This window comes from Trachemys scripta, chromosome 23, assembly GCF_013100865.1.
Source record: "Trachemys scripta elegans isolate TJP31775 chromosome 23, CAS_Tse_1.0, whole genome shotgun sequence".
Taxonomy (NCBI): domain Eukaryota; kingdom Metazoa; phylum Chordata; order Testudines; family Emydidae; genus Trachemys; species Trachemys scripta.
The window spans coordinates 14,242,890-14,312,064 of NC_048320.1; the positions used below are offsets into that span (position 1 = coordinate 14,242,890).

At 47.6% G+C, this 69,175-nt stretch overlaps 4 protein-coding genes across 8 annotated transcripts in view; 1 reads left to right on the forward strand and 3 right to left on the reverse strand.

Annotated features, from left to right (window-relative positions):
* Positions 1–1,504: 1,504 nt before the first annotated feature.
* Positions 1,505–20,267, reverse strand: NT5C3B (5'-nucleotidase, cytosolic IIIB). 3 transcript variants are annotated; one of them, XM_034755872.1, is made up of 10 exons: positions 20,166–20,267; positions 19,311–19,468; positions 11,490–11,588; positions 10,745–10,814; positions 9,934–9,980; positions 9,312–9,397; positions 7,858–7,947; positions 5,551–5,713; positions 4,237–4,437; positions 1,505–3,787 (listed from the first exon to the last, which is right to left on the reverse strand). In XM_034755872.1, the coding sequence occupies exons 3-10, from the start codon at positions 11,556–11,558 to the stop codon at positions 3,674–3,676; spliced, it is 840 nt and encodes a 279-aa protein (XP_034611763.1). In that variant the 5' UTR covers positions 11,559–11,588; positions 19,311–19,468; positions 20,166–20,267; the 3' UTR covers positions 1,505–3,673. The 3 variants fall into 3 exon arrangements, with proteins under 3 accessions (XP_034611763.1, XP_034611762.1, XP_034611761.1); XM_034755871.1 differs by lacking the exons at positions 19,311–19,468; positions 20,166–20,267 and adding an exon at positions 12,917–12,992; XM_034755870.1 differs by lacking the exons at positions 19,311–19,468; positions 20,166–20,267 and adding an exon at positions 12,139–12,256.
* On the forward strand, positions 14,009–24,580 carry KLHL10 (kelch like family member 10). 2 transcript variants are annotated; one of them, XM_034755867.1, is made up of 5 exons: positions 14,009–14,090; positions 15,846–16,335; positions 18,672–19,289; positions 21,370–21,519; positions 24,176–24,580. In XM_034755867.1, exons 2-5 carry the CDS (start codon positions 15,916–15,918, stop codon positions 24,548–24,550), a joined length of 1,563 nt encoding a protein of 520 aa, XP_034611758.1. In that variant the 5' UTR covers positions 14,009–14,090; positions 15,846–15,915; the 3' UTR covers positions 24,551–24,580. The 2 variants fall into 2 exon arrangements, with proteins under 2 accessions (XP_034611758.1, XP_034611759.1); XM_034755868.1 differs by lacking the exon at positions 14,009–14,090 and having other exon boundaries at positions 15,633–16,335.
* Positions 24,581–24,755: 175 nt separating this feature from the next.
* On the reverse strand, positions 24,756–32,419 carry KLHL11 (kelch like family member 11). The gene is made up of 2 exons (XM_034756279.1): positions 31,932–32,419; positions 24,756–30,105 (listed from the first exon to the last, which is right to left on the reverse strand). The coding sequence occupies exons 1-2, from the start codon at positions 32,417–32,419 to the stop codon at positions 28,527–28,529; spliced, it is 2,067 nt and encodes a 688-aa protein (XP_034612170.1). The 3' UTR covers positions 24,756–28,526.
* A 1,883-nt stretch (positions 32,420–34,302) lies between these two features.
* Positions 34,303–69,175, reverse strand: part of ACLY (ATP citrate lyase) — a 44,432-nt gene continuing 9,559 nt past the window's right edge. Inside the window, exons 2-29 of one of the 2 annotated variants that reach the window (XM_034755760.1) lie at positions 65,595–65,766; positions 62,613–62,735; positions 60,144–60,206; positions 59,140–59,330; positions 58,129–58,208; positions 57,182–57,312; positions 54,806–54,924; positions 53,444–53,580; positions 52,714–52,775; positions 51,983–52,100; positions 51,364–51,518; positions 49,944–50,034; positions 48,582–48,611; positions 46,573–46,714; positions 44,416–44,584; positions 43,672–43,776; positions 43,178–43,374; positions 42,907–42,988; positions 42,356–42,466; positions 41,523–41,650; positions 41,188–41,281; positions 40,281–40,435; positions 38,590–38,740; positions 37,396–37,539; positions 36,796–36,909; positions 35,946–36,028; positions 35,584–35,660; positions 34,303–35,188 (exon numbers count right to left, since the gene is read on the reverse strand). In XM_034755760.1, the coding sequence (XP_034611651.1) occupies positions 35,094–35,188; positions 35,584–35,660; positions 35,946–36,028; positions 36,796–36,909; positions 37,396–37,539; positions 38,590–38,740; positions 40,281–40,435; positions 41,188–41,281; positions 41,523–41,650; positions 42,356–42,466; positions 42,907–42,988; positions 43,178–43,374; positions 43,672–43,776; positions 44,416–44,584; positions 46,573–46,714; positions 48,582–48,611; positions 49,944–50,034; positions 51,364–51,518; positions 51,983–52,100; positions 52,714–52,775; positions 53,444–53,580; positions 54,806–54,924; positions 57,182–57,312; positions 58,129–58,208; positions 59,140–59,330; positions 60,144–60,206; positions 62,613–62,735; positions 65,595–65,753 (3,306 nt within the window). In that variant the 5' untranslated portion in view covers positions 65,754–65,766 and the 3' untranslated portion in view covers positions 34,303–35,093. The remainder of the gene's footprint in view (positions 35,189–35,583; positions 35,661–35,945; positions 36,029–36,795; positions 36,910–37,395; positions 37,540–38,589; positions 38,741–40,280; positions 40,436–41,187; positions 41,282–41,522; positions 41,651–42,355; positions 42,467–42,906; positions 42,989–43,177; positions 43,375–43,671; positions 43,777–44,415; positions 44,585–46,572; positions 46,715–48,581; positions 48,612–49,943; positions 50,035–51,363; positions 51,519–51,982; positions 52,101–52,713; positions 52,776–53,443; positions 53,581–54,805; positions 54,925–57,181; positions 57,313–58,128; positions 58,209–59,139; positions 59,331–60,143; positions 60,207–62,612; positions 62,736–65,594; positions 65,767–69,175) is intronic. The other variant, XM_034755761.1, reaches the window with a different exon arrangement.

Here is a 69,175-nt window from a genome sequence, read left to right on the forward strand (position 1 = left end):
GCTGAGAGCCCTGCCTGTAACCCCCCGTCAGACCCGGCCCTTTGCCTTCGCTCACCTCGGCTCTTTGAGCATTTCAGCAGCGCTGCTCTTGTGCAGATCGGGGCTGTCGCTGCCAGGACACCTCGCAACGCGTACCCAGAGTGCAGAACGTGAGCCAGCGAGGGCAGCCTGCTGCCGCTGGAGCAAGGGGCATGAACTGGCATCTGCTGGAACTTTTCCTGTAAGGAACCCAGTCACTGTTCCCAAGGGATTGAAAAATCTCTCTAGGTAATGCCATTGCCTAGCCCCGGTCCAGGCTCTTGCAACAGCTAGAATTGTACCAGAAAGGAAAGCCCAGACCCAGTTCTTCAAAGTGATGAGTGGTTTTAGGCCCAGTGGTATTTTGGGGCTTGAACTTGAGACACCTTGAAGGGGCCTGATTTTACACAGTTCGGCCCCCCAAGCCACCAGTCAGTTTGGAAAATCCAGGGCCCAAACCCACCCAGCTGGGCTAACACAAGTGGGTTGATTTTCAGTTTCTGAGCACCCGGATTCCAGACGCTGGTGAGAGCTGGGCGTGCTCGGTACCACTGGAACTCAGCCCACTGTTCCTGAGATGCTTAAATATCATTCAGGAGCCTCACTTTAGTCTCCCGCGTTTGCAAATTTTGGCCAGTGTCTCCAGTTTGAAAGGATTGTGTCCCAAGATCACGGCTCAGCCGACGAGTGTCTGCGAGAGCAAACTGCTGGGCAAGGATAAAGATCAGAATTGCAAGGACAAGATGATGTAAAGGTTCAAACAACCCCCCAATAGCAATTTCTGCCTTGCACCCAATAAACTGATTTAAAGTGGTTTCCAACAACTCTGCTTCCCGGCACGTTATTTTGGGATGAACCGTTGCTTGCGCTTGTCTGCATGAAGAGAGGTCCCCACACGCAGGTCTGTGTTCGCTGTCCCGCTGGGGGGAGCTGTGGAGGGTCTGGCTGGATAAGCCCCCATCCAAGCTTCTTGCATCTGCAGCCCTGGGTTGGAAAAAGCTTTGTCTCCTTCAGAGGCTCCTGCCTGGCCGCAGACACCCCCAGTTTCAGCTGAGGCTGTTCTAACCTCGAAGCCCTCGGGAAGACTGGCTGGCCCCAGGCTGCCCAGTGGGGAGAGGTGCTGGTCACTGGGGGGATCAGAAAGCTGCCCCCTGCAGGTTCTCTTGCACCCTGCTCTGAAGCAGCCCGGAACAGGACGCTGGGTTAGCCATCTCTGCAGTGACGCAGGTCTTTGCGTCTCCCCTTGGAATCTCTCAGGTACAGAAGCAGCGCAAGCGTAGGGGTTCGAGCAGCGAGTCAGGAGATGCGATTTCCTTCGCTAGTTGTGACTCTTCGACGTCCCGTGCCTCGGTTTCCCCATTTGGAACATGAGTAACTAGCTCACCACCTTTGCAAGTTCTGTACGCCTCGGCGGGCACCCCAGACAGTGCTGTACTGCGAGCTCACAAACCACTCACACGCCGGCTTTAGCGAACGTATTTATTTCAACAAACGGAATAACCCCCCCCCACCCCCCCCCAAGGGACATTTACATCTGACCGTGACCCAGCGAGCGAGCCAGATGGCTGCCTGTGAACCTGGACCAGCCCCGCTCCTCCAAGCCAAATGACAAACAATGCAGGGGCCTGGGTTGCTAATGCCAGGCTGGGTCACAGCGAGACAGCCACGTGGACGGCACCTCGCTAGGAACAGGACTAGTAACGATTTGCACGGCAGGAACCCAGGTCCCTTCCACCCACAGAGGAGAGCGCAGGGTGGGAGCTGCCTGTAACGTAACGCGAGCCTCTGGCTCTCCCCGACAGGAGCAGCGTGAAAGGAGATGGAGTTTGACAGGGCGGGACAGGGAGTTCTGAAAGAGCCATCTGCACTCTCCGATGGTTCGCCGCACGCAGGCCAAGCCCAGTCGATAAGCGGCTGTCTGTCCCCCATCCAGCTGCCGAGTACAGGAGTCTGGGTCCCCCTAGGATGAGTTAAATGCCACCGAGGCAAAGCCCGGATTGCCACGGTGGGCAGTTCTCACGTACCCAGGCCAGAGGGACATGGGGTTCCTGCTCCTTTGGAAATGCCGATCTTTAAAGAAAGCTTTCTGCGCGGTAAAGCAAGTAAAGCCAGTCCTTCCATGGGCACATGGGGGACCCAGAACGCCTGCTCAGCGTCAGCCCCTCTTTCAGGCCAGTGTGACTGTCATGCCCGGAAGGGATCCCAGCAGACGGGGCCCAGAGGGGCTGCACTGCTTTTCCTTTCCATTTTTTTGTATTTGAGGGAGAGATTTTACGTTGCTGACAGACGTGCTGCCCGGAGACCCCAGAACCGGCACAAAGGGTTAGATATACAATAGTCACGCTTCAAAAAGCCACACACAACTAGCCTGCCCTCCCTCCCTCCCAGCCGTCTTTAAACTGCCCACCCTGAGGACGCACAGCTACCACTGCGTCCCCCAGCACCCCTGTCCACACACAACTAGCCTGCTCTCCCTCCCTCCCAGCCGCTTTTAAACTACCCACCCCGAGGACCCATGGCTGCCACTGTCCCCCAACACGCCAGTCCACACACGACAAACCTGCTGCCTGACTTTTCAGCTGTAACAACTCCACTCCACAGCACCACGTGACTGGCCAGCGGAGCCTCGTTGCTCCAGCGAGAGCCGCTTGCCAGTGGGATTCACTGCACACCACAACCCCGTCCTCCTGCCAGCAAAACACAGCAGCCAAGCAAACCCTGCTCCACCGTGGGATGACCAAACTCAGCCCTTGCGTTCATCACACAAGCAGCTCTCGGACAGCAATCCTCACAAGAGTCCCACCCCTTTAAGCATCACTGCATCTGCACAATCATCTCACAAACCCAAAGTGTTAATGTTCCAAGCGACAAGCCCAGGCAGCCAGAACGTCCCCCAACCCGGATTTCCCACCTGCGCCCACCATGCTCTCTGAGCAGCTCCAGGCTCCACCCACAACAGGTCGGTGCACAGACAGGGGTGGGGCTTACGCCCTCTAAAATCATCTCTGGTCCCCTCTCCGGCCACCAGGGAGCAGTGACGCCCACAAACGTCCCAGTAGGTTGCAGGCAGAGGGAGCAGAGAACTGACCAGGGGATTTGTAGGGTTTCCACAGCAAATTGCAGACATCTGCACCCCGCAGCACAGGGCAAGCTGTAATTCTGCTGTGCAGCTGAACCATGCAGCCGGAGTCCAGCCTGAACGCTTTGTGATGGACCTACAACAAACAGGTGCCTGCTCCCCGACAGAGGCGATTAGGGCGGCAGAACGAACCCATTTAAACACGTTGGTCCCCAGCTCTGCAAGGCATCTTTAATTCTGCGTCGTTTGGCTGACAGCCTGGCTAGCCAAACGACGACCCTGCCTTAGTGGCTTTGAGCTTTCGTGGGATGGGACATGAGCCGGGAGCAGCACTGGCTGGGGTTTGAGCAGAGACATGGTGGAGGTAGTTGGGGCAAGCAGAGAGTTTCTCCAGCTCACCCCTCAATCCCAGGAGTGACGAACAAAAGGGTATTTATAAAAGCCCAGGAGGGAGCCGGGGGGTGGGGAGGGGAACTCCCGAGGGCATCAAGATGGATTCAAATCGCCCTGACTCTGCCATGGGAAGCACAGTCCCAAGACACCATCCTGAGAGGCCGGAGTCAGGGTCCTGGGCTCTCAGTTCAGGTCTCCAAGGATGTAACAAAGGATCCCGTTGACCACATCCAGAGTCTCGTCCTTCTCCAGCACGATGTCATAGGCATCCCGGTACTTTCCTCGTCGCTCGTCCACCTGCAGAGCCGCCGTGGGGCGAGGGGACAGGACAGGACGGCAACATTAGCAGCTGAGAACGAGCGCGGCCGGTTGCCAAGCTCAGAACTCCAGGAGCCCCATGAAAGCAGCGCGGGGGATTCAGGGCTGGTGAAAGGTACCCCATCCACAGCCCTAGAGACAGCGTCTCCAGGGCATGGGGCGCAGCACGGCAAGCTCTCCCCTCTGCAACCCGGCCACGGGGGGATGACCCATCCAGCTCAGCTGAGGGGCGAACAAGGGGGTCAGGTGTGATGTGGACACCTTCCCCACCTGGACTGGGCTGAGACCCACCAAACTCATTTCATACAGCATGCCAGACAGCAGACTTCTCTTGCAGCACGCAGGCACCTCCCACCCGCGCCCCCGCCACTCCCCTGCCAACGCTCAGAGGGCAGACAGCCTCCCGCGGCCTCGGCCCTCGCACTCACCTTGTCGTTCAGGAATCCGATTGTGAGGATGTTCTCCACGTTGGCGACCCCGTCTGCCATGCTCAGGTCTCCCATGGAGTCCCCCAGCAGGATGACGTTGGCCCTGCTGCTCAGCAGCTGACAGTGTTCCGTCTTCTCCAGGACCGCGTTGTTCTTGTTGTAGGTGTGGATCAGCGGCCCTTTAAATTGTCTCAGGACGCCCTGTGCGGCAAAGGACGGACGGACAGGATGATTTCTGGGGTGTCTCGGGGCTGAAGGAACAAAACTTCAGCCTGACTTGCACCTTTCTTAGAGATGCTCTTAGCGGAGCCAGCTGGGAAACCTACTGTCCCACGCTGCCCAAGGGCCCTGCTCCAGAGCAACTCGCCCCTTCGCTGGAGGGCTGCACACAGGACCAGAGCCCTTCAGCACCACCCAGAGGTGGCATCTCCCGCCCCTCCAAGGGCTCCCAGGCCACCAGGGGAGCAAGGGCCCAAGGGCCTAACTCTCAGCCACTCAGGCCCTGTTCTGGCAGCATAAAGGGGCCTTTAACTGGGTGGAATCTGCCTTGTGCAGAAGGCCTTCCCCGGGCAGTGCAGAGTTGAGGCAAAAGCTCTGCAGTGGCCCTGGTGTCAGGGGCGGATCAGGGACGTAACGGGGGCCAGGCTGGGGAGCAGCGAACGTGGCTATTCTCTGCTTCCCTGGCTCCACAGGAAGCAAAGCGCAAGTCAGAGCGGCCCCAGGGTGACTAAAATCTCCTAAACCCCTACGTGCCCCCATGTCCACCCCAAGGGAGCCATTGGGAATCAGGCCCAACTTCGTGGGCGGTTTCCGGGGGTTTCATAGGTTTTAAGGATAATTATGGTAAGTCAACACCCATCCTCCCGCAGCGCTGCCCCCACCTCCCCAAACACGGTATCACGGGCCTAGGCAAACCAGAGAGTGAAAGCGACTTGAAACAAAGCCAAGAGCAGCAGCCCACGTTCTCCTGCCGAGTGCAACACAGAAAGGAGAGGAGCCAAGTAGATCCTTGTATATTGCATAACTTTTCCCCAGCCTTGTGAATGTAGGGTGTGAGCTTTCTGCCGGCCGGGCTCTCTCGGACTGTCTTTACACATGGGGCCCTAGTCTGGTGTGCTACCGTAATACAGCTAATATAGATGTATTTGCATTCAAAGCCATTTCAGCACTAAACTGGAAAGGTTGCTATGGTAACAAGGGATGACATTTCCAATGGACAGATGGGTTTTAATCAAACGGCGCCCTCTCTGGATGTCCCCTGCCCCGCACTCAGGGCTAACGTGACCCAACCATGGGGCATGTCGCGCAGCGCACCTTGTCATCAAAGTCCATGTAGTTGGACACCACGTTGATGTTTGGGTGGAACACCTCGGCCTGCCGGAGGACCTCCTCCAGGACGTCGCCCACGCCGGCCGAGAAGATGAACAGGGGGATGTTGTGCTGGTGGAGTTGGTCAAAGAAGGTGTTGACTCCGTCCCTGAGGGAGGAATGCCCGTTAGAGTCACAACAGCATCCTTCACCCCACAGCACAAGTGCGTCGCACTACCACAGTGCTGCAAGTGCTTTCATCCCCACTGGAGACTGGAAACTTGTTGGGCAGTGACTGCTACATGCCCCAAGGCAGCAGGGCGTTCCTTAAATCCTGGCTCTGGTGGCAAGGTGCATAAACGACAAACTTTATCGATCGTTTCTGCACTGTGGGTGAAATTCAAGCCTGCCCCAAAGGGCCCCGCCTTATCTACAGGGACTTAACAGTGGATGGGCCTGGTGTGGGGTGAATTTCACCCTCTCTATGGTATGCACGTAACTCCCTGAACCCTGTCCCAAAGTGCATTGGGCTCCATGTAAAACCTGGGATGCATCCTCTGCACATGATCTTCCTCGGTCGCACCAACAGCCTAGGCAGGGGTTGCTCCCCGGGCATTATAGGCTGGATTTCAGTCACCGGTTTTTCATCGATTCCAAGGCCAGGTCATGTGATGCTCTAGTCTGACATGTGTAACACAGGCCAGAGAACTTGCCCCCCATCTCAATTTCCAAACGGTCAGTGCTGGAGACGCCCCCACGACCGTGGGTACATTGTCCCAGTGGAATGACTCACTCTTAAAAACGGACACTTTATTTCCAGTCCGAATTTGTCTCACTTCAACTTCCAACCCCTGAATCGTGTTAGACCCACCTCTGCTAGACTGCAGAGCCCATTGTCACACTGTTGGCTCTCTGGTCTAGAAACGCTGACTAATACTTCAGCAGCTGTGGAAACCGAGGCCCAGAGGGGACATGGCTCGTCCGAGGTCACAGGGAAAGGCAGCGTTAGAGCTGGCATGAGAGCCCAAGAGTTCCTGACCTCAGGTCCCTGGACTATGCAGCCTTCTACTGCCAGAAGTGTAGATACTGGAATAATCACTGCCCTTCCCCCATGGAATCCGTGACCACACAGCTCAGCTGGTCTAGAAAAAGGAATTTAATCCTTAGGCAGCAAAGCTCCCAGGAAAGATGATGCTTGTTAAATCTATTGCACAGATGTACACCCAGCTAGTGCTCTCAGTGGACAGGGGGGTAACACTCATCCCACGCTATTTCTCCCAAACACAAATTACCTACAGGAAATATGGTCCTTGGCTTCCCCAGAGGCTGTAAGAGAGTGACTTCCAGGGCACAAAGCTATGGATGCAACACTGGTGGTCACACTGATCAGACCGCGTGTTGTCTCTGTTGCAGCCACCTGTGGGCTCTTAGGTTGTAGGTTCTTGGCACAGGGAACATTTTATTACTCTTTGCGCATGTGCAGCTCCTAGCACAACGGGGTCCTGATCCCCCCTTGGACCTCCACGCACTACCACAATACGGTAATCACAACAGATTGGGCGCAGTACAAACGAGCAAGAGGTTTTTCCCCATGGAATGCAGTTCCCTACTGAGATCAGAGACAGAAGCTCCGGCTTTCTTTGCACCAGAATAAATATCACTAATCGAACACAAATGCCACCTGCTGGGCAGACTCTCAGCTGCTCCTGTGGGTTGAACACACGTGGTGTCTGTGCCACACAAAAAGCTGCTGGGTTTTGTCACTTTTGACTTTTCCAGGCAGTTCACAGAGAGAGAAAACTCTTATCTGTAACAGATTGGCAGCGTTTGCCCACAAAACCCAGCCCCTTAGTCACTGATGATCCTGACAGGTTATGTTAAGTTGGCTCTGCCGACTCACTCATGCAAGGGGCTTGCTACCCCACCTGGATTTACGGGAGGTGGGAGTGGACCTCACAGGTGGGCGGAGCAGTTCTTGGGGAGGAACCCTAGGAGTAGCCACGTATGCGGAAAAGGCTTAGGTTGGCGTTTGTGTTGTTGCATTTTGAGACTCGTTTGTGACGGGGGTACGTTCTGGCCTGCTGCCCCTTATGTGCCATGTCTGGAAAGGGAGAGAAAGCAACTCGGAGGCGGATTAGAGTTCTCAGAAGTCAGTTCAGTGCCTCCCTTTTTCTCTCTCTGACAAACCCAGGCTCGGAATGGAATGAGCAGGTGCCAGAAATCGAGAGAGCACGACAGAGCCCTCAAGGTCTGTGCTCTCACCGGAAAGGGAGAGAGGGGACACAAGCTGCAGAGACCACTCCAAACCCCTACCTGAGCATCACCTCGGATTCCCTGACGATCTTGGCTATGTCACTTTTCAAAATCTTCTGTTGCAACAAGACGTCGTGGGCTCTGGTCCACCTGGAAACACATACCAAAGTGAGCTTCATTTCTGACAGACTGTGAGCTTCTAGGATCTGACCTAGGGGAAATTACCGGAGCCGTGACCAAGACACCGCCCGTCAGACTAATTGTTGGTTAAAGAGAGTTTCAACTTTCTCTCTGCTTCACATATAAGGCTCATAACGGGTAAGAGGCTGCCTGAAGCAGGCTGGTAGCAATTAGTTAATCGATGCATTTTATTATGTCCACCACCAGGGTATCTGGGCACCCAACACAAATGTCCGACTTGCCCTGTTTTTTTAATCCAGCACTCCTCAATGCAGTCACTGTTGATCTATTAACAGGGACTGATTATCAGAGCTGGAAAATAACCCAGCCCAAAATACCAGGCCCTTTGGGATCCCTTTCGTGGAGGGTGTGAGAGCGGGGCAGCGAAAGTACAGCTGTGCTACATGCACCATCGCTCGGGTGGGAAATAATGAAACCTACAAGTAAGAAAGGAAAAAGGAAGTAACTGGTGTTTCCTTCTCAGCCACAAAAGCCACGGGCTCACTTCTGACGGCTGCATTTTCAAAGAGCCGTCTGTCGCTTCCATGTCCTGCTCTCAAACGGGACCTACTCTCCCTCTTTTCTAAGGGCACATCTTCACTACCCGCCGGATCGGCAGGTAGCAATCGATCTATTGGGGATCGACTTATCGCGTCTAGTGAAGACGCGATAAAATCAATCCCCGATGGCTCTGCCATCGACTCCAGAAATCCACCGCGGCAAGAGGCGGAAGCGGAGTCGATGGCGGCGCGGCAGCGGTCGACTCGCCCTCGTCCTCACAGCCAGGTAAGTCGACCTAAAATACGCAACTCCAGCTACGCTATTCACGTAGCTGAAGTTGCGTATCTTAGGTCGACCCCCCCGTAGTGTAGACCTCGCCTAAGTGACTGCATCCTTTTCTTATCAGGAACGTTACTTCCAGAGATGCAAGTCTACACATAAATCTTCTGGATCCAACAAATCCACTGAGATCTCATGAAGTCGGATCACGATGGCACTGCGACTGCCACGTGCTAAGGCAGTTTGCATCAGAGTTAACAATACAACAGAGGCAAACCTGCTCCTCCCTCTCCATGTGCTCCTTGCCTTTGCTTTTTGTCCACAGCACTGCCATTCTGTCACGGGATCTACCAGGCTCGATCCTGGCCATATTACCAGAAAGGACGCTTCATGCACTTGGAGAAACGGGAAGATGGACTATCAATAAACTGTACTTCCGCTGCACAGTGAGTTCTGCTATGCAGGGGGATCAGGGGACTGAATTTCGCTCTCTCTCCTTGTTTACCCACTTATTTTCTAGCTCACGAAATTAGCCCTCAGACACAGTCACTCACCATTCCACCATGAGGGGACGTTTTTCTTCCATGGTCCGGTTGGGGTCAATTTCAATTGGATAGTAATAGTGCAGTAGATCTTTTAACTAGAACGTTTGATGGGTTTAAACAGAAAACGCAATGAACAGTTAAGGGCGTCGAAAAAGAGATTTAACAACCAGCAAGTAGAGTATTTGCAGAATTCACAAATGCATCACAGCTTAAAATAAAACCCTAAATTGCTCATGAAACAACTGAGTGTCATGGCAATTTCACGGGGTCCCAAGGGAAATATTTATTACTGCTCTAGAAATCATGCTGAGTGTCAGCAAGGCCAAATTGTTCTAGACAGAGATTAATGTCCTTTGCTCACTATTTATCACTGTTCTCTTTGACATAAAATGCCCATGCTTGGATGTGGTGACAGGTTTGTAAAAATTCCCTTGAACTCTGACAAGTGCTCCCATATCTGAAATGCTGTTTGGAAACTTGTTCTGTTCTCTTTGCTGGCAGGGGGTCACATCTGTCCCAGGGCTGCGTTCTAACCGTCTCTACTACCCCTAGCAGGAGAAGCAGCGTGTGAGCAGCAGACTGGACTGTACATAGAGCCAAAAGAGATGGAGTCTGATAGCACTAAACATACCTTTTTCCTGCCTTCTTCGCTAATGACTCGGCTGTTATCTAGGATATCTGGAAAGACATAAACAGCCACTTACCCAACCCCGGGAAAACACACGAGGGCCCTTTCCAAATCCCCCAGAAAGACCAGAGTCAACACTTGCAAAAATGACAAGTGATTTTGGGTGCCACAATTTTTGGATGCCAACTTGAGACAAAGGCGCCTCCCTTTCAGCGAGTGGGTGCTCAGCATTTCCTGAAAACCAGGACCCGTTAGGACATCTCTCCGAAGGAGGAAAAGTTCCCTGATCTATTCATGCATAGCAACAGGTTCAACACGGACACTTAGAGCACAGCAGACTAGTGCAGGGTAGATTTACTTTACTCCCCAGGTTTAAGTGTTTGTGAGACCAGCCTTGAGAGAGGGAATTGAGGGAAGAAGGGGCTTGGGTGGGGGCTCTGAGCACACTGGGTGGTAGGAAGGAAAGCGGTGGAAAGGATGCAGCGGTGAGTAAGGAGCCAGGGAGGTGCCGTAGGAGAAGTGAGCAGACGTGCAGGCTGGGGATGGAGCAATGAGATAGGATGGTGATCTCCACAGCGGCATTTTGGATGGGGTGGCGGAGGAAGTGCAATCAGTATGAGCGAGGGCCAAGGTGCGGAGCAGAGTTTCGGCAGCAGAAGGGACTGTATCGAGAGATGGTTGGGGAGGAAAACGCCAGGGCTTAGCAACAGGCTGTGGGTGAGGGTGGGGAAGGTGCAGGTGAGACAGCGACGACGGAGACAGGAGCGAGGAACAGAAGCTCCAAACCAACGAACATAGCGCTCGTTCGACTCACTGTGCGACGTGGGGCATCGTCGCCCGTTAAATTCAAACCTGCTGAGAGTCATGTCGAAGTCCGAAATGACCTGAAGGACACAAGGAGGGGGAGAAAAGGCCAATTTCTGAAACTGACCCAGCACGTGGTGCTGTGAGAGGTGCGCAGGGAAGGGGGTGGGCAGCAAGGGCCTGCATTTCTCCTGCAGCAGGAGCGGCTATTCACCAGAGAAGAGCAGGAAGGCAGATTCTGGCCGCAGTTCTACTCCCAGGTTCGACACAGGTGCCTTCTTAAGACTTGGGACTCCCCCCGCCCATGCCTGTTTCCCCATCTGCACAAAAGGGCCCTGGAGACTTGCCTCCTGGCAAGGGGCGGGCGCTGTGCAGACTGGCTCATCTAGAGAGAGCCCCTAGCAGCTGAACACAAAAGGAGGGGCAGTGGTCAGGGTGCCGGCCTGGACTCAGGAGAACCAGGTTCCATTCCCTGCTTCTCCCCAACAAGTCACTCGGTCTCTGTGTTCCACATACGGCCAATGGCGGGAACAGCATCTCCCGACCTCACACGCGCACTGTCAGGAGAACGGTCTTGGTGCATGCACTCACATACTACGGAAATGGAGGCTACACAAGTGCCGTAAATAGCTGATGGGTTCCACACAAACTTGGGGCATTATTATCCCCTCCCCCACTGCCATGGCAATGCTGAAATATCCCCCAGGAACGGGTTGCAAACTCCTGACCGCGCAGCTCAGAACACAAAGAGGAACCTGTAGTTTGTCTGTTCCCTCTTTCCTGAGCGCCGAGATTACGCGCTGCACGTGCTCGGGATTCTTCATGTGGACTGTCGCCTTCTCCAGTTCAGGAACCTGCAGGCACAGATGGATTCCGAGGAAGGGGTCAGTGCTAAGAGACATGCCCCAGCAACAGGCGCCAGCATGGTCGGTATTCGCCGGCCTGGTTTCGACGCAGCTCACCAAACACCCTCTCACCCTGCAGTGCCTTAAGGAGCATCTCTCTCCTCCAGGGACCGAGGCAGGAGGCAGAAAATCAACTCTGGCGAGATGACACTACAGGGTCCCGATCAGTTCTTCCACTTCAAACCGGCTCCACTGATAAGCCAAAGAGCAATTTCTCTACCTCTGGTCTTGGAGAATCCTGATGGATTTACCAGCCACGAACAATTTAGGCCCTGGTCCTGCAACTCCTGACGTTGCCGGCTCAGGGCCTTCTCTAGCTGTTCTGCTGCTGTACCAGGACAGACAGGGCCCCAACTGACTCTCCCATAGTGAGGTGGGCTCGGTGGGGCTAAGGGAGGCAGCATATGGGAATCAAAGACTCTGGGAAGCTGAGATGCTGGGGAACGGGGCATCTCTCTGCCTGCCACTTCTCTAACCACAACTGCACTGACGTTCTTACTGCTTTGATTGTTGGCCCTCGCTCAGCAGTGGCCCGGGCAGCCCATGTAGACACCCAGAGGCTTCCCATTGGAGCTCCGGCTCTAGCCGGCTGCCGGGGGTCAGCACGGCGCCTGTGGCTGGAGAACCAAACCGGACTGTTAGGTGCTGGCGGTAACCACGGCCCTCACGGTGTCTGCACCACGACAACCACCCACGCTAACACCACAGCAGTTGGGCGCTAGGCAGGACGCAGCTTCCATCCCGCAGCATGGGGGTGCGTGTGGGGAACCTGGTGCCAGAGATGGGGGCCCCTTCTGTGCAGGGAAACCCTGAAATCAGCGACACTGGCAGCTTCCATTCATTATAACAACATGCCCCCCCACACACTCTCTGCCTTCTCCCCCCACCCCCTGGCTCTGCTCCCCCAAGGCTTTCCCTACTCACCCCACCTGCCTCCCCCATTGCTCCCCCACTGCCCCACCCCCAGTGCTCCCCTATGCCCTGTTCCCTTCCCCCTGTGTGCCCCCAACCCCCAGTGCTCCCCCACTGCCCCTCCCCCAGTGCTCCCCTATGCCCTGTTCCCCTCCCCTTGTGCCCCCAACCCCCAGTGTTCCCCCTACTACCCCTCCCCCAGTGCTCCCCTATGCCCTGTTCCCACCCTCCCCCTCTCCCTGTGTGCCCCCAACCCCCAGTGCTCCCCCCACTGCCCCTCCCCCAGTGCTCCCCTATGCCCTGTTCCCCTCCCCCTGTGCGCCCCCCACTGCCCAGCCCCCAATGCTCCCCCGACCCCCTCTCACCATCGCGGCTCTGGCTCCCCAGGAAACAGAAACTGAAGCGGCGGAGCCGCGGCCCGGATGCGGGGGGAGGAGCCGGCCGGGGGGGGGGGGGCGGACCGGGGGGCGGGGCTGGATCCGGATTGGGGGCTGGTCGTTTAAACTGCGGGGCTGGGGTTAGCAGGGCGGGCTCCAGCAAAGGAAGCAGGTGCTTGGGGCGGCACGTCCGGTCGTGTTAACCCCCCAAAGCTGGAGCCAGCCCTGGGGGTTGGGGGAGTCAATTAGGTTAGTCTTGGGAGGCTGGCTGTGCGGTCTGTTTACACGGGGGGGGGCTGGTCTGGGATTAGGGGCTGAGTGTGGGGCTAGGGGGCAGGACTGTGTTAGGACAGGGGGGCTGGTCTGAGATTGGGGGTCTGGGGGTCTGTTAGGTTAGGGGGCAGGACTGTGTTAGGATTGGGGGTCTGGGTCTGCGGGTCTGTTAGGTTAGGGGGCAGGACTCTTAGGATTGGGGGGCTGGTCTGAGATTGTGGGTCTGGGGGTCTGTTAGGTTAGGGGGCAGGACTGTGTTAGGACTGGGAGGCTGGTCTGAGATTCTAGGTCTGGGGGTCTGTTAGGTTAGGGGGCAGGACTGTGCTAGGATTGGGGGGCTGGGAGTCAGGATGCAAGTGTTGCCGTGTTGAGGGCACGGGCTCATGGGGGGCGGGGGTAGAGGTAGAGGGCCGAGCTGGATATCCTCCGTCACTGCAGGACGTCCCAGCTGTGGCTCTCGGTGACCTTGGGGACATCGGGGCAGCCCCGTTCAGCCCCTGGCCTTGCTGGGCTGGCATCACCCAGTGTATCCGCCAGTGCAGGGCGGGCCGGGGCGGGCTGCAGAAAGCTGATATTGTGCGATCTAGGGCCCAGCCTGCCAGGAGCTGCAGAGCACCCCCCCACCATCGCTGCGGTTAGAGGCCGCACGTTGCAGGTGCTCACTACCACAGCTGCTCAGGCCCTCACCTGTCCCAAGGTTCACTGCCAGCAGGCTCTCCCACTTCCCCATTGCCCACAAACAGTATCGAGATTGTAAATCGTTCCCAGAACAAACACAGCAGGTAACTGCTGCAACTTGGCTCGCCACAGACCTGTGTTGTTTTTAGCTGACACAAGCCCAGCCTATTGCAACCAGAGCTAGAAGGTCACTCAGTAGAAGCGGTTGTAGGTAAGTTATTAAACAGAGTCAAAAGACAGGAAACTGAACATTAAGGCAACTAGCTCTTATCTCACAACACCAAAAGTAAAACCAGGTCATGCTGGAAACTGCCTCTGAACTTCCTGCAACGCAACCCTAAATAACATCACTTCATTCAGTTGAAGACAAAATAAAGCCAACTGCATTTTTAGTTGCTTCCATTCACAGATCTCAACGCACTTTACAAACAATAACGAATCCTTACAAATCCTCAGTAACGTGCTTTTTTCATTTCCCATATTACTTACTGAGGGGTATGTTGAGGCTCAGAGAGGAGAAGTGACTTGCCAAAGGTCAGACAGTGAGTCAGTGGCAAAGTCAGGAACTGACTCCTAATTCCTGTTCTGGCCTCCTGCAGGACTCTACTGCCCCTCCAGATAGCAGGCAGCATACGCAATCCAGCAGGTAAGGCACCAGGCTGAATAAGGTGAGCTTGACTTCTGGCTCTGCCACTGACTTGTGTAGCATTAAGCAAGCCACTTAAGCTCTCTGTGCTGTAGCTTCCCCATCTGTAAAATGGGCGTAATAATGATTAAGACGCTCCAGATGGAGTAAAACTGTCTCCATAGACGTCATTATGCAGTCTCACAAGGCCGAGAGCCATTGTGCGGTACCTGTGAAACGTCAGACGGATTTGGAATCCAAGCTCCAATGTAGCTGTGGTGCCAGGCAAGCAGAGGAGGCGGGAGATGCAAATATAAGTCGCCAAACAATTTATCATTGCAGCCAGCCCCATTGATCTAGGGCAACTGTCCCCAGCTGCTGCTAAGTGCAGGAAAGGTTCTAGAACCCGGCCCTGTCAGTGATCTCATTATCAGGCGTGTTCTGGAACTGCTGGGCTAAATACGCATTTCAAAGAACATGTAGGAGGGGGAAGGAGAAAGCCCAGTAGCGCCTCGGAGAGGAGCTTCTTCTGCTGTCTCCAGGCTTACGGACATGGATGACACCTCGGCTTCAGCGGGGTACTCCCACCCCCACATGGAGAGAAAGATGAGCGCTATGGCTTGCACAGTCTTCAACGAGCTTCGACTGGAAGGCAAACTCTGTGATGTGGTCATCAAAGTCAATGGTTTAGAGTTCAATGCCCACAAGAACATCTTATGTAGCTGCAGTTCCTACTTTCGGTCAGTGCTTGAAGCAAGCCAAGCAAGGGAACAGGCTCAGTGATTGCTTGCTTGTCTATCGTCATGGTTTTAAAACGGATTTGGGGTGGACGGAAGCCCTGGAACTGGTATCCATTGTTTAGCCAGAGTCCTGATAACGGCCTAGAAACCAGTATCAGGCCACAGTCTAATATTTAACCATAGCCCTGGAAACTGGTGTCCAGAATTTATCCACAGAGCAGGAACAGCATGGGAAGGGCCATTCTGGGGTTCCCTACACTGCCCTGCCAAGATGCCCGGCTTCCTGCCACGTAAGCCAGAGGAGATTTCAGTTCCCCTCCGTTGTCTCTGCTGCAACAAGGCAGCCAGTCATTCTGTGGCTACTTATCCACTGGGAACCATCCCCAAGGCCCCAACTCATTAACACAGGCCAGCAAGCCAATGAGCGTTTGGTCACTATCCTGTAGTCTGGTTTAAAACCCAAGGTGAAAAGGTCCAGCCTGTCATTGCTCATCCCAAGTCGTCTATCCACCTGGAGCGTGAGCTGGTGAAGAAGGGATGTATACATAAAACAGTAGATTTTATATAGGCTGTTTGGTTAAAGTGTTGCTTCATTTTCCAGGGCTTTGTTTACCAGTGGCTGGAACAACACGGAGAAGAGAGTGTATAATATCCCTGGCATTTCCCCCGACATGATGAAGCTAATTATTGAGTATGCCTACACTAGGACAGTCCCAGTCACTGCTGACAACGTGGAGCGGCTACTGGCTGCAGCAGACCAGTTCAACATCATGGGCATTGTCAGGGGGTGCTGCGAGTTCTTAAAGTCTCAGCTGTGCTTGGAAAACTGCATCGGCATCTGCAAGTTCACAGAGTACTACCACTGCCCGGACCTGCGGCAGACGGCCTACATGTTCATCCTGCATAACTTCGAGGAAATGGTGAAGGTGTCTACGGAGTTTCTAGAGCTCTCGGTCAATGAGTTTAAAGACATCATTGAAAAGGACGAACTCAACGTGAAACAAGAAGATGCAGTGTTCGAGGCCATTCTCAAATGGATTTCCCATGATCCCCCAAACAGGAAACAGTACATTTCAGTCTTGCTGCCTAAGGTCAGTTTGTTGCTGGTTTTCTCTCATGCCTGCTAAACAGTGGTGGGTGGCTGAAAGGGGCTAGAGTAGCAGCTCCTTAAACTGAAGTTAGTTCCTTTTAATGCACAGGAAATGTATAACAGATAGTGGCTGTGCAAAGATTTTCCCACACTGAAGCTAGCCTGTAGGCCCCAATCCTGTAATCAGATCCCTGTGGGGGAGCCTGGAGAGTCCACAGAGCGTTGCAGAAGCATGGGGGCTGACCAGGATAGCAGCAAATCAGTGCCAAGGAGCCAGAGGCTGTGGAGGGGGAAAGCTGGACTGTGGTACCAAGACTTTTTCTTTAAACCAAGGAAACTAAATCCCCCCAAAACTTAGTTAACGCAGTGTTAAGATTGCCCAGTGGTGCCTTGTGCCTTTCCAAAATGCTGAGTGGCTAACTTAAACCTCTGAGACCCAGGAAAACCAAGAAAAGATGGATGAACGCCCCCCTTGCAATCTTAATTCGGCCTTCTTACCAGAGCCCAGACACACCAATCACACACACTAGCACTCTATCCTCATGGATAGATCACATGAGCATGGGATAAAGGCCAACACGTGTTCCTTGCTAAGGCCAAACTAGGGTTTAGGCCAAGCGTTGCAAGCAGGAGCTACTTACACTTGGTCTGCACTCAGACACACAAACCACCCCAGACCTGCGAAACTTGAATCACCCCTTCACCCTGGTCCCAAGGATTACTTCCCTTTACCACTCCCGAAATCTCTGAGATCACAGTGACAACCCCCATGGCAAGAAGGCATCCTTGTGTGTGTCTGCTGAAAATTTAGCGCTGAAATGAGGCACACGCGATCCCTCAAGGTACCCACGTCCCTCGTCATATCATAGTCGCAGCTGGATCAAGCTGCTCCAATGAACCCCCCACCACTTAACACAGCGGGAGAGCATGCAGTGCTGGAATTCAGATCAGTGGAACACAACACAAACAATATGCATCCGAAGAAGTGGGCTGTAGTCCACGAAAGCTTATGCTCTAATAAATTTGTTAGTCTCTAAGGTGCCACAAGTACTCCTGTTCTTCTCTTAACACAAACAATGGCATGCTTAGTCCTTCCACAGATCTAATTCTAGATTACTAGATGTTAAGCCCAGAAGGGACTATTAGATCATCTAGTCTGACCCCCAGTATCACACAGGACAGAGAATTTAATCTAGTTACTACTGTATTGAGACGAATACCTGTGTTTTGAATAAGGCATATTACTGAAGGGTATCTGTTCTTACCAAAGACTTCAAGGCATAAAGAATCCACCACTTCCACTGGTAGTTTGTTATCCTTTGCACCTGCCCTTTCTCACCCATTCCAAGTGGCTATGAACCTCTCCAGGGGGGCAGAGAGTTAAGACTCCATCGTGGGGGTGGCGTCTGCCATAACTTAGTATTTTTTGGTATTCAGAAATTGAAGTTAGCCGCTCTCCACATTCTGGAAAGGCACAAGGCACTACTGGGCAAACTTGACTCTGCCTTAAGGAAGTTTGGAGGCATGTAATTAGCTATGCAATGCAATACAGTAGCAAGTGAGGCCAATGCAGTTTTAGGTTTCCTATACAGACACATCGTGTCATAGATAAGAAGTAGCCCCCCTCTCACCGTGTGAATCTGAAGTATCCATACCTGCAACAATACATTCAGTTCTGCCTCTTTATAGAAGGGCATAGATGAGAAACTGGAAGTGTATCACATTATAAGAAGAATGATTAGGGACCCAGAGGGACTGACTGATGAGGAAAGATTAAAAGAATGAAGTGCGTATAAGTTCGCTGAGCAATGGCTGAGGGGAGGGGGTAGAGACGGTATAAACACCTACAAACCTGGGGTGAATGTGCCAAGGGAGGAATTATTTGGTGGGGTACTAGGGAGCATAAAGATGTCTTTGGCTAAGGAATAGTCTCCCAAAGGAAAGGAGGGAAAGCCCTGTGGCCTGAGAGATTTAAAACTAGACTTGGACAAACCCATGGAAAATACAGCCTAGGGAGGTAGTCCTTCATGAGATGCCATGGAATGGACTAGGTGTCCTCCTAGGTTCTCTTGCTCTCTGATTCTATGAACAGCCTTCGGTCAGTGCCAAAACCAGGCCTGATTTGAAGCAGTGACCTGTGAGGGCCTGGAAAGTACGGTATTCCCATTAACAAACCTCTCAGCTAGCCAGTCTTCCTTTCAGAGTCCCTGCTCCACCATGGTTGAAATCAAACTATTTCTAGCTGGCCAGTCCTGTAGTAGGTAAAAACCATCCAGAGACGGCTCTCATAACTACCCACCCTCCATCTTGATTCCCGCCTCCCCTTTGCCTTTCCAGGTTCGACTAGCGCTGATGCATGCTGAGTATTTTATGAACAACGTTAAAATGCACGACTATGTAAAGGACAGTGAGGAATGCAAGCCTGTCATCATAAATGCACTGAAAGCCATGTATGATCTCAACATGAACGGCCCCTCAAGTTCCGATTTCACCAACCCGCTCACGAGGCCTCGCCTGCCCTATGCAATTTTGTTTGCTATTGGTGGATGGAGCGGGGGTAGCCCGACCAATGCCATTGAAACGTACGACGCCCGGGCAGACAGATGGGTGAATGTCACATGTCAGCAGGAAAGCCCCCGTGCTTACCACGGTGCTGCCTATTTAAAAGGTTACGTCTATATCATTGGAGGATTCGACAGTGTGGACTATTTTAATAGCGTCAAACGGTTTGACCCACTTAAGAAAACATGGCACCAGGTTGCTCCCATGCACTCGAGACGCTGCTACGTGAGCGTCACCGTTCTTAACAACTTCATCTACGCCATGGGAGGGTTCGACGGCTACGTGCGGCTCAACACAGCAGAACGATACGAGCCAGAGACAAACCAGTGGACGCTGATTGCACCCATGCACGAACAGAGAAGCGACGCGAGCGCCACCACGCTGTATGGAAAGGTAAAAAGGACTTGAGCTTACGGAATGCAGCTGCTGCCTCTGGTGAGCAAGAGAGCAGGACTGGTACCAAACTGCCGTCTGTAGCGTGGTAGCGTTAAACGGTGCATGTTGTAATAGTCGCCTCTAGAATCACCGGGATTGATTGGAACGCAGAAAGAACCAACACCAGCACACACGTCCTGCAAAAAAAACAACAAAAAAACAGATCGAATATATCTTAACACTAAGGCCTGGTCTACACCTAAAACTTAGGTCGACCCAGAAATGTTGCTCAGGGGTGTGGAAAATGCACACTTCCGAGAGATGTGGTTAAGCCGATCTAAGCTGCTGCATAGAGACCACTAGATCCATGGAAGAATTCTTCCATCAATGTAGCTGCCGCCTAGTAACTGCTGGGATGGAAAAAAAACCCTTCTGTTGCTGTAGCAAATGTCTATATTACACGGCTGCAGCAGCACACCTGCAGTGCTGTACGTGTGCTGCTGTGGTGTCTGCAGTGTAGACGTGCCCTAAGATACAGCACCATATATTGATGGAGGTGCTGTCTGCGCCGATAAGTACAATCGCCTGGCCATGCATTACTCTTTGCATTAGGGAAGGGGCTAAGCTCAGCTGAGGGCCCCATTGTGCTAAGCACCTACAGTTGACAGGCTCAATGGATAAGGCAAAGGGGGGAAGGGGAAGCAAGAGGCATGGAAAGGGGAAGTGGCTCCTAGTCCAGAGCAAAATTCAGCTTTTGATTTCAGGAGTTGTAGAGACATGGTCTGGAGATACAAATTGGCCAGCGCTTGTTAATCTTTTTTCATAAGCTTCTCAAATTACAAACTTTGGAAAAATACAAACAAAAGCATTAAAAGGAAACAGGAGCAAAGGTACCTTTTGTAGCCGCTCCCCTTCTCTGCACATAGCTGATGAAATCAGTGTCCCAGGACTGATGTGAGCACTCCCACGGACGCCGAGGTGTGGTTAGGATGCCCAAAGCTAGTAGATGGGAGAGAGACTTACTCCACATGTGCTAATTAATTAATATTGATTAATATTTGGTATCTGATTCATATTTTTTCCTGTTCTAGAGCTATGCATGCAAAAAATCTGTCCGAGCAAGAACTGGTCACACAATTGTAGTACAATTTTAGATGCAAAAATATTGTTTATTTGGTATATTTGCTAGAAGCAGGCATGTGGCAAGATGATGTTTTAAAAATTAACCTGTAGAAGTTAAATGTTTTCAGGGTTTAAAAAGGAGTGGAAATGCAGCCGCTCAGGACCCTAGAGGCCGGAGTAGTGCTGAGACCGCGTGTAACAGAGCAGGGGACATTAGGAATCGGGAATGCTGGGGCTGTAATTCAACTCTTCCATTGATTCAGCGGCACGTCACCAGTCTGTTTTTCCCAGTTATGGCAGGCCCTTGGAGGGGGAGAGGAGGCCTGTGAAGTATATTCGTGACGTTCTTTGCAAATCCTGCTGAAAGGAGCGGTAGCAGTGGCAAGTGTAACAGACACGCCCACTGGACTGGTGATCAATTTACCAGTCAATCGGTCGCTCTTCACTTCCCCACTTACCCGTTAGACTCTGGTACGACAGACCTTGGGCTGTCCAAGAACAGAAGGGCACGAACATAAGAATGTGGAGAAGATTAGAATAGGGGACTAGATGCAAAAGCTAGTAGATGGGAGCTAGAACAGTGGTTCTCAACCTTTCGTACTGGTGCCCCCTTTCACAGAGCAAGCCTCTGCGTGCAACGCCCCTTAGCCATTAAAACCACGTTTTTATATATTTAACACCATTATAAATGCTGGAGGCAAAGCGGGGTTTAGGTTGACAGCTCGAGACTCCCAGGTAATAATTTCACAATGTTTCACAACAGACCCCTGAGGGGTCCCGACCCCTTGAGCTAGGGGATTCCTAGTACTTCTATAGAACTCCCATCTCCGGAAACAGAAGTCCAAACTCAGTTCCCCCGTGGTCCATCACTGCACTTGCATTAACCCTGGCCCAGGAAAAGAGGCTATTCCCAAACAGGATAGGATCATTTCATTTCCCCCCCACAAATAGAAATATTGTAATCTTTTTAAAACAGGTCTATATATGTGGTGGGTTCAATGGAAATGAATGCCTATTCACAGCTGAAGCATATGATGCTAAGACAAACCAGTGGACGCTAATCGCACCAATGAGAAGCAGAAGAAGTGGAATAGGAGTAATAGCTTACGGAGAACACGTCTATGCGGTAAGGTGACAGCTGTCAGCTTTCATTATGGCGGACGTACGTGTGGCTTTCACTCTAGTTAAAGTGCTGGAGCAGTGCTCATACATTTCATTCACTCTCTGTCTACAGGTCACATTTCAAGAGACAAGGTTGAGCAAAAAAGAATCAACCACTTATTGAGAAGGGGCAGAATAAAATGCACTTTTCCTTCATTTAAAATATAAAACATAAGAACAGCCAGACTGGGTCAGACCAAAGGTCCATCTAGCCCAGTGGCCAATGCCAGGTGCCCCAGAGGGGATGAACAGAGCAGGGAATCATCAAGTAATCCCTCCCCTGTCGCCCATTCCCAGCTTCTGGCAAACAGAGGATAGGGCCACCATCCCTGCCCATCCGGACTAACAGCCATTGATGATCCTCCATGAACTTATCTAGTTCTTTTTTGAACCAATAGTCTTGGCCTTAACATCCTCTGGCAAGGAGTTCCATAGACTAACTGTGCGTTGTTTGAAAAAATACTTCCTTTTGTTTTAAACCTGCTGCCTATTTTCATTTGGTGACCCCTAGTTCTTGTGTTATGACAAGGAGTAAATAACACTTCCTTATTTACTTTCTCCACACCAGTCATGATTTTATAGCCCTCTATCATATCCCCCTTAGTCGTCTCTTTTCCAAGCTGGACAGTCCCAGTCTTATTAATCTCTCCTCATATGGCAGCCGCTTCATACCTCTAAAAAAAGTTGTGAAATAATTTTAACAGCTATAGCTTTGAAATAAAGTTTGGTAGAGAATGAGCCCTGATGGAGAAATGTCTTTCATGGTCCTACTGAAGACATTTAACAAGTCCAATACCTTGAGAAATGCTGTTCTTGGATGTTCCCTACTCAGTCTTTATTTCTAACCAGTGTCATGAGCAATAGGCTACCACTGTATACAGGACTGTCCCTAGGAGGGTGCGGGGCCCGGGACAACCCCCCATGCCCCAGGCCCCACACCCACTCCACCCCTTCCCCCAAGCCCCCGCTCTGCCCCCATTCCACCAAGCCACTGCCCCACCTCTTTCCAGCTTCCGCCACCTTCCCTGAGCAATGCTGGGAGCTGGCGGGCGGGCTGGGGCCGGGTTGCTCGCTGCTGCCAGCACCAGGCCCCCTGCTAACCCTCCCAGGCTGCCCTGGACCCTGCGTCCCAAAGCATGGGGCCCCCCAGGTTCATCCTATGGACGGGATGGCTCTGACTGTACATATACAGCATATAGAGGAAAGCTATCTCACCGATGGTGCAGCTGTTAAGGTGGGAACTAAGTGAGGCAGATGCAGTGAACATACAGAAGAACCTCAGAGTTACAAACAGACCAGTCAACCACACACCTCATTTGGAACCGGAAGTACACAATCAGGCAGCAGCAGAGACAAAAAACCCCCAAAAACCAAAGAGCAGTAGAGAACTGTGTTAAACAAACTACTAAAAGAAAAGAAAGGGAAAGCAGCATTTTTCTTCTATATGGTAAAGTTTCAAAGCAGTGTTAAGTCAATGTTCAGTTGTAAACTTTTGAAAGAACCACCATGTTTTGTTTAGAGTTAAGAACAACCTCCATTCCTGAGGTGTCATAACTCTGAGGTTCCTCTTGCTTCAGTGAATGAAGTTTGCACTCATCAGCTCTTCACATTTTCATGGAATAGGGTCTTCTGATTCTCCTTAAGCATTTAGTTCCAGATTAGGACTTTTGTGCTAAGTTTTACTCATCCCTTTGTGTACATGCAGTAAGATCAATATCCTCAAATACAATATAAAAGTTTTCCTAAAACCTTAGATGCAGGTGTAGAATGTTGTATACAACGAAGAGAACATTTTTACAACATACCCCAGATGAACAACCTAGAGAAAATGAAAGTTTAGAATATGAACGTCTCCTAAATTCATAGGTAACTACTCTATTCAGCTGTCTCATTCACCAAAATTTCACCTAAAATAGGCTGCACGTAAGCCATGTTTATAGCTCAACTGTTTAACCTCCAGTAACATCTAAGGACTTAATGCCAGCTGAGAAAGGTTGGTACTGACAGTTCTCAAAATAAATACCCAAGAGAATTTATATGATGTCAGAAAGATAACGGAATATTTTAAACAGGGAGGCATCAATTGTGACAAGAGGCTACACATATCCAAGATTGTAGAAAACTGAGTTGTATTGTGTTTGAGAAATAGTATGATGTAATTTGGAATACTGTTATATGCAAAAGGGGCAAAGTTAAAGTTGCACTTGGAACCTTATTTGTTATTTCCCCACTTTGAACGCTTGACCTCACAACCTTACAATTCTCTTCATGTTGTTTTCAAGTGAATTTTGGATTATTTCTACTTAACTCATATACATCCTGTACCTTTGCCTCCTTTAGATGTAAGAATGTAAAATTTAACTATTCCAATAAACATTTTTGGCAGTTAGATTTTACCATAACTAGAAAGAACAAAGTAGTAGCCTGCAGTAAGTGAATATGCAGAATTAAGGTCTGATCTTCAGAAGTGCTGAATATTCACACTTCTAGTCAATGAAGTTGAATATGCACAGAATTTGGCCTACTGAATATGCATGAGTCCTAAACCCATGTAACAATTCAGCCACTTAATATAAGCCCTTCCTCAGCTAGTAAACGCCATATTTCTTTGATGTCTACAGGTAGGAGGCTTTGACGGCGCCAACCGTCTTCGGAGTGCAGAAGCCTACAATCCAGTTGCCAACACCTGGCGTACAATCCCAACCATGTTTAATCCCCGTAGTAATTTTGGCATTGAAGTGGTGGATGACCTTCTGTTTGTGGTGGGTGGCTTTAATGGTTTCACTACCACATTCAATGTTGAATGTTACGATGAAAAGACTGATGAGTGGTATGATGCCCATGACATGAGCATATACCGTAGTGCTTTGAGCTGCTGTGTGGTGCCAGGACTAGCCAATGTTGGGGAGTACGCTGCCAGACGAGACAACTTTATAGGATTATCCCAGCGAGATGAAGTCAAATACTCCTCTTCGACAAGTACCCTACCTGTATGAATAGCTCCACTTAGCTAATAAAGTCTTCTAAGCAAGAACTGTATGTATTCACTTTTTAAAATAAAAGCAATTGGATACAAACTCACAGGAATAGTCAGTCCTGGAAATTGTTTCATTCAATGGAGCCAGACATCTATCATTTACAAACATGGGTTATAGTGCTAAATAGTGCATACCTGGCAAAAAAGCATATGGAAGACCACAATAATAGAGAAATAAAAAACTTTTATTACAACAAAACATTAGTACGTTTAGTTTCAAGAACTTAAACATTACAATATTCTTTGTTTCAAACAGAAACTCTACTTTACCTTACAGGAAGCAATGTAATTCTTCCCGGTATGGAGGGTACTGCTTATCCAAGCAATTGCAGAAGTGAACAGCTGCCTTATAGGTCATGGGATCCAGAGTGATGTGGATCCATGAGGAATATCTAGGACTTCTAGTTATTTCTACATTTAACATTCATGTACTTTATAGGATTATATCCTCAAGAGTGCTTGTATTAGGAAGCTTCCCCTAAACTGGTTATATTAAAGATGATTATATTCTATTTGAGAAGTGGCTGAAAATAACGCTAAGCCATACAAATACACTTATATTAACTGGATCCTTTACAAACAAGTCTAACACTACAGTATACTATTGTAATTTCAGGCCAAAAGGCCCTTAAACTTTGTTAATCTGCACAATGCAGTCTGCCTCTAGTAAACATAAATATTCATTGACGCAGTAGTCCTGTTATTTTATTGTTTACTGTAATGGAAAAATAATTTGGGGATAACATCAATAAGCAGTAGCAGAGAATACTTAGTGCATTTAAAAAGATGGCATATATTCTATATGTTTGGGGTGGCGTCTCTCTAACTTTGTGCAGAGAAGTATTAAAAATACATACAAAACTCTTACTAATAGACCATTCAGGTTGTTATAAAATACTATGTACACATATGGCACCTAAAATGATTACATTGCCAGCCTAGCTGGTCAGAGGTTTACGCTACTTCACTAATATTTTAAACAGAAAGATGGGACATAGCACATGCATTTCATGGCCTGTGTTTAGTACAGCAAAAAAGGTACGATTGTCTGAAACGGCAGAAGAGTCTGAATATTCTACCTGATTTTTTTCTTAATGAAAGACAAAGATAGGAGTCAGTGTAGTTATCCTTATTGGATATAGGTGTAAGATTCTTGTTAGTTTAACTACCCTGCTGTAACTATAGCTGAAGCGTGTACATGTACCACTACACTACGCCAATCAAGGGCCCCAAGGAACTTGTGAAAAGGCTGACAGGTTAGTGGACTGAGCTAGATCCACAGTCAACACACATTTAAGTTTTCTACATCTTATAACTACTACTTTGTGTACAAAGGGCAGTCAGACTTTTTGTTTAAAAACACGTGCGCAGATGCCATTGAGCCACATAAATTCAATGTAAAAAAGCCTATTTAAAAATGAAGAGGTCCCCTGGAACTGGCAAAAAAAAAAAAAAGACTGCTGTGAAATTGACTACGCTCCATAGTGCCCATCACTCACTCATCATGCAAACTGAACACACCGGAAGGGAGATAAAGTGCATCACACGGTAAACCAGGGCTGGCATTCACAAGTTAGACCACCCGGGCATGAAGTTATTTTTACATCTTCATTTAAGAATCTTAAGATCTCTAAGATGAAATAACTCTTGGCTTTTGTACATAGTAGGGGCTATTATTAATTTTTGTTATAACCAAACAAGATCATGCTTGTGCATCCGCTGGCCTTGGCTGATCTGTGGTGATATGCAACCCAAAGATTTTGTTTAGATTGCAATTAAAATATGAGAATCATGATATTTTACAACCAAATGCTCTATCAGTGCTGTTGATAAACTACATTCATCAGCACCTTGCCAAATGAGTTCATGCAAGTCTTTCAGAGCCAACAACTTCTGAAAGTCAGCCTTGAACTTGATTTCCCCTCTTGAACAGGTGAGGCCTGCACCTTGCAAATTTTGACCTGCCCGCTTGCTCTTGCAGCGTAATTCGAAAGCCAAGTAAAATCCAACAGGATGGTATTAGCACATGATTAGAGTGTATCTGAGCTGTTACATTTTCATAGTAATTTTTACAAGCCTGGATTAGTCTGAATATTACAGCAAGGCAAGTTAATGATACAGAAAATGTCAAGTGAATTTCAAGAGGAAATATTAAGGGTCAGATGCAAGTCAGAAAAACCTGTACACATCATGCAGTTGAAAGACTTACCTAGTATTTCAGACATGATCTAGACTGCCTGCTGAATTGGAAAATGAGAAGTGTCAGTTCAGAAAGTTAAACTTTTTAAAAGAGTAAAATGTTTAGAAGCGCTTTCCAAAATTAGCTGCCCCCATTTAAGATGGCCATAAAATGAACAAGAGAAAGTAAGCGGCTGTCTCAGCAACGTTTGGTTGTGTAGACGTTTGGGATACCCTGGTTACTACTCCTTTCCCTTCCCTAAGACCCTGAGTTAGGCCTACAGTGGAAATAATCCAAACAGTTAAATAAAGAGGAGGTAGAAAGGACAATGGAATTCACAAGAAATAATTGAGAAACTTTTGCGATGAGAATAAGGGGAGAGGGCTTAGCTGGATGGTTACTTCTGGGCAATGCTACTTCCATGGGACAATGTGTTGGATATTTCCCTTAGAGAATATTGTATTAAGTAATCTAGAACCAACATGGCCCTATTCATAAAACAATCTCAGATGTCAAAAAATTAAATAGCTTAATTTCACTCCCACCATCTATAAATGCTGCAAACAGAATAAATGGAGAATTCAAACATTTGAAGACTGTGAAGGTTTAAGATCACTAAAAGCTTCTTATTGGCAATTAGATTTCAAGAACTGATTGTTCCACTTCAGCAGAAACACAAGTGCTAATTTGTCAGGGAACCGTGTGGCACTAGAGGAAAATATATCGATGGCAAAAAACTATTGATTGTCAAAGTCAGGCTGGATACGGGTTCATTTTTCAAACTCTCACTGGAATTAAATGTGTGCCATGTTTGGAAAAAAAACTTCAAGTAGCTCCGTTTTTAATACCCCGCTAGGAAATAATTTTGCTTTTAGTAATCCCTAATGTCCTCAGATATTTTAGAAGTGGACAGTTACTTTTTTTTAACTGTTAACATTTTTACTGTTTTCACTCATTTAATCAGGTTGATTGTTTGTCTAAGTTTCTAATCAAGCTGGCAAAGAAGAGACCCAGAAACATGAAGGATGTCCAGATAGTGAAATCATCCCCAGTGCTGTCTCAAATGCTATTTTAGTAAGTCTCTGATGTTTTACCAATCATTTGTTACAAGTAAACTCTGGCAGTTCTACAATATACAGAAACAAAGTATTTAACACACAGAGAAACATCCTGAAGTAATTTTATGAAAAAAGATTGTGCTTTTATTTTTATATAACAGGTATTCCTAACTATTGCATGTGCCTTCAGTTTTGGAGAACTAAGTGCATGGATGCCAATGGTATGTGAATTTCAGCTACTCAGGAGAAGAGAAGCTAAAGGAATATCAATATGTAAGTGCAAATAAAATTGGTGCTTTAAGAATACAGCTGGAGTTTGTTTTTTAAATTGAAGGAATTGTTGACAGACTAACTCCATATAAATCCTTGAAAATGAGGGTTGGACAAGAGAATTAACAGATTCTGCATCAAATTTTCTTAAAGTGGCAGGCATTTCATCACATCCCCTTAATAGGAATTTAGTTTTCCTGGGCTACTGTATGCTCTTCTCAATGATATACAAGAGAGAGGGATTTTAGGTGTTTGTTAATTATTTCCCATCCTCAGTATTTAAGTAAAGATGTTACTTTTATGCATCAAACCAGCAACCAGTTCAGTTATCCAAATCCTAATATATAATGACAATGTATTGAGCCTTACAAAATAGATAGCACCGTATTTCTTAAACCAGGTTTATTAGAGGAATGGTCTTCCAGGAATTAGCACTCAATCTGTGAGCGGGGCATTCTTCGCAAGCTTAAAGAATGCCGGTGTATTTCCTGCAGCTGCCGTATTCTATCCTTTTGCCACATCAGATTTTGCGGCATAGGGTATCTTTGTGTACCATGTAAGCATCTGAATGGGATTCTTACATGGCAGGCTGCTGCTCTGCAGCGAGGCTGCGGCATGGGAGGGAGAAGCATCCATCGCTTTCTCTCAGCACAATAGCGGTAGGCCTCTTTTCTGTATTGCGTATCTATATCATCGCTGTTCTTCCACCCACCAATGATGAAAACATCATCTTTAAAATAGCAAATGGCTGCCCCTTCAATGCTAAGAACTTCTCGAGGTAAACTTTCAAGAATCTCTTCTGGTATTCTGCCAGAGATCTTTCTCTTAGCCTCTTCATTATCTATGGGGTAACTCTTGGGGCAGCATGATGCTGTCTGGTAAAAGTTTGTGTTGGCAACAGACATCTGAAAAGAGCAGTAGTTATCAATGAGTGGCAGAGATTCGATGTCTTGCCAGTGCCTTGTCTCTGTGTCATATCTGGTAATGACTGCCCTTAAACCATCTTCACTATCATCAACTGGGGTTCGAGCAGCAATGTAAACAAATCTATCTTCTATGGTGACTGCTTTGACATCACGAAGGATCTTTGGGGCTGACTCCAGGTTGTGCCATTTGTCTTGCTCGGGATTGTAAATGGTTACATCTTTAAAGCCAGGACTGAAGTTACCATGTCCACCAATACTGTACAAGTTCCCCTTGACTTCAGTGAGGCCAAAAGAATGCTTTCTGGTTATTAGATGAGAGACTTGCTCCCAGACATTTCTGTTGGGGTTGTACTTTTCTACAGTCTTGGCAAAGCCAGGTTCCATGGAGCCAGCCACATAAACATATGATTCTGTAACAGCAACAGCATGTCCATCAAGGTGATTATGTATGTGAGGTAAGTTTACCCACCTATCTTCATCAATGAAATACCCCACACACTCACTTAAATAATCCCCTCCCTCTGACACACCACCGATCACCATGATGACATCCATGTTCTGCCCATAGCGAGGCAGCAATGCTACAGGATAAGCAGAATGTTGTAAATTAGCAGACTGCAAGTTCTCAGCCCTCAGGGCATGATTTTCTACAGCTTCAGACACTAATTTAAGACAGGCTTCATTACTGGATACTAGCCTTTCAGATTTGACATGCCGGGTAAGGTAAGTGGGTTTCATCTGAGACAGTCTGAGCAGTTTAAAGAGTTCTTCAAAGTACCTCTCTCTTTCGTCAGCGTTTCTCTGAACCCACTTTAACACAGTCTCAAAAAGAACTTCTTCAGAGTCCACTGTGATTTCCAAGTCTGAAAGCCAGTCTCGGATGAGGTGAAAGGGTAATGTGTAGAACTCTTCATCTTGGATAACTTTGCAGAAGTTCCTTCTTATCATGTCTGCGGCTTTCAGGGCAAGCTGGTTCAAGGAATACATATGAGCTAAGCTATGAATAGCCACACAGTTGGAGAGATTCAGTTTTTTCTTCAGAAACTCTCCACAGAATTCCTTTAACCGCATCAATAAAAACCTGAAGAGCAAACAAAGATGAGTTAAGCCATGAACTGAGGGGAGTGAGGTTAAATCCAATCATATGTCTTTAACAAAAATGTGTTCATACTGCACAACAGCCAAGTTCCTGATGTACTTTAGGAAGTCAATGTTACATAACTGTTCTTTTAACAGCTCCCTTTAGCCATCTTGTAGCCTACAGATACATTCAAGGACCCCAAGCCAAATTGCAATACTGGCTCTGTTTACTAGGTATATTAACTGCTGGTGGAATGGGGGCACCTATTAGATCAGTGCATTTAAGTTCAGATGCCTCCAACCAGTCCACTGTAACCTCTAGTGAATTATCCCCTAAGGGAGATGAATTTGGTATGTCCAATCTCCAGGGTGCAGCTCAGCGAAGCTCTTTGGAGGTTAGGAATGCTGTGCATGATGTGTGCCCCCTCCCTGAAGGGAAGCTTTGATCCCTTCACCTTCAGAAGAATTCAGGAGCTGTAAAATTTAGCTAAAAGAGGGGGGCCTAATTACGAGGGTACAGAGATGAGAAGATGGCATAATATGATCCTGCTCCTATAGAAAGGACATAGGACTCAGGAGAGCATGCCACTGCTCCACCCCCACAACTGGTCATCCCTCCACATCTCCCCTGCCAGCTCCAGCATCCTCCCCCCCATTCCAATGTAACCACTTTATGAGTAGCTGCTGTCCTCCAACCCCCCTCTCTTGCCCACCACCTCCAACCCACCATTTCTGCACTTCACTTACTAGCCACCTCCATCACCTTCTCTCCCTTGCCCCTTCACCTGCGCGCCTGTACTACACCAACTTTTACCTTTCTCCATTGCGCCTCCCTGCCCCCTCGCCTATCTCTCCCCCCGACCCACCACTCTAGCTACAAACAAACCAGACCACTGACTAAGGTGACAGATTTAGCCTGGCTACCCCAAATCTGAGTGCCGCCCCATGCTGCACTAGATCAAAACGCCACTCACTGAAATTTGGCGCAGCCAACCCTTCATCTGACAGTGAAATGGCCAGGCCAAGTCTACCATAGGCCTATGGGGAGGGGGGGTGGCAACATATTGAAGTTTTACGGGGGGAGGGAGGGAAGATTGCCTTGGGAAGCCTCTGGCCAATCTCTTCCCTCCATTCACTTATCAGCCACCTCCTTCCCCATGCCCCTCATCTATGGGCCACCTCGGCCTACCCCAGCCTCCCACACTCCCCCTCACCTCAGCCCCCGGCGCCTGCACTTCCCCCCTGCCCGCCCCACCTTCTGCCCTGTCTCTCCCCTCACCTGTCGGCCACCCTGGCCCACCCCCACCTCCTGCCCTTCCCCCCCCCAGGCCTGCCCCCTCACCTGTCAGCCACCCTGGCCCACCCCCACCTCCTGCCCTCCCCCCCCCAGGCCTGCCCCCTCACCTGTCGACTACCCTGGCCCACCTCCACCTCCTGCCTTCCCCGTCACCTCTCGGCTGCCCCGGCCCACCTCCTGCCCTTCCCCTCACCTGTCGGCTACCCCGGCCCACCTCCCCCCCCTGCCCCCCCCCCCCCCCGGCCCGCCCCCTCACCTGTCGGCTACCCAGGCCCACCTCCACCTCCTACCCTTCCCCCCTCACCTGTCGGCTACCCCGGCCCGCCCCCACCTCCTGCCCTTCCCCCCCACCCCCTCACCTGTCGGCTACCCCGGCCCACCCCCACCTCCTACCCTTCCCCCCCACCCCCTCACCTGTCAACTACCCCGGCCCACCCCCACCTCCTGCCCTTCCCCCCTGGCCCCCTCACTTGTCGGCTACCCCGGCCCGCCCCCACCTCCTGCCCTCCCCCCCCAGCCCGCCCCCTCACCTGTCGGCCATCTCCAGCACCTCGTGCACGTTACCCGGGCTGACGCGGATGCTGCCCGTGTACATGAAGCCGACCACCGCCTCCACCGTGTCCGGCTCGGGCCCCCCCTCCGAGCTCCACTTCCGCAGCTCCACCCGGCCGGAGCGCGACTCGGCGAAGCCGCCCGACAGCAGCGGGGTGAAGTAGTCGGTGGCGGCGGCCAGCACGGAGCGGTGGGCGCGGACCTCGCGAAGCGGCCCGGCGCCGCCCCCGAAGGCCAGGGTGATGTCGCAGAAGAGGTCGAGGCGGCGCTGCTCGTTCTGCCGCCAGGCCAGCTCGCTGCAGTGCGCCGGGCACGCGAACTCCTCCGCCTCCGGCTCCGGCTCCGGCTCCGCGCCGGGCCCCTCCGCGCCCGGGCCGCCGCCACCGCCACCGCCGGGCCCCTCCGCGCCCGCCTCCCCCGCGGGCCCGGCCTGCGTCTGAGGCGAGGCCGCGGCGGCCGCCGCCATCTTGCCCGCTAGCCAACGGCTCCCCGCGAGACCCAGGGGCGCCGCCGCCGGAAGGACGTAAGAAGGGGGGGGGAGTGGGACGTCACTCAACGGGCGCGCACCCGGAGAAGCGGCGGTGGCGCGCGCGCCGCCTCACGCTGACGGGGGAACAGCTCTACGCGGGAAAGGGGCGGGCTCGGCTCCGCCCCCTGGCCGCTTTCTCCTCAGGGAGTTCTAGAAGCGGGGGGGGGGGGTTCGCCGGTTCGAATCCCGCTGGGGACGGGGAGATGCGCGCGCGCATGTCCTCTTGCCTCAGTTTCCCTCTGTGTAAACGGGCGTTAATTAGGTGGGAGGTGTGGGGCTTTGCCTCACTGGCACGAGGAAGGGGCAGATTCAGGTAGCTGGGTGGGAGGCCAAGAAGGAGCGGACAGCATCCCCCCAGGTCGCCTTGGTGGAGGGCAGCCAGGCGCCGCACGCCCTCAGGGGCTCCTGTCATGGCAGGGGCCCCCTCCCCCATTTCTGAGCCAGCAGGTCCCTCCCACTGAGCATCCCGCCCAACCCTCACACCCCACGATGGGGGGTGGGCTCCAGCCCTCCCCCTTGGCAGCAGGCCCGTGGGCCTCCCCCGGCCCAGGCCCGGGGTGCTGGCGTGCCTGAGGAAAGTCACCCTGGGGCCCTGCGCTGCTCCCCGGCATCCTCCCTGCTGGAGACAAGCGACAGAGGCAGGTAGGACTGCGCCTTCAGCGCACTGGGCCCTGGCTGCATGTGGGGCTGGACAGCGAGGGCAAGGGGCAGGCGGGTGGGGGCTGAGGCTCTGGGCAGCAGAGATCCTAGGGCTGGCTGGGATAGGAGAGCCTCGCCTCATCAGTCCAGAGACATCACTTCTCTTGCACCTGGAGCCTCTCCCACCTGCAGTACGCAGGCTGCAGGCAAGTGGCCCAGGGCTTGGTTTATTAGAATCCATTGGGTCACCTCTGAAGTAATATCACAAAAGATACATCCAGCCGAAGTGTGATTTGATAGAGGTTCCCAAATAGAGAGACCTAGCTTACAGTGTGTATCCCATTGCTGGGGAATCCAGTTGTGTAGACAGCACTTGTTGTATCTGTGCCAAATGCTACCTACCTATGGTGCCCACCAGTCAAAGCTCAAGTATACCTTTACCCATAATCTCATGCAGTCTATCAAGCCCGAGAGGTTTTGAACCATATTCTCCTCATTTCAATCTCTCTCTCTCTCTCTCTCTTCGTTGGGGAATTTTGCAGCATAGGGTCTTTACTAGGATGGCACGAGGCATTACTAATTTTCCTATCTTCAGGCTGTACTTTATTTATAGTGCAGGTGAGTTGAGAATTTACTTTTGTCACCATGATTCAATCAACTACAGCTCGTCTTACTCTAAATGACTTTAGACATTGGGATTATTAATGCAATATGATATAACATCCCAACTTTCATGCAGTGTTACTGGAGCATTTATACATATTAAAGTCCCTTAATTAAGCAAACTGCAGAAAGGTATGTTGACCTTTTTCCCCTTGCATCTTAACTCATGCTGTAAGACCTTGCCCATTTCTGCCAAGTTTATCCAGGTACTTGTATATTGTCCCCATCGCCACAGTAGCTTATCTCATACACATGACAAAAAACTGCTATGATTTTGACCATTTGCTACACATTAAGGCCTAAACTTTCAGAAGTGGCTACTGATGTGGGGTGCCCAATTGGAGACACTGAGGGCCTGATCTTCAGAACGAAAACCCAAAGAAAGAGAGTAGACGTTATAGATCTGCAGAATGCAGGTTACCCAGTGTTTTAAAGTATTCTATTTCCCTGCGTAAAGTAAGATTCAGTACAAACAAATCTCAAGGTGCCAGCACTGAAAAAATACAAAATCCAGCTAAAAATGATTAATGTATTGTTTATTTAAGTTAGGTTACAATAATATAGAGACAAGTAGGATTATTATAGTAACTATAATTAATGGCCCACTGAATATGTATCTTGCATATGCAGATAATGTAGGGGGCCAGCGATTCCTGTAAGTAATGTGGTGGCCGTGTAAATATAGAAAATGCAATACAGGTAGTTTCACAGTTTTACCAAGAGTATATGTTACAACTTTACATTTTAAATTACTACACCAGAGTTTGAATGGCATTGGCTATATCAGCAGTGGTCCCACTACATAGGATATTATTGGGCGGTAGAGGTAAACACAGAGCAAACAAAGCTGAAAAACAACCTACGAGAGAACCCCAACCCATAGCTGATGGGTAACAATATTCTTCAGGTTTTGGTTCCTCCTTTTGTCAGGAAGGTTACAACTTATTTTCAAGCTAACATGTCTAGTTCTTCAAGTCAAAAGCAGCTGTGTCCATGAGCAAAAAACAACCCCCCCTCCCATCTTAAAATCTTGTCAGAACACACACAAAATAAAACGAGTAGAAAAATTAAAAGAGGCTGGGGAGAAGAGACAAAGTTCAACTGCTTCCAAGCATGAAATACAGCAGGTAGCATATGGAATCTCACACTTTTGGTTTTATTTGCATCAGTTTCTATGCTTCTAGAACAGCTGCTTTGCACAGTAGTTCTTGATTTCTATAAACCTATGGCCTTTACATTTAAGTCCCATGTGTAACCGTCTTCCATGCAGGCGACTTGCTTCTCTGTTTTGAAGCAATGCTACTGGCTATCACATGGTCATGTGCTCTGGTAGAACATAGGAGATGTCATCCCACGGGTGACGGTACAGACCTTGTTTCAGCCTCTTCTGATCCAGGTAGTGTCCTAAAATGAAAGTGATTTTTACATGCAGCAATCCAAGTTTCCATTCCTCCCAGACTGACCTTGCCTTGAAACTTGCTAGGTCCCTTCCTGGCCCCACAAATGATCATTATATCCTGAAGCATGAGATCCAGTTACTCCTATTTTAAGGCATGACTACAAGCTCCAGGGCCGTGGGTGAGAATCCTAACTATTGTTCAAAAGTTACCCATCCAGTAGCTTTAATAACCCAGCACTGAGAGCATCCCAGCAGATTCTCCTGGGCTGGGAGTGTGGCTGATGCACCACATGCAGTCAGGACTGGTGTGAAGAATGAAGGGGTTTGTATGAGCTGTCTTTTGGTGGTGATGATGGGGAACATCACAATAATAGGGCTTTTGGATGCATGTGAAACTTACCAATGAACCCCATACTTCTGCCAAGCACAAAGATGCCATTGAGGGCTCCGATGTCAATATATTCATCTGCTTCTTCCCTGCAATAAAAGCCAAACAAACCTTGGGAACAGGGTGCTTGGTACAATGGCTCCCAGAGCAGCTCTAAACCACCCCCAATGCAAATTCAAGGCCCAGTTCTCCTGGAAATCTTCCCCTCGCAGAGAGACCAGGCTTCTGCAGGGTGCCGTGCCTCGCAAACATCAGATGAACTCCTGGCCCCATTGGATGGCAGTGGGGAAACTCGCATCACATTAATGGCATCAAGATTGTACCCTCTCCCCCCAACTTCATACAGCAGCTAGAGAAGATAAGTCAGTGTTTACCGGGTGAAGGAGCCACAGTTCCTGAGCACATCAACAAAGGCGACTCCAATAAAGCCATCCACATTCAGGATAAGATTTGGTTTCTGAAGGAAGTGAAAAATGTTAACTGCTAGTAACTCGCACTCATCCGGCAACTTTTATCACAAAGGACCATAGGATGCTTTAGAGCAGTGGTTCTCAAAGTTCTGTACTGGTGACGCCTTTCACATCGCAAGCCTCTGAGTGCGACCCCCCCTTATCAATTAAAAACACTTTTTTATATATTTAACACCATTATAAATGCTGGAGGCAAAGCGGGACTTGGGGTGGAGGCTGACAGCTTGCGACCCCCCCATGCAATAACCTTGTGACCCCCGAGGGGTCCTGACCCCCCAGTTTGAGAACCCCTGCTTTAGAGGCTGCATGCGATAAGGGACACCCAAACTTTGTAACGCAGAGGTCTAGTCTGGCAATCTGCCGGAGAGCCAGGCAATCTGAATGATGGGGACTCCCCCCTCAGCATCTGCATGCGGCTCTACCCAGTTCAAGGTGGACTTCTGCCGGGACCCAGCATCTCTGCAGACTACACCTCCTTTTTAAATGAGGAGCGCAGTCACAGGCTACTCTGTAGAACGCTGGGGGCTATCATTGGCTGGCAGTTTGGCCTCTCCTGGTGTATAAGGCTCACTTCAGCCACAGCATATCCTGTAGCTGTACCTGTCTCCGAGCTGGTGCTGTGTGTCTCTGGTTTTTATTAGCACCAATGCATTACTCCCTCGCCAGTTAAAACACAGAAACAAAACTCCAGATGACCCCAAAAGATTTTTTCTTCAAGGTAATAGAGAACAAAAATGCAGTGGGGGTGTTTTACCTTGGAAGTTGTAATTTTTTCTACTTCAAGTGCATAGTCCAGGAGTGGGGTAGCAGGAAAATGCTGCTTCACGTAGTCCTTGAGAATTTGAACTCTCATATCTGGGTTATTTATCTGCACGTTTAAGAACACATTATATTATTTGCAGTAACAGCCAGACACGCATGTAAGAGTGCACATCTTACTGTACCTATCAACTCAAATAAACCCTCTGTTTGAAGACAAGGTAATTAAATTTTGTCCTTATAGCTTTTTTTTTTTTTTTTTTTTTTAAATTAAATGTACTCAATTTAGAAATTTAGTTTTAAGTTTGTAAGGTCTGTGAATGGAGAAGACCAAATACTGAACTGTAAGGGATGAAAAATGTTAAGGGCTGTCATGAAGTAACTGCTTAAACAATGCTTAACTGCTCTCTCTACTGCTGACATATCACTCGAGTATCCAAAGACCACTTAACATACGTGTGTCAGTGATTTATTTTAAGGATTAGTCCAGAAACCACTTCTTAAAAGTTGCCATCCTTCCTCCACTTGCTTTTTCTTCTATTCATTTTCCTCTTCCATTGAAGAAAGCCCTACTAAAACAAGGTAAGTTACTTACTGATTTGACCCTGTGTCCAATGCCCATGATCAGTTTCCCTTCTTTCTTCATCTTGTTGACGAACTCCATAGGGATAATACCACTGTCAAAGGCCTTACTGAACATCTTAGCTGCGGCATCCAGCGCACCACCAAATCGGTCTCCCTGTGCCCAACATACATAAGTTGAACTCCAGCAAAGATTTCTACAGTAGCATGTTACAATAGGTGCATGAACCAAATCCCTTCTCCCACGGCACCCCCCATACCCACAACAGGGACATTGTGAAAGCAAGATTAGACTATGCAGGAGTCCAAGATAAAGAGCCAGCTGGGATTCATTGAACAACTGTAAACAACAACAACTAGAGATGTGACCTACCTCTAGGGACAAAAAGGCAAATAAGATTAAAAGGCCCATTTAATTCTTGGTCACTTCTGAGGTTATGTCTACACTACCGTGGGATCAACACTCCAGCCATAGATGCACCCAGGGTCAATTTAGTGAGTCTAGTGAAGACTAAATCGATGGCACAGCGTTCTCCGGTTGACCCCGGTACTCCGCCAGGAACGAGAGGAGTAAGGTAAGTCGACGGGAGAGTGTCTCCCGGTGACCCAGCGCGGTGTAGACACCGCAGTAAGTCAACCTAAGCTATGTCGACTCCAACTACGTTATTCACATAGCTGGAGTTGCCTAACTTACGTTAACTTACCACAGTAGTGTAGACATAGCCTGAGACTCCCAATAAAAAGCGGCCAGTTAGTGCTAATAGTGATGGTATTTTTTGTGACGTAGACAAAAAATACAAAACAAACCTAGACCCAAACCCATTTCACATAAAGAAACGTCAAACAGTGGTCACCTTTTGGTCACTACCCTTCTGGGGTTGGATTTAAACCAGTGATCTAGAGATGAAAGGGTCCAGTTCACACAGATATTTTCCAGTAGCTCTTAACTTGATCCAGTTTCATTAATGTATTTCCCCAGCTACTCCTCATTAGTATTGGATTCAACATAAAGCCAATGTTTTAATCAATGACAGAGTAATTAAGGGAGGACAACTGACAAGAGAGTAAGCGGGGCTCAGACTTGTCTATGGCACAGGAGTCATGCCAAGTTCTGACTTGCTGCCAGGTCACTACTGCTACAGAGCGTAAGTAAAAATCAGATTGTATAGTAAGGAGAAAGACAATGTCTCAGATGTTAAATGCTTACAATAGTGAGAAGGCCTGAGGTGAGACTAGAGACCAGGTCTTTCCCAGCTCTTGCACAGACAATGGTGTTGTGGGCTCCCGATACTGCAGGTCCGTGATCTGCTGTTACCATCAAACACATCTCAATGAAGTGACAGGCGTACTTTGGTAACCTGGGGGGTGGGGGAGGAGCAGAGAGAGATGGGTGACATTACCGGATAGGAAGAAATCAACATGGACAGACCATGCATCTCTATTTTATACCAGATAATAAGGCTCTCTCCCATCCACACACTAAAACAAGGGGAGAGCTAGAAAGGAGATGCAGGATCAGACCTAATGTTGGGTCTCAGAGCCCAGAAAGTCTCCCTGAATTATCTGAGACTGCTAGGAAAAAAAAGCTGGTTTTATACCTCTGCTTAGTGCACTCAATGCTTTGTACAGTGGTATATTTCTCAGATAGTCTAATGGCTGCAGCGGTCTGGCCATTTGATCAGTGATTTAAACCCAAGGGGAGTGAATGAAATGGACTATGGAATTTCTTTTCCCCCTATGGATAGCTATTTCATTATAGAATTGGCTCTCTGAGCTAAAGCCAAGATTTGAACCCAGGTCTCCACAGCTGAAAGCCAAGTGCATTTAACACCTCTGTGTCACAGAACCCAACCTTACACGCTGATGGAGGCCACCTTGGACATCCACTCATACTAGCATTCACTCAGTGTTAGCTGGGGTTGTCTTGGGTGCGTTGGAACGAAAGAGGAATTCTGTGTAAGAATATTTTATCAAGACTATCTGTTAGTGGATGGTGTTTGCGGGAATTACTGCAAGTGACAGCTCCTGCACTGCACAGCAAGGACATGATTTTCAGAGGAGGTTGCAATAAATGTCCCCAGAAAGCTGCGGCATCCAGCGCACCACCAAATCGGTCTCCCTGTGCCCAACATACATAAGTTGTTGAACAAATTCAGGGGTCTCGGGGCACCTGTCCATTTTTGTGGGCCCACCTGTTGTCCCAAACTTGTATTTTCCACATCTTAACTGCAGATTATTTCCAGTTCACATCCAGATTCCTGGCAACACCAAATCCCCTTAAATCTGGGATCATTCAGCAGGCACATTTAGTTGGCTCACCTGGTGACCTAGTGGTTTCACTCAACATTGTTATGTAGGAAATTGAGTTCCATTCTTAGTTCCTTGGCCACCTGGACTGGCTAGAGGTGAGAGTATTGTGCAGGAGGTGTGTGGGTGTCTGTGTGTGTGTCATCGTCACTCCGTCCCTCCTCCCCGCCGCCACTGTCAGCTGGAGGTCAGGCAAGGAGGGGGAGTATCTTTGCCACTCAAAAGGTTCCCTGCACATTGGTAACAAAATTTATAGGCTCTGCAGACAACCCTGTCAGGTCTTTTTGTGCTGAAGGATGGAGGCCGTAAAACAGGGCCAAGAGAGGGGTAACAGAACTAACGCAGAGGGATTTCCTCAGTGCTCCACCATGTTTCTGGAATTCCCCCCCTCCTCAAAGTCAAAGAAGTGTAGGTGATCTTCAAACTCTGATATATTCTCAGAGAGAGCAGATATTGGGAGGGTATTTCCTGTACAATAGTCTCTCCTTGTTCATAAGGAAATACCAGAGTTACATCTGTGCCTAATCCCTATTAAAATCAAGCTAAATTTGAAGCCAAAAGGAATCAAGAGCATCCAAAAAGCAGCCTCACCTCCTCTGAAACCAGAGCAGGCCCAGGACCCCACCAATTCCCATCTCCTCTTTGAAGACCTCGGTGATAGGCATCCCAGCATAGATCAGCTCCTGGCCCCGCTCATCACAGATGCTGGTCATGAAAGAAGCTGGTTTCCGGATCAGACCCAGCTCCTGAAGGATGGAACAGAAAGAGGAGACTGATCCAATCCAGTTTAGAAATAAGGGACACCCTTCACCCCGGTTCTCCCTCCCCCCACAAACCAAACTGTTCTGCAAATGATGACATTGATTGCTCTTTACCCAACTCCAGTACCTGAATTAAGCCAAGAGGAATCACTTTTCTCTAGTCCAATGCAGGGTAGCCTAACAGTTACTTGCCTACATTTTTTGGTGTCATCTGCTACCTGGTATAGAAGTAGCTACATCCCCCCCAATACCCAGCTCTACAGGTAATATTATGGAGCCCATGCTTTAAGATCTCTGCATTATCCCAGCATCAAGACATTGCTCCATCACACTGCATTTTATTGGTATGATGTTGCCCCGCTAAAGTCTTGAGACTCCTGGTCCCAGCATACATGCTGTTGGGAGTGAAACATCTGTAACCAGATTGTCAGGTGACTAAGCCATTGGTGGCAAAATGTGGGATGACTATCTTGGCACCATGCAGTACCTATTGTAGAAGAGTCTGGGAGGTCTAATGGATAATTCCAGCAATGTACGTCAGAAGCTTTTGGTACCTCTCCTTCACCTGGGAATCACTGATAAGTCAATGATCAGCATCAGATGGCATGAGAAACATACCTTCCACTACCTTCCCTCCCATAATAGTTTTATCATCTAAAATCTCCCAAACAATTTGAAATCCCAGCAAACATCCCAGCCAGCTCTGAAGTAACTGGATGGCAAGATACACAACCTACCCTTGCCCAAGAATAGTCCATTGGTACAGTGGGGGGAGGCACTTCCTGGGCTGGTTCGATCACTCCTTTGGAAACGAGATCTTCATACACAGACCTAGGCAGAGGGGGAACAAGAGACAGACATCAGCTCATTTTCAGTTCTCTAAGGGGACTCAAGTCAAGCAGTTCTGGTCCAAAATTCATATTATATATATTGAAAGACCTAGTATGAATAAAAGTGTTTTCACAAAACAAGGTTATCACATCTCCCCTGCCAGTTTAGAGGTAGTACCCCAGTGGTTTCCTATCCCCTGCGAACACCCCTATGTTCATGGTGCCCTGTTCATACCACTTACTGAATTACATCTCCAAGCTCATCAAAACTCTGGGGAACAAATACTCCAGCTTCTTTCAGGGCCTGGTTCTTTGCAACAGCAGTTTCAGAAGCCTGGTTGGCACAAGCCCCTGCATGGCCGAACTGCACCTATTAATGATGAGAGAAAGTACCAAGAGATCCAGTCATCTAATTGCTGATAAAGAGAGAGAAAATAGAGTCAGCTATTGGATTAGAAACCAGTGGAGTAAAGTAACTCCACAAGCTTTAGGAAGGAAACCAAGTTGACTGGAGATGAAGAAGTGGTAATGCACATGGTCATATCAACTTTCTATTCAGCTTCATTACTTCAAGCACTGGCACAAAGACCCTGACCCTCACTTGTTAATGCTGCAAGGCACAAAGCATTATCTAATCTGGAAGCTATATTATTACACTGTGGCTAATTACATTATTTTCCTCTACATCCCTGCCCCCAGAATTTTTACAGGGAAGCTGCATCTTCCTCATTTCCCTTTCCTAAACTGATGTACAGCATTATATGCCATTAAACAGCTGCCACATTCCAACTCAGGACATTCATGGCAATCCCTGTGTGTGCAGAATCCTTTGGGATCTTTCTGGATGAAATGTACTGCAGAAATATAGAACGCTACTATCATTTAGGATTTGTTAACTTCTACATCCATACATGCAGACTGCTAATGATGACAGATGTCTGGAAAGGTTTGGGTTCCCTGGGTGCAATGCAAGGAAGTGACCCCCCTTCCCAAGTGTGCATATTTTTACACACACACACACACACACACACACACACACACACACACACACACACACACACACACACACACACACCTCTGAAGAGAACATGGTGGCACAGGTACCAATGCACCAGCAGACAACAGGCTTAGTGATGCGGCCCTCTTTAATACCCCTGCTGATCTTGTACTCTTCTGTGCCTCCAATCTGCAAAGAGAAACAAAGAGTAGCTGGACTGGGTTCAAGCTTACGTACTTCTGTAGAAGTCAGCTTTTAAAATCAGGGGAGTATTTCTAAATGAATCCCCTTTTTTGTCACATCTCGTACACAGAGCGCCACATGCTTGTAAAACAAAAAAATCAAGCCTCTCTTAATCTCCAGAAATAGTTTTTTTTCAAATGGAAAGGACTCTGTGGGCCTATTCAGGGCTGGATGTTCCTACTTCTGTGAAACAGGAACAGGCAAAGATTCACTCTTTTAGCAGGAAGAGACAACTGTTACTAAGATGAACCCATCTGCAATTGTTATTGGACGTTCCCACAGCTGATTCAACTGTCTCTCAACCAATACTGTAAGAACTTCTATTATAAAGAAACAAAAAGTTTCCAGAGAACATTTGGCCAGAGGAGCAGATGGGTTTAACTCACCTCCCCCAGCACCACAATCATTTTCACTCCCGGTGTGTCCTGATAGCGTAATACATGGTCCATGAAAGTTGATCCAGGATATCTGGGTGGAGTAGAGGGGAAGTGAAAGGAAGTTGAGCTTTTATTTATTTTAAATTTCATACTGAATGTTTCTGAGAAGAGGAAGGTTAATTTAAAACATTTCCACAACAACTTCTAAAAGACCCATGATGTTTTTGAGTCAGGCACTGGAAGAAACGAAGATCTGTCCCGTGAAGAAACAGTTTCCTACCTGTCTCCGCCAATAGCTACACCTTCATAGACCCCATCTGTGGTTCTGGAGATTATGTTGTTGAGCTCATTGGACATTCCTCCAGAGCGGGAAACATAGGCTACACTGCCAGGCCGGTAGAGTTTTGATGCCAGGATATTATCCAACATCCCCCCCGTGTTGCCTATTTTAAAGCATCCAGGTTTGATCCCACCAACCTACAGGAAGAGGGAAGAAAGAGACAGGCCCTTCACGAACACATGGAAGCTGAGCAGCACAGAGATGTGTCTGTAGAGCAGGCTGCTTCTGCCTGGATTTATACAAACAGAAGGCAGCAATAGAATTGCTTGCTCCATAATGACCTTCAAACTGGGAAAGACTCTGCGCTTTACAGTATATTACAAACAAGAATTTGAAAGAGATTCTAATGTATATTTCCCCCCCGTAAGGAAAACTGATCTGAAAACGAGCATGAAGGAGTGTAGGGGCAGGAAGCACGATAGCGGATTTCTTACAGTCGCAGGCCCGATTATAGTAACCCCTTGCTTGTCAGCAGTCTTGATTAGTTTGCGTGTCAGTGCCTCTGGAATGCCTTCGGCAATAATGGCAATGGTGCGGATCTGCAGCACAAGATAGAGAAAACGCTCACTCACTCAGTAACTTCCAGCAGTCAACAGCTTGACAAATTCTAGGGAGGCAGCAGACAGAATTATTTAAGGTAAGAACATTCTATAAACACAACACTGGCCAGGGCAAAATCAAGTGTCTCTCAGAGGGCACAGCTTAGCTGTCTAGTTGTTGGCGTGGGTGCTATCTTGTGAAAGGGCCCAGTTTTGAGTCCCAGTCCCACGAACAGCCTGGGATGATAGTGCTGTGAAGACAACACCAGTAGCATTGTTCAAGAGCTATCCCCGCCACTCTTCAATTAAAAAAGAGAGAAGAAGAAGAAGAAGTGCTATTGTGTCCTGAAGGGGGAGTCCAGTCCAATCTAGTCCTCCTCACCAGGCAGATGGGAGCTGACTCCCTATTCCACAAGCCTCAAAAATCCATTAAGACATAGCTTTGTAATACAGCACTAGACAACAAGTTGTTCTACACCCTTGGTACCCCTTCTACAGCTCACAGGCCACTTGTAGACTCAGCTGTGTTCTGCATGGACCCCAAAACACTCTGCCAACACTGTGGTTCTAGAATATTGTCTCCCTGGTATTAGCCTGAGCATCCTCTACTGCTTGGACCGCTGCCGATTCCTCACTTACCTGTGGAAAGCTCATGGTCTCGATAGTACTGTCATAAGCAGACCGTAGAGATGCAAAGTTGATCAGCACATCTACCTCTGGGTGCTTCCTCATGGCATCAGACATGTTCTTGAAGACAGGGATCAGGATTTCCTTGTGGCCCCAGTAGAATTTCTGCTTGTGATCACCACTATGAACACCAAGATGAGACAGACCTGATCATTCACACTGCTGCAAAAAGACATGGCTACACAGCGCTGCAGGCACAGGAATGCGTCAGCAAAACACAATTCCCAGACACCGTCAGGTTGGCTTTTCAGCTCTCAGGAGAGAGGTAAAGGTAGTAAGAGCCACTAGCAGGCAGGTGTGCAGTGTATAAAACAGAGAAGCATAAGGAGAAAGCTGGATTGATGGGATGGGGAGGGTAAAGGAAAGCAGGATCACCTAGCAAGGATGATCAGCTCCACAGTGAAGTTAGCAAACAGGCTCTCAATTCTGCCAGAAGCTGGCTAGACAAAGCAAGGTGAAGAAACAATAAGACACATTTAGAAATGATAAGAGAGCACATGGCACGACATCCTCATGCCTGAGAAACACCGGGGCAGAGTTAGGGTCGGCTGAATTTCCATTTCATGGAAGGGGGATTTTACCCAGACACATCAAGGAGATGCACCCCAGTAAAAGCGTCATTCATAGAGGTCATTCTCTGCAGTCAAGAGAGATTGTGCAGCTAGAATCAGATTGCTGAACTGAGTGGTTCTGATCATGCTTGGGTGTTAAAGAGCCTGAGCATCCTAGCCAAATTCCACCTCGCCAACCTAAATTCCCCCTGCAGATTCAGTTAGGTACAGGATACGTCTTCATTTCTGGTCTTAAACTTCGCTGCCATGTTGCTGCTTCCTCGTAACAGCTGCCAAGTTCCAAGTGGCTGCCTTTCAGCAGAAAGTGAAGCTCTGCCTGCATTTAGAGAGTGTGCAAAGTGCTTCTCACCCAGAAGGTATTCCAGAGATATAATCCTCATGTTCTAAGTCTAAAACTAACACTGTGGAGTCGTTGATTGACAAGGGGCAGAGGAGGAATTCACTGAAGGACAGTGATACTTAATCCTCATATCTCAGATTCATAGAAGAAAAAAAACAAACAAACAAAAATCCTCCAGCAGCAAACAAGTAACAACCCTTAAGGGAGCTACTGTCTAGATTTCTCAAACAGATCAACAGCCACTCTCTCATTCTCCTCCTTGCCACCCAGCCTGTTCAGTGAAGCGTTGCCTTCACATCTCACTCCCTCCCTCAGGGAGAAAGCCCCTCCTAGATGCAATTCAGTAGGACGACTCAGCAGCTTAGGCAGCATGTTGGCACCATGCACCAGAAAAGCCACATCCTACAGGGAGCCAGGCAGATGTAGCGCAATTGACAAAGAGATTAAATAAGCTCTGCAGGATTAAATATCATGATTACAGCCAAAAGTCCCAATGAGGATTGGGACTCCATTGTGCTAGGTAGAGTACAAATATAGCTGGGAGAGTCTCTGGTCCAGAGAGTTTAAGCTATACAAGATGCAGAATGAACAAGGCAATGTCTGGCACTTTCAGTTTGGCTGGTGAAGCAGGCTGAAGGATCCCAGGAAATGTTAAACAAATTGGGGATGCTGGATTCAACACTAAAGTCAAGGGATTAAAAAAGAAAAATGATAAATAAGGCACTAAGTGTTCATGATGTCAGGCTAAAGGAACTGCACTCTCCCTGCCCCAAAGAAAGCTTAAAGGAGACAAATAGCCACATTCAAAGACAGGATCCTAGGCTAGATGGACCAATAGTCTTATATAGTGTGGTAGTTCCTACATTCCAGTGTTGTGTGGCCATTCTACTTTTGGGAATTCTTTGAAAGACAGAGATGGGACCTGGCAAACATGAACCCTGGGGTTGTTCCAAGCCATTTCACAGAGACGGCGTATAGTCAGGAGTGGCAAGGGAGACAAAGGGAGCAGTCGGGAGAACAGCTCAGGTGGCAGGTCGGAGTGTAGGAGAATGTATTATCATAGATATAGGATGGGATGGAGGTGGGCAGAGACTTGAGGAATAAAAGGGAGCTTGAAGGGGAGAAAGCCAGTGGACAGATCTGAGAAGGGAGATAAGGGAAGTCAGGAAAACTACATGGTGGATACAGGACACTTACGTGAATGGATAAACCATGGCAGTGACCGATGGCTCATCCCTGGAGCAGATATAATCAAAGTCCAGCATGCCCTGCACAGCTCGTGTCTGCATCCCCCAAACGATAGCTTTGGTGTGACAGCTGAACAGGGTCGTGGCTTTACCTATACGAAGAAAAAACACCACCCCCCACATATAAATCTGTGCCAAAAAGCTGTAATGCAGCACTTCATGCACACGGCTGCTGAGAAGTTTTCACATTCAGTGACTTCCCCCACTCCAAACCCACTGGCTGCATTGCAGGAAGTAGCAGACACCTCATCCAAGAGAAAGATGAAATTGCAGCTGAAGCAGCCTTTCCAAGAGTTTTCAATATAATAGCCACACTTCAGTTTCACAAATGGGGGAGGAGGGGAGGGAAAACTGCTTCCTTCTCCCATCCCCCCAAATATACCAACCATTCCCCCCAAACTGGATTTATAGATTTATTCTATGGAGCTGAAGAGAGCTCAAATGCATCGTTCTGAAGCCCATATTTTGCATGTGGACTGTGACCTAGGAGGACCACAGGGGCTTGACTTCCCATTGATCGAGTTTTCAAAGTGGGAGAGCAGGAAATGGGGAGAAAAAGCAGGAAACAAGGAACAAAAAAAGCAAAGGAGCTTCACAAAACTCAGCCTAGGTTTTCAGTTCTGTTTGGAGATCAGAATGCAACAGGTGACTGACTGCCCCAGGAATGTAAAGGTAACACAGAACCTGGCTTCTGAGACCAAACTCATTGAAAAGGCAGCTCTGTAGCTAGTGAGGATGGATTCTTTGCTTAAAGTGCATTTACACGGATTGCTAAAAGTGACATTTTGGGTTCCTCAACTAACTCCAAACTAAAAGTCTAAAGATTCTTCCTCAGCTGCAGCGCCCGACAGCCTGGAGCTGAAAATCAGATAGGTTCTTTCTGGCTTTGCAGAATCCTTAATGCTATTTACCTGCATTATAAGATACCACCCTGCTCCTTTTGTTAAATTCACAATTCTTCCCATCCCCGTGAGTATATGGACTGCTAATTCAGACTGGTTGCTCTTAGCTCACGTCTCGAAACAATTCTAGTCCGAAAACATCAAATAAAATCCTTAGCATTTGTGTCTTTATACTTCTCCAGGATACTCCAGGAGGTGTCATTACCCCCATTTATAAAACAGGGACAGAGGCCCAGAGAGCTAATGTGACTTAGTTGAGGCCACCCAGTGAGTCAGCAACAGAGCCAGATTAGAACTCCGCAGTCTTTGATGTCACTGCCATGAGACAGTGGAGCTAGGCCTCGGTGCCTTGCTTCTATGCCATATTAGGGCACTCATTTCAAACTTCAGTTAGGCCCTGACCTGGCAGTCCATCCTCATTCAGCAAAGGGCTTAGGAGCATGCTAAAGTCCCGTGACTTCAGTAGGAACTAAGCCCATGCTTAAATGTGAAGCCACCACAACTTGGGGTTGATCCAAAGACTTTCCTCTGTGCTTTGCATGAATCACAAACAGACAGATGGTATTTGCATTACTATGCACCCATTTAAGCATACAAATAAAATGTGTTTTTAAAAAACACTAGTACCTGGTTCTCAGTAAAATAAACATCAAAATCTTCCTAATAATATCTGGGTTTTTAAGATAATCAAACCTTTTGCAGTGTGCCTGAGTTAAACCAGGCAACTGATCATTCATTCAAATCTTCCCCCAAATGAGCTCTCTTCTTTTGGCCTGAAATTTGTCCCCACTCCGCCCCCTACCCCATAAGACAACTGTCCCTGGAACAAATGAGTGTCAGATCTGCATTTCAAAAACAGCTGAAAAGTCAGAATGGTGCTGTGCTACATATGCTGCATGAGGGAGGGGAGGGGAAGAGGTGCGGGACTAGACAACACTGCAAACTTTTGGAGAGAGAAAATGGGAGCGTGGGGCAAGGGAGGGGGAGGAAGAAGAAAAAAAAAAAAAGTCAGCTGTCAGCAAGGCGAGACACATTCAGCTAGTCACACGTGTCCTACCTTGCACAGGTCTTGAAGCTGGGGCTGAATCTGTTAAAGAGAGAATCACCAATGCAACAATATGACACAACTGATGGAACAAAGAACTCTGGCTGTTGTCAGCCCTGACAGCCCATCAGGGTGCCTGGTGAGTTGGTTAGATTGTGCCCTCCCTGCCCTACAGAGTTTTTTCATGAACAGCAAACTCTGAAAAGCAAGAGGCCACAATAGATGGAGTGTTTTAACAATACAGAGGAAAATAAGCATATTAACAAAAAATGGCTAGGTTGCCCCAATACTATAAGACATTATACCAACGCAACCGAGCAGCTCCAAAGAACTGAAGTCACAACATCTGCCTTCCAGATAGCTGGATATCAAACTTGTAATTTCACCACCCAAGAATCTTTGCTCAGCCCAATGTGGATATATTTTCAGGCTCAAGCAGAGCAATCCTCGGCACTATAAGACACGTTATAGTCTCCGCAATCCATTTAATTGTCAACCTCTTTGCTAAGACTGTCCACAGAATTTCCAGCTAGTACTGACTATGATAGCAATCCTGGCTCTTGTGATCTGGCTTACTAGGAACAGGACTTAATCTCACCAAAATCATTCATTTTTCTGCACATACATAAGGTCAGCATCGCCTTCAAATTCGAGGAAGAAAACCAAGAATCCGACTGTCTTCCACAAACACCTTTTCCTACCCCCAATTCTGCCATCAGCTTCCTTCTCTGCAGAAGTTTCTAACAAGTACATCCAAAACGATAGTGTCAAGCCAGAGAGTTCCCAGCTATCTGAATTAAGAAATCATGAATCTGATATCATGGGCTTTCATTATGTTTTTCAAGAAGTAGGCCATGACCTCTATTGCACTAGCAAGGTTTTCAGCAAACACCGAAATGGCATTAGTCCAGGAAGATCCACATGCAGGGAAATGTTTTTCTAGGTACTTATGTGGCCTCCAACAGCCTACTATCGGAGCACATCCAAAAACAGAAAAAAAAACAAAAACAAAACCCAACCCCAACCAACCTTGGCTACACCCGTGTAACGAGCTGAGAAAGCTGGATTTCTCAAGTTTAGCTTTTTCCCTTGGAGGACACATCCTGAGTCAAAGACAACCCTGACTCATCTTTCATAATCTAGTGGGACTCCAAGTGACAACTATTAAAAAACAGCTACATCCAAGTTACAGCAAGATTCTTGCTCATTATCCACAAATATGGGTAGTGAAGACTGTCCCCCCTATGCCAGGCTGGAAAGTGGTGGAGGGGAAGGGTAGGCACTGGGACTCACTCCTGCAACAACTGGCAGCCAGAGAAGGTGTGTGTGTGAGAAAGCACTGTTGTTAACGATCCATCAGAACCCCGGGCTTACCAGGAGGTGTCGTGGGCTTCGCTTTCTTGGCTGGAGCAATCCCATCAGGTTTGCACTCAGAAAAAGAGGCAGTTCTGCTTGGTGCTGGTGTCTGAAAGAGAACCCAGGAGCAGGGTCAGCAAAAGATGACAGCAGAATGAGGCTTCCTGATGAACTTCTTCTTGAGGGCTAGCAACTGACTTTGGCAGTGTGTATCCTCCAAAGAAAATGGAAGAAAATTAATTTTGGAGACAAATGTTTCAGATGCCCACCCTCCCCCGCCGGAGGGTAGTAAGGGGCTGTGTTTCTAAGTGATGGATTCACCCCAGATGCAAGAAGACCCACTGGAGACTATTTGGTGCTGAAAATCACATTCCTGGGTTTGAGACATTGCTGATTTGCTGCAGAAGCGAGTTTGGTATTAGGGGGATTCACTGCAAGGTTGGCCAGATGGGCGGAAACAGGCACAAACCTTGTTCAAATTGTGCCTTTTCTTACACCTAATGCAGTGTAATGCCAGGACTTCATGGGCTGTAAAACCCCCACACATCTGGGAGTCTGGGTTAGACTGTTTCCCAAGAGGTAATGCCACATTTTTAAGTATTTGTTTTTATTGGATTGTATTAGAGGCTTGCATAAAAAGGGGGTCAAGGAAGTGACACTAGATGTGAAATGGGGCCAGTTTGTATTGGTAGGAGCCTCATCTAAAGCCTAGTGAAGTCACTGGGAGTCTTTCCATTGACTTCAAGTGGGCTTCGGATCATACCCTACATTACAGCAGGCAAAAAGGTTCATATTGCACATAATGTCACTTTTCACATAGATAACTGTAATTCTTTTAATATTGGATTTAAACCATAAAATCAATGAAAGTCAGAGCCTGAATCTACAGCGAGACAGCCTACACCAGTTTACTGAGCATTGCAGAGTATTTTTCCTGTGTATTAAGCTTCCCTGGCAATGTTCTCGGGGCTGAAAGACAAAAAAAAGCACCTCAGTCTGAGAGAAGAAGTTGTAACCAACACATTTCTTCTATTAAAAGAGAACCAACCCCCTGTGCTTAAAGGAATGAGATATGCGTTACCTGAACATGAATTTAATCATGATTGCTGCTGCCAGGATTTCCCTGGGAAGAGATTTACTTTTGGTGTTGGACAGATCATGCTGTACAGATTACAGTAAGTTGTAGCCAAAAGCGTTTCAAGCACAGCATGGATATGGCCTAGGAGAGCAACAGCAAGGGGACAGCCAGCCCTGAAAGTCTTATTGCATTAAGCCTGACCAGTCCACAGAGGAAAGTCCCCTGCCAGAAGCCTCCATTGGACTCTGGGGGATTAGAACCCTGCTGTCATTCTTCTTCTCACTATTTTCTAAAAAAGGTTTACAGCTATTTCTTCACACAGAGCAAAACAAAGCAGATCCCCGTGGCTGGAAAACTCACAGAAGAGCTACCGCTGGCATTGAGGAGGAAGTTGGCAGTGTGGGCTGCCGCAGGAGGCTGATTAGGGATAGGTCGCTGGCCGAGTGCCATGCCTACAATGGCTGTCATGTGGGTCTCTGTCCCAAAGACGTGGATCGGGATCCCGGTGGTTTTTCCTGCACACAAGCAAACACAAAACCCAGTCAGGCTTGAGGACAAGACCCAAGTGATTCTCCAATGAGGTCAAGTGTCAAGGTTTGAAGAAAGAGCAACAGAAATAAGAAAAATGACAACAAAGCTGGTCTACACTGGGGGGGGGGGGGGGGAAAAATCGATCCAAGATACGCAACTTCAGCTACGCAAATAGCGTAGCTGAAGTCGAAGTATCTTGGATCGAATTACCTGGGGTCCAGACGGCGCGGGATCGATGGCCGCGGCTCCCCCGTCGACTGCGCTACCGCCGCTCGCTCTGGTGGAGTTCTGGAGTCGACTGTGAGCGCGTTCAGGGATCGATATATCGCGTCTTAACGAGATGCGATATATCGATCCTGGATAAATTGATTGCTACCCACTGATACGGCGGATAGTGAAGACGTACCCAAAGTAAATGAAGCTTAAGTGGTTGGTTGAGTTTCCTTACCCACTTCACCCATGACACGCAACCCTTCCTGGTAGTTAGGGCCTCCTCTCCGTACAAAGATCCTCACGCCATGCTCTTGCAAACGGCCCTGGTAATCCTTAATGGCTCTCACAATACCCTAAAACAGAACATATGGATGTCTGTTAGTGGAGAGAGGTCCTCTCACTCCCGCCTTCCACATCCCTCTTGGAATTCAGAACACCTCCTCCTGCTTTATACTCTTTGCAAATCACGTTCATGGTTGTCCATCAAACACTCTCCATAACTGGCCAGAAGGGGGCACTCTTGAACACCTTCCCAAGTGGCTTGTTTCTGCAGTGCCCTGTCAATCCTGTCTATGCCGGGGCATGAGACTGGGGATTGAATTAGGGTCTAACGCGCTATGGTGCAGAGCATTAATCCTGAACCCCCGCCGGCCCAGGGAGCGAGAGACCAGGCATCACACCTGAGTCCTCTGTGCAGCAGTGCCGCCTTTCCTTCACTCTGCCGAGTGACTGAAACACTCTTGGAAATAGCACTGCATAAGCAATGCAAGAATCACATCATGCAGCCTCCCTCCCCAACACATATTCCAACCCCGGCCCAGATAGCGTGTGTGGAGCAGAGGGAAATTCACTCAGTCCTTAGCCTCTCTGCTGAGACTGCCAAAAAGGAGACCAGCTGGGAGTATGGATTGTGTGTGAGGATACCCAACAGGATACATTTCCTTGTATTTCAGAATCATAGGCTACCTTAAAGGTGGCTGCCACGTTGGTGAAGTTAGCAATGCTGCCTCCAATTATCAGGATTTTGCCTTAGGGAAAAAGAGGAGAATAACGAACAGCTGTTAGAACACTGGCAGGACACACTCGTAAGTGTTAAGCTGCTTAGGAGGCGGCAGAGACAGTCAAAGGGTCTCTCCGTTCTGGATGCTAGCCACAGCCCTGGACAGAATGGCTAGTCAGACTCAGAGATGTTTGATAAGAAGTGGGATTTGTGCCTGCAATAGCAAAGCAAAAAGTCTTCTGATAAGAGAGGGATGGTCCACACTTGTCTCGTTTACCATTCCAAAGATACTGGCTTTTGTCATCTCTAACTTTCATGGGAGGAGACCCATTAGGTGCCAATCATCCATCCTAACAGGCCACAATAAGACATTGTCTCATGTTTTGAACAGTCCACGTAATGGAGCTTCTACTGCTTGCTTTGGGAGGCTATGCCACAGCTCAGTAAGCTGTTCAGACATCCAAACATGATAGTAAATTTGTTAGTCTCTAAGGTGCCACAAGTACTCCTGTTCTTTTTACGGATACAGACTAACACGGCTGCTACTCTGAAACCAAACATGATAGCAGCTCAAATCTGTTCAGTGTTTTTGCTGCTACAACTGGATAGCGGATCTCCTTAGACTGCTCTGGAAGAGTTCCTGTAACAGATCTGACTGCAATCTCTAGAGTCCAAATCCCAGATGCCCTCTCTTACCCTCCGGGTGCTTCTCCCGAGTCATGAGGGAGAGAATGGTCTTCGCATAGTCGTAGGTCTGCTGCTCACTAGGGGCTCCAGAGTATTCCCCATAGTTTGCCAGTTCATTTACACCCCCCAGGTCACAAATGGTGTCACTGTAAGGAAGGCACAAAAATTCAATTGGAAATGCTAAATATTCTTCACAGGCACTTCACAAGCCCTAATAAAACTTCACAAGCACTCAGGTGGAGGAAGTGGGGTAGAGGTGGTGGTCAGAAGGAGTTCGAGTGGCCAGAGTATTTCCTGAAAACAAAGATGCTTTCCACATGAAGCTTACTATGATTAATCCCAAATACATTTCCCAGAGGTGAGGGGAAAGGCCTTTGAGATACGAGGCTGGGGGACAGAAGACAAAACAAAATAAGCCCATGACCACCACGAGGGAGTCACTGCTTTAAACATAACATTCAACTAGCTTCTTCCATTCCAAAACAGAGAAAATCTACTTCACAGCCAGGCGGAGGTCAGAAAAGCCCAGAGTCTGGGAGCGTGCTAGAGACTGCCTCAGTCAAGACTGCATTCTTCAAGCTGGAGATGGGAAGAGAGGTTTTGAAGAAGGCCGCGGAGAGTCGCCCGGGGGGAGTCCTTTAAGTTGGGTTTGGATTCCTCTCCTGAGAGCACTGCTTAAAGCCCGCTTCATAGGTTTACCCACCTCCCAGAATTAAACCTTATTCAGTACTGTAACAAGGACACAAACATATTGCACCCTGAAAGGGGGTGCCTCATGGCAGCTGGTCCTGGCTCTAAACAGGACCCAAATACAGCTAGCTAGTCAGGGGTTTTTCAGAAAACTTGTTTCCACTGGAAAATGTTAATTCCACAAAAAGTTTCGGTGTCGATGAAATGCATCAGTTTCAACTAAGTTTTGTCAGGACGGTTTCTCAGGTCCAGGCTGCAATGGAAGGAAGGAAGGAAGGAAAAGAGACCTGCCCCAGAATAGCCAATAGCACGGGGTTAGGCACTCACTTGTGATGTGGGAGACCCAGCTTTAATTCCCTCATCTCACTCAGGCAGACTGGACACTTAAGTCTGGGTCTCCCACATCCCAAACGAGTGCCCTAACTACAGGGCTATTGGCTACTCTGCGGTCTCTCTCAAACTTTTTTGTGAAAAAATGAGACAGGCTTTGGTTGTAAAAACCAACATTTTTCATGAAACAGAATTCTTGGTTTTTTAGCCACCCCTGCTCCCAAGCACACACGGCTTGGGAGCTGCTGCACTAGGAAAACTCCCTTTTCCAAAAGCTGCATCAATTATTTTCCACTGGCAGCTCTCTGGGGTTAGAGGCCTCTGTCCCCTATAGAAACATGTGCTTGGTACCTGTAGACCACAGATGCCCCTCCTCCAGCCACCATGGTCCAGATCCTCCCCTTGGGGTTGAGAAGAGTCAGTTTCAAGCTGGCTCCGCTCTTTGCGTCCAGATCAGCGATATAGGCTTCCTGCAGACAAACAAGCACAAATGTTTTGGAAGGCGACTGCACTCTCCTTGTGGGCTAGGGAGACTGGGCCTGATTTCCAGAGGTGCTGAGGCCCTGCAGCTCACCTTGACTTCAACTGAAATTGTGGGTGCTCAGAACTTCGGAAAGTCAGGCCCACCACATAGGTCCTAGTGCCTTTTAATTCTTGTTGTTGGACACCAGGCTACAGTTAGTAACCTGCTTTGACAACACCCATCCATTTGTATTTCTATCCAGAAGCCTAGAAATCAGAAGTGGAAGAGAGCTTCTCAGTCTCATCTAACCCCATCCCCGCAGAGGCAGAGTAGGGCTGTTCTCCTGGGCTTTGTCCAGTCCGGTTTTAAAATGTCCCTGCAGATGGGGCTTACCCCACTTCCCTTGGAGGGACAACATCAGAGGGGAATAGATCTCACCACTGACCAATGTGAAACAAATTAAAATTCCTGCCTGTGAAAACTGTCAACCCCAACCATCTCCACTGTCATCTTGTTACTGGACAGCATGTTCCTCCTTACCAAGTAGGAGTTAAGACCGGCCATGTTTAAGTAAAGAGCCTTTGGGAGTCATGCAGAGCCAGTTATAATGTGACTGGGCTGCACTGCGATTTAAAATTTCTGTCTATAGGGTGACCAGATGTCTGGATTTTATAGGGACAGTCCCGATTTTTGGGTCTTTTTCTTATATAGGCTCCTATTACCCTCCACCCCCCGTCCCGATTTTTCACACTTGCTGTCTGGTCACCCTATCTGTCTGTATTTGTTCTGTCACTTCACGATGGGAATTTTACTTTGCTGGCCATGCTCCATTTTGAAAGCTCCCAGGTTCCATGTCCCCACATGCCTCAATTGCAAGAAAGTTTGCCCAAACAGTCCTTTACGTGGAACTCCACTGTATTCAAAAAATCTCTCTGCTGACCTTTGATGCTGTAAAGTAGGGGAAGGGTGTTACCAAAACACCCTTGGTTATAAACTTTCTAACTAAGCTGCAGCCAGAGATCTAATCACTGAGAAGAGCCATCATTTGGCTCATCATTGTGTTCTTTTACCATCACAACAGGCAGGCACGCTAAGCACTGTAATGGGAGTTCATTAACATTCTCAATGAGCATAGAGATGGAATAACCTTCAGAGTGACTTTCAGGGGGATGATTCAGACAGGCTGAAATTAAACGAATCCATTAAAGAGCAAATTGAATTAAGTGTTGGCACCCAGCAAGCTACATGGCAGGGGAAATATCTAAATGGATTTCTTGGCCATATTACAAAAAACCTTTCCCAATTTAAACATCATTAGGATTATTAAAATGAATGGTCTGAACAACAGACAAGTCTTCCAGAAGTGCCAGGCCAAGCATCTGAAAAAAGTTTTTGCATAATTAGTGAGTGTGCACCACACCCAGCAATCTCGGATGCTGCTGGAAGCCTCTATATATGGGGTGGGATTTTCAGAAGTGCCTAAGTAACTTCGGAGCACAAGTTCCGTTGACTTCCAATGAAAATTGTATTCTTAAGGTACTTTAAAAATCCTACCCAATTTTTTCTTGTTCTTGACTTCGCAGGCCAGCAACTGGTTTCAGATGTAATATTTTATTTCAAAGTTTGATAGAGGAAAATTCTCTTCTTGGATCAACACATCAGACTTCAGCCCAGACAGAGATTTTACACGAGTTATAACTCCTGAGAGTGTGAGAGAGTCTGTGTGTGCGTGAGAGTGTGTGTGTGTGTGGATTATAAACAGAAATGCTGAGTGACCATTGACTCTAGAAGCACCATCAACATGATATGGCACAGAAACAGCTATGGTTAGCCAACATGGCAGGGGCTGCCTTTCCAACACAGACAACACTTGCACAATACTAAAATACACGAACACCCCACCACACACAGTAGCATACCTGCCATTTAATTCAATGCAGTTAAATTTGATCCTCCAGTTAATAAGGAAGGTAAAAATTCTAAATGAGAGAGAAGAGAAGAAGAGCCCAAGGAAGATCCATGTAATGATGAAAAATGGCTACAGCGAAGAGTACTGTTACCGGCATTATGTGAATACCAATGTAAGAACTACCATGAGCTATGGTCCACATCTATTACTTACCAGGTCAGCTTTGTCAGCAACATGAACTATGGTTACAGGGCTGTATAAGAAAGGAAAGCCCCATCTGTGTCATGGACATTTTGACCTAGGTATATGGAGAATGATTTCTCGTTAACTGTGCAACAGTGGATTCTTTACTTGCCTCTGGATAAGCCTCTCTGCCAAAGGGCGGGGGGAACTCCACATCCCCCCATTTCACTTTGCAGATGTAATCAGCAGTAGCGTCAATCTTTGCAGCCAAATCCAGAACATAGACGCCATCTTTAGTCACAACTGTATTAAGAGATTCACCAGAGTTAGTCTTTTGCTTGTACATCCTTATGCATGAATTAACAATATGGATTCCCCACTAACTGGATATTTTGTGATGCTTTCTGTATTAGGAGTGGTGGCCTGTTTGTTTTTTGCTTTATATTATTGACTTTTGGTGAAGGTCACCTCTATACAAAGAGCCATCCCAGGGTCTATACCCACTAAGTCCCCCCTTTTTTTGGGGGGGGGGGGTCTAACTCCACTATCCATGGCAAATGGATACCACAAAATTCTGAGTATCTGTTTGATACACATAGACCACTTTGTCCCTGATGGGTGCATGTTACCCATTAGGAACACACATTAGTACACCAAAATCTACAACAGAGATTTTTAAAAACCTGTATGAAAACTGCAGTCTGCTTGCACAAAATTTACCATGCAGGGATCTTTCCATTGCTTTCTTTAAGCCATTCAGAGTATTCTATAGCCAAACCAGGCCAATTACATCACTAGAGACATCTTCTGAAAATGATCTGATTCCCTCCTGTGTAGGGCCTCAACTTTACCTAAGATTCGCCCAACAAAACTTTCTATTTTGCTATTGCTAGAAACTAACACATATTGCTAGAAACTAACACATGCGGTAATACAGTCTATTTCAGAGGTATAGAATTAACTAGTCATAGAAAGCCTATGAAATTTTTTGTATCACTTTTGCTTAGGTATTACTTTGACATGTATATAATGTGGAAGGATGAACAAAATCTCACTGTTAAACAAACAAAGCAACCCTGCAGTGATTCTTCTACCCTCTCCCCAAAACGTCAGAGTTACCTAGTGGATTTATCTCCAGGTATGTGAAATACAAGTCTTCGTAAAGGTTGAAAAGGCCAGATATGAAGCTAGCCAGGACACTGCACAAAAATTAAAATACATAAATTCATTAGAGCAGGCAGACACATAACTGACATAGAAGAGCCTGTCTCAGTTCCTTTATCATCTTTGTCTGTGGAGAAGCTACCTCCTATCCATTTCTTTCATTCTCATGGGAAGATGTCTGGGTGATGACTCAGAGGTCACTAAACCCCCACTAAAAAAAAACTGCAGAGAAAATGTTATCATCTCAAGACTGTCATCTGATTTAATCCCATTAGGAGGCAGAAATCTCTCTCTCTGTCAGATGTGCATCTTTTGTCAGAACTCAACTTCAAGGACCATTAGCCAGAGAAAGGAAAGACTGGAGTGAACAAGAGTGGCTCTAAGAGCCTGATGAGGTGCATGTCAAAAAGGCGGCCTTCAGCACTTATTGTGTTTCCAAATAATGAATAACGAGATTAGTTACCGGCATCTTCTTTAACGAGATGCTTAATAGTTAGTTTTGAAATCTGAAGATCTGAAATAAGCTTTTGAATATCAAGAGAGGCTATAAAATCTCGAGTAGCTTAACCAGGACAAGGAATCATACCTTTCCATAATCAGCCACTGGATTCAAGTAGTTTTACAAGCCCTGCAAGACACAGCAATCAGACTCTAGGAACTGTCCTGCCGCCCTTACATAAAGAATGATGGGGGAGGGGGGAAAAAGGGCTGTCCTTGGGCTGAAGGCGGATGGTAAAATATGCCTTTTGCAGCTCATCAGGAAACACAGACAACCCCAAGGAACTTAGATTGTTTGGGATGCAGTGCACATTCCTGCCCAAACTCATAAGCTAGAGAGAGAGGGACCTTCAGGGAGAAAAATGAGGATCAACTCCACTGAAACGTGAGAGCTTTTGGGAAGGAGAGTTGGCATATAGAACATCGGGACTGGGGGCATATAGGATGTAGAATTATATCCCTGCTTACTCTTTCTTCTCCTCCAGTGCGTGCACCAAGAGATGTTTTTTCACATCAGAGGCACTGAGCTTTTCATCCACCCTCACCAAGAGCTTCTGTGCTTTGGCATCAACATCTCCCACGTCCACACCCCCTTGATGGTGGAAGAGCACATAGTCCCCCTCGCGCGCAGCATAGATGCACACGTAGAACTCTTCTTCCTGTTGCACAGACCAGGGGGATGAACATTAGGCAGTAAGTCACACCCAGCAATGGCACTGCTTAGCTAAATTTCCAGGGGTCCCCAAGTTAACTGATTGAATAACCCAACCCAGGAGTAGTTGGTGTCCATCAGAGACGTCCTTAATACATCCCAGGGAATTCTATAGACTATTACATGGCTGTGCTTAGAGGGGCAGCCTGTGGAGACTTCAGGTCCCAGCACGTAATGCTCCAGTTTGATCTCAACAGCTATTACTGGGCACATCATATCCCAGGACCTGTAGTCTCCTTGGTCAGCTGCAATCTGCTCCCATTTTAAACAGCTGAAGTACAGGCTTCAGATGCCTGTTAAGGTGCCAGCACAATCCTCAGTTGGGCAAAATGAGGGAACCTCAGTTTCAGATGTTGAAAGTAGCATACAATCAACACCACAGACTAAGGCAGGGGAAGATTAGGTGGTAGCTACATCTCCCTCAATATCACGTAAATTGTCTCACTTCAGCACACTTTCTTCTTCCTGCTTGACAGCCACCAGATTGGAGGAACAATTTATTGCCTGTTCCCATGTGATATTTACTGCGGCAGGATTTCCTCCTGGTGGGGAGGAACAGCAACCAACCAGTGCAGCTGTAATTCGCTGTCTCCGTGCAAAGTTTCTAAAGCTCTCTATTTCTCAGTGACAACATGCGTCAGTGTCATCACCTTTATGACATCCACTCAAGTGCCTGCTTTCACCACCCCTAAGGGCAGTCAGTCTGGGCCAAACAAGATTATTTTGGAGCACTTCTTTGTGTTTTAATTGGAATACCAACCTGCTTGTGAGGGACGAAGGGCTCGATCAGGAAGTTCTTAAGGATACCTGTAGCTTTAGCGATCTGTTGATAGGAGAGAGACACACCATTAAAGCTTCACACAGTACCCACAACTAAGACATGGCAGAAACACACTCCAAGATGTCTTTAACGCTGCTCTGACTCAAATCAATTCCCAACAACCTATTGGTTGGAATGTGTATCCCTGAAACCAAGATCTCCACTTTCCAGCATGGCAGCGTGTACTATTGCGGCTATGAAGACCACTGAGCTAATCTGTGGCATTTCAACACTCAAAGGAAGCTTCAGGGAGCCTTTTCAGAGCTCAGTGGTTCCCACATCTCCATGGTCTGTGTTCTCCAGAAAGCTGGCAATCTAGGACATTGTACTGACATCACCTACGAAGTCTGCCTTCCCCTTTTCCAGTGGCGGCTGCTGGTCTTACTCAAACTGCAATGTAATAGTAGTTTGCCACTTCACATCCCAGAAGCACAATATTTCCAAAGGGCACCACTTAGTTCAGTACTAAGTGCTACACGAGATGCATGTACTGTCCCCCGCTTAACCCTTCAGTAACTAAAACACATTCCACAGTATTATTACCAGCATGGGGCAGGAGGACCCAAATTTTCTCATTGGACATTGTTAATGGCTGATTTTCAGAAGGGTTATCGTCAGATGAATAGTCAGTTTTTGTCCTCTGCCTTGGGCTGACAGCTTACATCAGCTAGGGCACACGAAGGCACCAGAATGGTTTTATCCTCAGATGAACGGCAAAAATGACAGGCCATCAGCACAGGCCACAATCCATTTGCCTAGCCACAGGCCGCAGCTCACAGGCTGGGTTCAGACAAGGCAGAATGCAGTCACCCAGGAGATCAACACCCACATCAGCCCAGAAAAGCAGGCTTGGGAGGAACCATTCCCAAAACACAGGCTGTGGAGGGACAGCGACCTGTCCTCTAGGCTCACACTATGGGTTATAAATATTAGTGATCATGGAAGGGGATGGGAGATCTATCAGGAACATCTGGTTACTATTTTAACTTCATACAAATGGAAACCTGGTTTCAAATGCCATCTTAAGTCATCATGTAAAATGAGTTTGGTGGTTCTTTAATATTAGACAGTTGTCCAGCTCCCCAAACCAGTGTGCAATTTGAAGTGATCAGCCCCTGCTCACAAGACCCCCAAGACTGGGATACCAGTGGGCTGCAGGACAGGAGTAAGGGTCATCAGCAGAGCTATGTAAGGCAGCTTGCAAAACCCACGGTTAAAAGTAGTCTAATCTGCCTCAGTCTAACTAGTGCTATCATCCCCCACTTTCACAAGCCCTGAACATTAATTTGGAGGGCGTGGGGGGAGAAATGTATATGAAGATAGAATAATCAGGTCTCCAGAAGGTCTGTTTTATGGATAACAAAATGCCTTGTCTGATTTAATCCTTTTTTAAATGGGTTTTTACCCTGAATGATTTTTTTATGCCTTTAAAGGCTCAACACATTTAGGAAAATGGGGGAGAGACAAAAATACTGGGTCATGAGCCCACGCCCCCATACTGAGCCCACTCATTCTGACATGGCCATTGCATTATCCCCAGCAGTTATGTCAACACCCCTTGTTTCTCCAGGGGCAGCCCCACCCGGATGCAGCTGCCTGCCCCATTTCACAACGTCCTTCAGCAGTGGCTTTGCAGTCCCTGCTGTGCATCTCAGTGATGGAGCCAGCTGCCTATCAGTCACAGGAATGACAAGGCCTTGGTTACCTCCAGGAAGCACGACTCCATCAACTCCTGAGATGCAGAGGCGGAGATAACAGGTGTGTTTATCATTGTCAGAGTGTTCCCAGGAGAATAAAAGTTACAAGACAGCATCCAATTAAAAAGAGGACTGACAAAACTCCATTGTCAGCCAACAGACAGTGACTAATACACTGGCTGGCAACAACGAAGGGGTGATGTGAGGACTTTGCGTTTAGACCAGTCTTGTTACAGCTACTTTGGGCACCAGTAAAATGAAACAGCCACCCCAACTAGAGGCAGTGCTGGCTCTTTAAGGTACTGTTTCCAACAGATATTTAGAATTACACGAGAATTCAGTGGGAATTCACCACATTTTTTTTTACTGACAGTGCTTCACAATAGGCTTAGTCATTGGATATAAATAATGGGTAGTAAGTCGACTGAATTGTGCCATCAGTGGGCTACCAAATGGTGCTTAATTCCCAACAGTAGATACACGCAGGCCAGATTCTCCTCTCTCTTGGTTTTACATCAGCATCACTTCAATGATTCTTCCTGCCTTACACTGGCATATGCAAGAGGGAGAACCTGGCACACAGAAACTAACATACAAAGCCCATTAAAGATCAGGTTTATAGCATGAAAGGGTCAGAGCAATACAAGTGACTTTTCATCTCTTCACTGCTACATCTGCCATTAGAATCTTGGCCAATACGCTCCATACCTACCGTAGTTTCTTGCCCCAGACGTAGTTTGAGCCAAGCCTTCACCTGACCAAGGTCAAGATTAACGCCAACTAATCCGAGCTTCCCACGCCGTTTTATTAGCTGATCCGGCTTCACCACCAGACGCTAGAATATCAGACACGAGGGGTCAGAGGAGAGAGAAAAATCAGAAGCTTTGAGTTAAGCAGAGACAGTCTCTGCAGATAATTAAACTGAGTTTTAAATTAAGTAAATTCTCTGCAGCAAATGTTCTGGGGGAGAGTTCGTTTAACCTACTGGCTGGCACCCAATGTACTATGGTTGTTGGGCAAAATGCACCACTAGTACCGCCTTTGGTACTAGGTGAGAGATTCCACCAAGTTCAAAAAGGAAAAAAAAAAAAAAAAAGTCAAGAGATCATAGCCACAGAACAAACGCTGGGGCAGAAATCCAGCTGCAATAAAAGGTAAGTGTGGGTTTTGGCAGAGGTGGGCATTAGGAGAGGGACAGAGTCAGATGAAGCCTTCCTGGAAGAATCCTGATTGCAGTGAAAACTCACTTGGATTTTTGCTCATATTTGCAGAGCTGTGTTATGAGCCAACTGAACATAATCCCAAGAATTCTCCAAAAACTTTGTAGTCAATTTCCCTTTTGTTCTGACACTTAACCTGACTAAATTCCAACTGGGTGGTAACATTCTAAATCCGATTTCCCTTGTTGTTTCATTTGGATACAGGACTTGTCCTAACTCCCTGTCCTGAACGGATGCAGGTTGTTGCTTTGTGCTGTTAAAAAAGCTGCCCTTTATTCACTTCAGAGGTTGCTATATGTCAGCAGTGGGTGTAGGGATACAATTCGTTGAGTGCTTTGGGATCCTTGAGTGAAAGTTGTGAGAGCAGCTGTGATTATAATGAGATTATCAAAAGGTGATTTGTTTAGCTGTTCTCCTTCCCTGAGAATCCACGCTGAACAGCATTCATTATTCCCTTGGTTTTGCAAATTGCTTTGGCAAAATGCATCATTAACTAAAGCTTCTCTGGTGAGCCAAGGCTTGTAAAGGCAAAATTGTTACTGAAGTAGAAATACGGAATGCCAGAGAAGCAAGCAAATGCAATCTGACTTCTCACAAACATGACTCTTTTCTTTACCGCCCCCACAAGTTCTGCACATGGAGATTTGCCAATGCCAGGGATAAGGCTGGAATTAGGAGGGTATCACATTTCAGTTGACCCACAGTAGCTCTCTACTGGACCGCTGCAGAAAGTTCCGCCTAAGGGAAGTACACATCTCAAGCTTACATAGGTCACTTTCTGCTGAGCAGAGAGAATTCTCTACAGTGCTGTTCCCCTCTTGTACTGCCCATCCCCATCCATCCAGTACAGACTATAGCTTTAGTGATCTATGTTAGAGAGCAGTAATTCTCAAACAGGGGTACATGTACCCCAGGGGTATGCGGAGGTCTTCCAGGGGGGTACATCAACTCATCTAGATATTTTCCTAGTTTTTCAACAGGCTACAATAAAAGCACTAGCAAAAAGTCAGTACAAGCTAAAATTTCATACAATGACTTATTTATACGGCTCTATATAGCATACACTGAAATGTAAGTCCAATACTTCCAATTGATTTTTTTTTTTATAAATTATATGGTAAAAATGAGAGTAGGCAATTTTTCAGTAATAGTGTGCGGTGACATTTTTGTATTTTAGGTCTGATTTTGTAAGCAGGTAGTTTTTAAGTGAGGTGTAACTTGGGGGTATGCAAGACAAATCAGACTCCTGAAAGCGGTACAGTAGTCTGGAAAGATTGAGTCTCACTGGTATATAGCAACAACAAAGCACTGCAGTATATAATATGGTGATAGCAGTGTCCCTTTGCTGGATGGGCACTGAAAGCCCACAGACATTTCAACTGTTCAGTAAACAACCCCAACAAAAGGGTGTGTGCTGTCCATGGTTCTTTTAGGATTCCTGAAAAATCTCTCTGAGATACTGCTGATATTTCCCAGCAGCAGACTCATGCAGCTAAGTGGTGGGCATTTCATTAGTTACTGTGCAGGTACTATCAATCAGCAAGTAAGTGGACAGTGTGGAACATGTATGTTCTGCTAACCGGTGGCTTAAAGTAATTAATAGCTGGAAAGGAGCCAGGTTAGCCAAACAGAGAAAGGAACTCGGAAGAGATGCTCACTGCTCTGTGGAGAGGATGCATGGCTAGGAAGCAGAACAAAAAGACTTAGGAAACGGAAGAAAAACAACAAACTTACCTTACATTTTTGCTCAGGTACAAGAAATCCAACAGATCTACTTAGCGAAACACAAAACTAGTCAGAGTGAAGGCCAGTCACTCAAATGCTATGATCATCCTCAACCCACTCCATAATGCTTGGGTAAGGAAAGGGTGTCGGAAGAGTGCACGTTATTGGGAATGAAGACTGATATATCTAGAGTGTAGTAGCTACATGACGACCTCACACAAGTTTTTTGTTGGCATGGGCCAATCTCTTGATTTGTCTGCTGACATTTCTTCATTTAATAGCAGTCACTCAAGCCCTTAAATCAGCAACACAGTCAGGTTCCTTTGATACCAATACAGCATCACTGAAGCCACATTTATCAATTCTCAGTGCTCCACTGCCACGTTGGGAGACTTTCCTCCACATTTCCTGACATGGACCCTAACAGCTACTGACACTTCACGATAGAACAGCGTTCTGCAATGCAGGCTGTCACTGCCATCAGCTTTAGAGAACCTGCATGCAATGCTCCAACGTACAGCCATCTTGGCAGTAGCCATACTAGAGGGTGAGAGCAGGGGACCAGAAGACCAGATGCATGGGTTTTAGTCCCAGCTATCAGACTTACTGTGTGATTCTGAAGGCAGGTCATCTAGCCTCCCACTCTAATTACCCACGTCACAGGAAGTATGTTGTATAGCCTAGTGATTGTAAAAGCTCAGAGACTCTCCAATGAATGGCACTGCAGAAGGGCAAGTCATTGTGCTTACCTCAGTCAGGAGCCAGGGATGATCCTGGGTCAGACGATCCCAGTCGGTGTCTGATGTCACTCTGGCATACTTGAAGCGGTTCTGAATGGCTGAGGATGTGCAGATATATTTGTACAGGAACTCCTTCCCAGTCTGTTCAGATATGGCTTTGGCCGACATGGCTATCTAGGAACTGAATAAAATTAAAAGAGAGACAAGGTGAGTGATGTAATATCTTTTCACTTCCTCTAGACCTGAGGAAGAGCTTTGTGAAACACGAAAGCTTGTCCCTTCCACCAACCGCAGTTAGTCTGATAAAAGATATCTCCACACCCACCTTGTGTCTCATATCCTACGACCAACACAGCTACAAAAATTATATATATATTTTATATAGACAGAGACACGGACTCAGATTTGCACAGACATTTCATCCTTCAGGTTCAACGAGAACACAAGGCGAGGTTAAGTAGAGACATTTATTAATCCAAGTGCCTGTCCAGAGCTCCAGGCTCCATCTTGTCATTATGAAAAACCTTCAAAATCCCATTGATCAAGTAAATAGTCCCCATTGATCAAAAACCTCACCCCATCCAACGATATCCATTTTCCACCCCCTGGGGGAAAGCCACCCAACTCTGCATTGGAGGAGCCTTCACAGCAGATGACCTGTCAGGTCCGTGCCTCCCCGCCATTCCCACCCCTACAGGCAGTGCAACCTGCCCACAACTACATACACTCCGGGCACTGGCTCTCTCTCATCACAGGGCCTCCCTGTAACATACTTGCCATTTTCCCCCCTAGGTTGTTTTCGAGTGGCAGTAGGGCAGTATGACAGAAACCCCTCCTCCAGCCCACTGTATGTTGCGTTTCCAGCATGTCCTCCTGACAGGACCCCTATTAAAGTTACAATTCTTAACGTTTTAGGAATCACTAATCAAATGCTTATATCTGAACAGAAAAAAACCCTCCATTATGGTTTCCTCCCCCCCCCCCCCCCCCCCGAGAACCCTTGTTTACAATATCACCTCACTTTATTTTTCTAGAACAAGTGGCCTGAGAGCAGCCTCAGGACATGTAGACTAAGTGCTTAACAGCATCTAGTTTCTATGGGGGAGGAAATTCTATGTGAAGAATTCTGGAAGGGGATTAAGTGAGGTGCTGGAAGTTCTTAAATTCCTTTCCCCTTCCAAGGGATGGGCTCTATGACCAGCTAGGAATTCGCTCCTTTAAAGACACCAGCACACAGGGCTCTATATTCTTGGAGTCGCAACTTTGTTTTGGTTGCAACATCAAAGTACCAAAAAGTGTTAGTTATAAATGGCACAGAAATGTTTATTGCTGCTATAAGTAAATGCTTATTATAAAAATTCTCATTTTACTGAACCCATTTCCACGTGACAGGCACCAGATCAAAAGCTTGTGACCCGCAGAGGTTAACAAACGGCTCAATTTTTTTCTAAGTGGTTAGATCACTGACAAACTGGCATAGACAACAATTCGTGGACTTCTGGGCATGACAGCAGTGCTCCTCAGGCTACTTGCCTTAGCAGGACTTCCCTTTGCAAAGCTAGGGATGGCAGTACGTGGAGGAGTTCACACAAGCAAAGTTCTTTCATTCCAGTTTCTTTTGTGGGAAGAAAGATTATGCAAGTTATTCTCTCCCAATTATCGCAAGCCAAGAACTACTCTGAAAAAAATCCGCAGTGAGGAGTGGAAGAGCATAAGAAAAACAAAAACCCCAAAACAAACCTTCAGCCACCTTGCAACAGTCTGGCCATGGAAGTGTACAAACATGACTTGGCAAAGACACAACTGGCAATCCCATCACAGGACAGGGGCCAGATAGCATGTACAAATCCATGAAAGGAAGCAGTTTAAACAGATGCACTGAATAGATTCTGTTGTCTCTATTTCTTGTAATACCTCATGGTTAACAAGAACCTGTGCTAAGGTAGGCAGTTTCATCTTTGATTTAGCTAGGCCCATGCCTGGGAATAATTAGTGATCTTTTTATTGTTTATAATGAACAGGAGTACTTGTGGCACCTTAGAGACTAACAAATTTATTTCAGCATAAACTTTCGTGGGCTACAGCCCACTTCTTCAGATGCATAGAGTGAAACAGACAGAAGATATTTATATATACAGAGAACATGAAAAGGTGGAAGTACGCATACCAATTGTAAGAGGCCAATCAATTGAGATGAGCCATCAGTAGCAGCAGAAGAAAAAACTTTGAAGTGATAATCGAGATGACCCGTAGAAGGTGTGAGGAGAATTTAACATGGGGGGAAAAAAATTCAATTAGTGTAATGAGCCAACCATTCCCAGTCTCTGTTTAGACCTAAGTTAATTGTGTCTAATTTGCATATTAATTCGAGTTCAGCAGTCTCTCTTTGGAGTCTGTTTTTGAAGTTTTTTTTGTTGCAAAACTGACACTTTCAAGTCTGTCACTGAGTGATCAGAGAGGTTGGAGTGTTCTCCCACTGGTTTTTGAATGTTATGGTTCCTGATGTCAGATCTGTGTCCATTTATTCTTTTGCGTAGAGACTGTCCAGTTTGGCCAATGTAATGGTCTTCCCGCCCCCTTGTGGGCAGAGTTTTAATTTAAAGGAAGGAATACTCTCTATGGAGAAAAGGATGGGAGTCGTGCAGCATTCTCCATACAAATCTGGGATCTAACATGCTAATCCAGGAGACCCAGGTAGGCATTCAAAATGCTCATGGAGGTGGATAGCTGAACTGCTGCGTTGGCTGAATACAAGAGTGCAGCCCAATGCTCAAGACCAGACTGCTTTCTGACTAGGCTATAGCACAATGCAAAATGAATTTGCTGACTGACTGACCAGCTAGATTACGTTTAGCTCTACTTGCTTATTCGGAGACTTTCCTAAACAATGTTATCGTTTCTCAGGATGGAATTATAGCCCTCTCTCGGGGATACGTATGTCTGGCAGGTACTAGATTGCATGTTCAGCCTGGGTGTCTACGTGCAGTCATCCTGAAATAGCTGCAGCAGCAAGCTAGTTTCAATCAGATGTCCGTCATTATGACTGACTTAGCAACAGCCTGTAGAGGGAGAGGAAGTGCAGCTGAAATCAGGTGACAGCAGGATATAAAAAAACAAAAACAAACCCATGAGAACATTATCTCAATGCTACTAAGAGCAGATGGGGGCAGCTAACAGGTAAGTGGATATGCTGCATGCCAATGGATTAGCTTCAAACTAGCATTTTATGACCTGGAAGGCCTGCTCCATAGCTCGTCTCCGGATCTGGCTACAAACAGAGTTGTGCAGATACCCACTTGGTGTTGTTGGAGCTACTCAGCCATACTGCTGTGAGGGCTATAGTACCAGGCTCCTTGAGTGCAGTGGTTTTCAACCTTTTCTCATTTGTGAACCCCTAAAATATCTCAACTGGAGGTGTGGACCCATTTGGAAATCTTGGTCTGCGGACCACAAGTTGAAAACCACTGCTTTAGAGGAACAAGAAGCTGGATTGAACAGTCATGAACTAGCAAAGGCATGATAGAAGACAGTATTGAGGAGAAGGAATATATAGAATATCGGCAGGTATGTCTGGGTACATTGAAAAGAAG

Bases quoted from the DNA above. Each gene is read 5' to 3' on its own strand.
- NT5C3B (XM_034755870.1), bottom strand. From the start codon at position 12,207: ATGGGAAGCCTCTGGGTGTCTACATGGGCTGCCCGGGCCACTGCTGAG. The intron at 10,815-11,489 runs GTTCCTCTTTGT...TGTGTCCTTCAG, and splicing joins AGGGAACAGACAAACTACAG to GTCATTTCGGACTTCGACAT. The intron at 9,398-9,933 runs GTATGTTTAGTG...CAAACGTTCTAG, and splicing joins GCGAAGAAGGCAGGAAAAAG to TTAAAAGATCTACTGCACTA.
- KLHL10 (XM_034755867.1), top strand. From the start codon at position 15,916: ATGATGAAGCTAATTATTGAGTATGCCTACACTAGGACAGTCCCAGTC. The intron at 19,290-21,369 runs GTAAAAAGGACT...TTTTTAAAACAG, and splicing joins CCACCACGCTGTATGGAAAG to GTCTATATATGTGGTGGGTT. The intron at 21,520-24,175 runs GTAAGGTGACAG...TGATGTCTACAG, and splicing joins ACGGAGAACACGTCTATGCG to GTAGGAGGCTTTGACGGCGC.
- KLHL11 (XM_034756279.1), bottom strand. From the start codon at position 32,419: ATGGCGGCGGCCGCCGCGGCCTCGCCTCAGACGCAGGCCGGGCCCGCG. The intron at 30,106-31,931 runs GTGAGGGGGCGG...TTTGCTCTTCAG, and splicing joins GTGCTGGAGATGGCCGACAG to GTTTTTATTGATGCGGTTAA.